Source organism: Hyla sarda, chromosome 5 (genome assembly GCF_029499605.1).
Source record: "Hyla sarda isolate aHylSar1 chromosome 5, aHylSar1.hap1, whole genome shotgun sequence".
Classification (NCBI taxonomy): domain Eukaryota; kingdom Metazoa; phylum Chordata; class Amphibia; order Anura; family Hylidae; genus Hyla; species Hyla sarda.
This window is the reverse complement of record NC_079193.1, coordinates 213,135,153-213,207,241: the sequence shown is the minus strand read 5'-3', so window position 1 is coordinate 213,207,241 and position 72,089 is coordinate 213,135,153. Positions and strand designations below refer to the sequence as shown.

Sequence of the window (72,089 nt, the reverse complement as noted above, 5' to 3'; positions counted from 1 at the left end):
GTATGGAAATACCCCATATGTGGCCCTAACCTGTTTCCTTGAAATCCGACAGGGCTCCGAAGTGAGAGAGCGCCATGCGCATTTGAGGACTAAATTAGGGCTTGCATAGGGGTGGACATAGGGGTATTCTACACCAGTGATTCCCAAACAGGGTGCCTCCAGCTGTTGCTAAACTCCCAGCATGCCTGGCTGTCCGGAAATGGTGGGAGTTGTTGTTTTGCAACAGCTGGAGGCTCAGTTTTGGAAACACTGCCGTATGATACGTTTTTCTTTTTTATTGGGGGGACAGTGTAAGGGGGTGTATATGTAGTGTTTTACTCTTTATTTTGTGTTAGTGTAGTGTAGTGTTTTTAGGGTACATTCACACTGGTGGGTTACGTTGAGTTTCCTGCTAGGAGTTTGCGCTGTAGTGAAAATTTTGCCGCAGCTCAAACTTGAAGCAGGAAACTCAGTGTAAACTCGTCTGTGTATGTACCCTGTACATTCACATGGGGGAGCAAACCTCCAGCTATTTCAAAACTACAACTCCCAGCATGTACTGACAGAGCGAGCATGCTGGGAGTTGTACTTTTGCAACAGCTGGAGGCACACTGGTTGGAAAACCTTTAGTTAGGTTCTGGTACCTAACTCAGCATTTTCCATCCAGTGTGCCTGCAGCTGTTGCAAAACTACAACTCCCAGCATGTACTGATCACCGAAGGGCATGCTGGGAGATGTAGTTATGCAACAGCTGGAGGTACACAACTAGAACTCCCAGCTTGCCAAGACAGCTGTTCGCTTTTTGGGCATACTGGGATTTGCAGTTTTGCATCATCTGGAGAGCTACAGTTTAGAGACCACTGCACAGTGATCTCCAAACTGTGGCCCTCCAGATGTTGCAAAACTACAAATCCCAGCATGCCCAGACAGCAAACAGCTGTGTGGGCATGCTAGGAGTTGTAGTTTTGCAAGATCTGGAGGGCTACAGTTTAAAGACCACTGTATAGTGGTCTCAAACTGTAGCCCTCCAGCTGTTGCAAAACTACAAATCCCAGCATACCCAAACAGATGTCTAGGCGTGCTGGGAGCTGTAGTTTTGCAACATCTAGAGGGCTACAGTTTAGAGACCACTGTATATTGGTCTCAAACTGTAGCCCTCCAGATGTTGCTAGGCAACTCACCGGCTTACGTAGGATCCAGGGAGCCAGCCGCACGTCATCGCCGTCTGCCGAATTCCACCGTCGATCATCGCCCGCAGCCTCCGCTGATGGGTAAGTGGACTCTGGCGCCGGTCCATCTCGGTTTCCCCGTTCGGCCCCGCCTATTGTGGGTGGGCAGAACGGGGAAACCGAAAGTTAAACCCCCCCCCCCCCCCGCCCCTGATCTTCTATTGGTTGTCGCTTATAGACGACCAATAGCAGGGATAGGAGGGGTGGCACCCCTGCCACCTCACTCTTATCCCTTCAGGGGGATTGTGGGTGTCTTGGACAACCCCGATCCCCCTTATTTTCCGGGTCACCGGGTCACTATAGACCGTATGACCCGGAATTGCACAAATCACCGGTGTGAATTCATCGGCGATTTGCTGCGATCGCCAACATGGGGGGGTCTAATGACCCCCCTTGGCATTTGCAGGGGGAGGGCTTCTGACCGCGGCGGGGACCGGAATTCCCACGGACGTACGCGTACGTCATGGGTCCTTAACTACCAGGGTCCCATGACGTAGGCACCGTCAAGGGTCCTTAAGGGGTTAAAGGGGTACTCCAGTGGAAAACATTTTTTTCTTTCAAATCAACTGGTTCAAGTAAATTAAACATAAATAACTTCTATTTAAAAATCTTAACCCTTCCAGTACAAATTCCCATAGCAAATCTCTCCTGCTCTAGTTCCTCTAGTAATGAGGAAAACATGAAAATGCAAAAACTGAAAAACCCTGCATCCTTAAAGGGTTAAGGACATTACATCATAGTTGAATCAGCCTGTAATGTGGTTTTCCACTTTGATTTTGAGTGTGACTCCATAGCCAGACCTCCATGGGTTGATACATTTGATTTCCATTGATAATTTTTGTGTGATTTTGTTGTCAGCACATTCAATTATGTATAGACAAAAGTATTTCATACGATTAGTTCATTTATTCAGATCTAGGATGTGTTATCTCAGTATTCCCTTTATTTTTTTGAGCAGTGTATATTTAAAGGGTACAACTGTGTCTTTACATTGCCAATAAGTGGTTTCAAAAATACATAAAAATATGTGGATGCAGATTTTAAGGTTTTCCTTGTGAAAGGGTATTTAAACTTGCAAATCATTTACATTGAACTGTGCCTTGAATATAATAAGAAACAGTTGATCTTCATTTTTGTTATTCATTCAGTAAAGACCAGATCATTCATTACCAGAGGATATTTTGCTAGGATTATTAACAAATTCTTCCTCTGTTGTGGGATTTCTTACATCACTATGAGATACATCAGTTGAAAACCATACAAGTTGCTGGATATTGACAGTTGGGAGAATAAACACCCTCATTATAGACCGTATTTACACATTTTGGCCAACAATCAGGCAATGCCTTGAAGGATTGCTAAAATGTAAACCAGCTGAAATAATGCTAAATAAATATTGCATTATGGATTCCCTATAACACTGCCAGTGCTGATGGTATTAGCATTAGTAGTTGCAAATGATTAAAAACTATTTCTCTATTAAAGCTCCCATCTACTCACATAATAATATTATAGTGTTAAAGGAAATATTTGCTGGGTATAAAGTAATGTTTTGTAAATTGTCGCAGATTGTAACATTTTCTTTACAAACAATGTCTAGTTAGTTTCCCAAAAAAACTGAATAAATGGGTTGTTTCCATTAACAAAACAAATCCCCCTGCACAGGACACATAGGAAGGGTCTGATCAATGGGGTTCAGGCTGCTAGAACTCTAAGACCCCTGCGCTTCATGAAAACCAAGTTCCAGTTTACCCCTGTTTGAATGGACTGGTGGTCAGACATGTCCACTGATACTCCATTCAACTCACCCACATTTTCATCAGATATATTTTCCTATTCTAATATTTCCCATCAGCCTCTCTTGGTGTCATTCAGAAGAAGTAAAAATAGGGAAGCAGACATGCAAGTATGTTTATACTTGAAGATCTCAAGAGTGTTGCAACCCCTTTGATTTATGTTGGTGGTGTTTACAGCACACAGATTCAGACATTTAAAGGGGTATTTTGGTAGAAAACATTCTGGTACTAGAAAGTTAAATAGAATTGTAAATTTCTTCTATTTAAAAATCGTAATCCTTCCAGTAGTTATCAGCTGTTGTATGCTACAGAGGAAGTTGTATAGTTCTTTTCTGTCTGACCACAGTGCTCTCTGCTGACACCTCTGCCCATGTCAGGAACTGTCCAGAGCAGGATAGGTTTGCTAGGGTGATTTGCTCCTGCTCTGGACAGTTCCTGACGTGGACAGAGGTGTCAGCAGAGAGCACTGTGGTCAGACAAAAAATACATTCAAAAAGAAGAGAACTTCCTGTGGAGCATACAGCAGCTAATAAGTACTGGAGGATTCTTAAATAGAGTTATTTACAAAACTTTCTTGAGCCAGTTTATATGAAAAAAAGTCATCAGGGCTTGTTGTTTGCGTGACCAATTGTGCTTTGTAATGCCAAGGGATGACGTGAAGTCGCATCCGGAGATCTTTGGCACACGCACCAAACACACCTGATAAGGATCATTAGTTTCCATATAAAAACCATAGAGGAAGATGTAGCTAGCATGACCTCTTGAAAAAGACTGCGAAACGTGCGTTGAGGTCGGGGGAGGTGCCGTAGTTAAACCATTAAAAGATATGGGTAAGCGGAACACTGCATTTGGTGATATGTGCATGTGATAGATACAATTGTAGTATAGGGGATGGGTCTCCACAGGCGAGAGATTAATTTCCCACCCCAATACATGCTATTATGTGGAATATTGGTGATTTTGCTGCATAAACGATCCCATGTAAAAGTGACATCTAATACAGTGATAGACTTAATATCTATATACGGTTTGGCAACTGGTTTTCCTCCTTCTTCATGCACTTTATTGTACTGATCATGCATAATATATGTTTTATGGAATTTAAATAAAGGTAATATTTTATTGGTTAAACAGTAGTTAAGCTCCCTCTCGTATATATATATATATATATATATATATATATATATATGTGTGTGTGATTAGTATTTTCTTGTTTACACCATGCGGTATCATAAACATTATATTTTAATAGAATCCAGAAAAGCAGACGTCCAGTGCAGGTAAAGTGCAAACACGGAAGTATTTATTCTTTAAAATTCAACATCAGAACATAGAACAAAGTGACGCGTTTATGCCTGAGCAGTTTGTGTGCTATTTCTTCCTAGGCTTGGAAGAGTTAATGCTTTCACCCTATTGCAGTTCGGGTGTGGCTTTGAAACCCCAGCTTGGCCTGTATTCTGTGCTGGTGATTTGTGCAATTCTGACCAGGTCTGCTTTACCATGCACCTTGTTTTTATCTTGTAATATTTCTGAGTTTTAACCATGGTTATTAGTTCTGATTATTATTGATTTGAGTCTGTAGTACATTTGTCGATTTTTAGGATTATTGTATGTCCATTCTGCTTTAGCCTTGTATCTTAGTCCATGTTCACACTGTGAGTCTTGCTTGTATGATTCCTGTTCTGGTATCCTGGTTACTCCATTTTGTGGAGTTTGCCTTTTTTATAATTACTGTTTTGGTATCCTCACCTGTATTCCTTCATGTTGGGGAGTTTGTATTTTCTTATCCATTTTTTATTAGTGTACATAATCACTGATCGAGTGTTTCCTCTGTATATTACCATTGGACTATAGTGTCCTCTGTGCTTTTTATAAACATTATATTTTAATAGTATCCAGAAAGCAGAAGTCTAGTGCAGGTAAAGTGCAAACATGGAAGTCTTTATTCTTTCAAATCCAACATCAGAACATGGAACAAAGTGACGCGTTTCAGGTGCCTAAGACATGTGCACCCTTAGTCATACAAACCACAAAGTGCATAAAAGGTTCCTTAAATAGGGGTCACATGACAGGACATGTGTTAACCCTTTACATCATAGAAACTAAAATCTTGTAAGAAAAAGAAAATAATAATATAGTTACCAAATGCTGCTGAATATAAAAACATATGTAGAATTAATCAAACTATCCTTAAAAATCATGAAATTCTCTACATGAATATTGAATATTACAGAACAGCAGCAACAATGCTTTGGACACATGGAAAATGCAGAAAAAAACTGCATGGAAAACGCATGTAGTGTGAATTAGGATGGAACCAAAAAAAAACTGCAAGAAAAACACATGTAGTGTGAATTAGGATAGGAAAAAATAGCATGGACAATTATTGCATGGCACTGAACAATGACCCAGGGCTACCACACCACAACATCACAGCATCGGCCCTGTGCGAGCAACATATAGCTCCTCCGCACATGCATTGTTTCCAATCATTAGGAGATGTGTCCTCCCACTGGAGGTGATGATGTGAGCGATCACAGAAGCAGATGCCTACAGAGATTAACCTGCTTGCTACCTGCGCTTATCTGCTTCTGTGATCGCCTGCGGCCTTGGGGAGCACTCCTGAGGGATGCCAAGTACCGTTGTTAAAAGCAGGGAGCTTTTATCATGGCCCAATTTACATTAATCATAGAGATAACATTATATTCAGATCTTTTGTATTCACCCATTATACTTACCAGTGTGCATTAAAGAAGATCTGCGGTACATAACATCTTATCCCCTATACACAGGATAGGGGACAATTTCCTGCCCAGGCCCCAGTTCTCCTGGTGCATAGAGATATCTCTGTTCCTGGCAAAAAGACTGTTGAACACTGCACAAAGATGTAGTCAACATGCTTCCTATGGGAGAGCCAGAGATACACGTGCAGTGATAGTGGACAGTCACATGATGGGCCATCCGGATCCCCCATTGGTTGTACAGTCTGTTATTCTTGGTGGAGGAGCTGGGTGGAGGCATGGCTAATGGTGCCGCCGGCCCCTTAGAAACATTTAGTGACAAAATGTGTTATGTGAGTAATTATAATTTAATTGCCTTCCCCTGATGATTATCTGTGTGTTTAGTCTCATGGTCAGCGGCTATATGTTGTTAATTCACTGTCAATTAATGTGATTATGCCACTTTTGTCACTATCATGTAGGTATTAGACTTGAATTGTCAGAAGCACTAGCACATTACATGATAAGTGTTTGTATACATGCATATGTGGATTTACACTGTATTTGCATGATTTCGCATTTTATGATCTTGATTGATACGTTAACTTTTTTATTACGTTTTAATTTTGCAGAAGTGTATTGGTAGTGTATTTAAACCCACCACCTGTCTGTATTTGTTAGCTTGAGAAAGAATCAGGACTGAGTCGCTGTTTTTGCACATTATGATGGAATACATTTTATACATTTTTTCACCTTATTTGTAGTGCTACATTGAATTGCGTACAGTGGCGAAAAAAAGTATTTAGTCAGCCACCAATTGTGCAAATTCTCAAACTTAAAAAGATGAGAGAGGCCTGCAATTTTCATCATAGGTATACCTCAAATATGAGAGACATAATGAGAAAAAAAATTCCATAAAATCACATTGTCTGATTTTTAAAGAATTTATTTGCAAATTATGTTGGAAAATAAGTATTTGGTCACCTACAAACAAGCAAGATTTCTGGCTCTCACAGACCTGTAACTTCTTCTTTAAGAGTCTCCTCTGTCCTCCACTTGTTGCCTGTATTAATGGCACCTGTTTGAACTTGTTATCCATATAAAAAAACTCCACGATGGCCAAGATCAAAGAGCTGTCGAAGGACATCAGAAACTAAATTGTAGACCTGCACCAGGCTGGGAAGACTGAATCTACAATAGGCAAGCAGCTTGGTGTGAAGAAATCAACTGCAGGAGCAATTATTAGAAAATGGAAGACATACAAGACCACTGGTAATCTCCCTCGATCTGGGGCTCCACGCAAGATCTCACCCCGTGGTGTCAAAAGGATCACAAGAACAGTGAGCAAAAATCCCAGAACTGCACAGGGGGACCTATTGAATGACCTGCAGAGAGCTGGAATCAAAGTAAAAAAGGCTACCATCAGTAACACACTATGCCACCAGGAACTGAAATCATGCAGTGCCAGACGTGTCCCCCTGCTTAAGCCAGAACATGTCCGGACCCTTCTGAAGTTTGCTAGAGAACATTTGGATGATCCAGAAGAGGATTGGGAGAATGTAATTTGATCAGATGAAACCAAAAGTAGAACTTTTTGGTAAAAACTCAACTCATCGTGTTTGGAGGAGAAAGAATGCTGAGTTGCATTCAAAGAACACCATACCTACCGTGAAGCATTGGGGTGGAAACATCATGCTTTGGGGCTGTATTTCTGCCAAGGGACCAGGATGACTGATCTGTGTAAAGGAAAGCATGAAAGGGGCCCTGTATCGTGAGATTTTAAGTGAAAACCTCCTTTCATCAGCAAGGGCATTAAAGATGAAACGTGGCTGGGTTTTTCAGCATGACAATGATCCCAAACACACCACCTGGGCAACAAAGGAATGGCTTCGTAAGAAGCATTTCAAGGTCCTGGAGTGGCCTAGCCAGTCTCCAGATCTCAACCCCATAGAAAACCTTTGGAGGGAGTTGAAAGTCTGTGTTGCCTAGCGACAGACCCCAAACATCACTGCACTAGAGGAGATCTGCATGGAGGAATGGGCCAAAATACCAGCAACAGTGTGTGAAAACCTTGTGAAGACTTACAGAAAACATTTGACCTCTGTCATTTCTAACAAAGGGTATATAACAAAGTATTAAGATGAACTTTTGTTATTGACCAAATACTTATTTTCCACCATAATTTGCAAATAAATTCTTTAAAAACCAGACAATGTGATTTTATGGATTTTTTTTCTCATTATGTCTCTCATAGTTGAGGTATACCTATGATGAAAATTACAGGCCTCTCTCATCTTTTTAAGTGGGAGAAATTGCACAATTGGTGGCTGACTAAATACTTTTTTGCCCCACTGTATATATATATAATATATATATATATATATATATATAAATATATATATATATATATATATATACACACACACCACCAATGCATGTTCTGATGCGTGCCTGACAATGATTCTGGTCTGGAATCGGAATGCATAGGAATTTTCTTTCAATAAAATGTTATGTATGGCACTGTGACCAAGCTGGTCTTTTCAGAAGAGGCGCCATTGGAGGGTCTGTTTTGCCATACGGGTAACCTGCCCACTGCATCTTCCTTGGATTCCATGGGGAGTACCCATTTAAGTTTATACTGTCTAAAAAAAAAATAGGCAATATTAGTTTCTTCCCCCTATTGTGTCAAATTTCTTATTAAATTCTAGGTTTAGTTTTCCTTTAAAAATAAAAAAATTAATCTACTGGAAAAATGTTCCTAGTTTTACAAAAGATATATTAGACATTCATCAGCACAGATAAACATAACTCCAGTATTCACTCCATATGAAGTACAACTGGGAACGAAAAGCAATCCTGCATTATAATATTCGTTCAAGTTCAAACAGTTGCACATTCGTAGCCATGTGACAATTACAATTAAAGCATTAAATGGTTCCCACATGGTTTTCTTTAAGATATACAATATAGATCCAATTACTATTTGCGAAGCAGACAATGAAATTCCTGATGAGCTGTTGTTGCCTGGGAGTAAATAATTCTTCTGCACGATGTGCTGTGTCTTAGAATAATGATTGCATTATTAAAGTTTGCAGCACATTCTGAAGGCTTTCTTTGGCATGCATCACAATCACTTTCACTTTTCAAATACTTGCAGATGTTTTTAGGTAAAAGGAAATGACATACTGTGTGAATTCATTAACATGCTGTACTGATTTTGTTTCATTGCTAGAGGTAATGGAGTTTTATTGAAAGAGATTGCTCCGTTAATTTAGTTGTTTACTTATCTGTTTGCTATTGATTTTTATTAGTAACATTCTGTTCACATGTCATTTTTTTAGGCACATCTTAGGTATAGGTTTAGGTATAACATATGAAATATGCCTCAGTATGGGTATTATCGATCATTTTAATGGGATCACCCTGCAATTATGAATTATAACAATATGGTCAATAAAAATTAAGACAATTATGACCTTATGAATTGCATGGTTTATAATTTTGGCAATTCATAAGGTCATAATTTTTAATGACCATATTTCATAATTCATCTGAGATTAACCCCTTAAAGGGGTACTCCGCCCCTAGCATCTTATCCCCTATCCAAAGGATAGGGGATAAGATGGCAGATCGCTGGGTTCCCGCAGCTGGGAACCTCCAGGATCTCCGCTGCAGCACCCCGCTATCATTACTGTATAGAGCAAACTCGCTCTGTGCATAAGGACCGGCCATACAGGGGCCAGAGCATCGTGATGTCACGTCTCCGCCCCCTTGTGACTTCACTGCCCGCCCCCTCGATACAAGTCTATCCCCTTAAGGACCAGGCCATTTTACACCTTAGGACCAGAGCGTTTTTTGAACATCTGACCAATGTCACTTTAAACATTAATAACTCTGGGATGCTTTTAGTTATCATTCTGATTCTGAGACTGTTTTTTCATGACATATTCTACTTTATTTTGGTGGTAAATTTTTGGCGTTACTTGCATCCTTTTTGGTGAAAAATCCCCAAATTTCATGAAAATTTTGAAAATTTAGCAATTTTCTAATTTTGAAGCAAAGTAAAGCAGCAATTTTCAAAAATGTCATGAAAATTGCTAAATCTGAAGGGACAGATGTTACAGAACTAAAACTCCCAGCATGCCTGGGCAGTCTAGGCATGCTGAGAGTTGTAGTTTGGCAACATCTGGAGGGCTACCATTTGGGCACCACTGTAACAGTGGTCTCCAAACTGTGACCCTCCAGATGTTGCAAAACTACAACTCCCAGCATGCCCAGACAGCCTTTGGCTGTCTGGGCATGATGGGAGTTGCAGTTTGGCCTTCCTAGTGGTTGCCACAGTAAAGATCACTTTACTTTCTCTTTCAATTCCCCCCTCCCCCACAGTAGTTTCCCTACCTGACCCAGGATCCAGCAGTCTCCAGCAACGATCGGGGTCTCCAGGCATCTTCTCCTGCAGGTACCGAACTCCATCTTCTTTCCACGATCCCCTCGACATCTGGGGGTGGCCAGAATGGGGGGTTGCCATGACAACCCACTGTCCTGCTCTGCCATTGGTCAGAATCAATTCTGACCAATGGCAGGGGATAGGAGGAAATCACAGCATTGCAACTTCACTCCTACCCTTCAGGATGATCTGGGCTGTCACTGACAGGTCAGATCATCACAATTTTCCTGGTGATCGGGTCACCAGAGACCCGATCAGCCCGGAATAGGAGACCCCCCCTCGGCATTTGCACGGCATGCCTACTGAAGGATTTCAGCAGGAATGCTGTTCCGATCTCTGCCCGGCGCGGCAGAGACCGGAGAAACACCAGGACGTCCTTGGTCCTTAAAGCACAGGGTGCGGGGACGTTCCAGAACGTCTTTGGTCCTTAACTGGCTATGGGAGGGTACGTGGCGGCAATCACGCCCCCTCCCATAGACTTGCATTAAGGAGGGGGGCTTTGAAGTCACGAAGGGGCGGAGCCGTGACGTCACAATGCTCCGACCCCTGTATCGCCGGTCATTGCGCACAGAGCGAGTTTGCTCTGTGCAGAAATAATAGCGGGGTGCTGCAGCGGAGATTCCGGGGGTCCCCAGCAGCGGGACCCCTGCGATCTGACATCTTATCCCCTATCCTTTGGATAGGGGATAAGATGCTAGGGGCGGAGTACCCCTTTAAGGACCGGGCCATTTTGCACTTTTGTTTTTTTCTCCTCACCTTCTAAAAATCATAGCGCTTTCAATTTTCCACCTACAGACCCATATGAGATCTTTTTTTTGCACCACCAATTTTACTTTATAATGACATCAATCATTTCATCACAAAATCTACGGCGAAACCAGAAAAAAAATATTTGTGGGGAAACACTGAAAAAAACAAGCCATTTTGTAACTTTTGGGGGCTTCCGATTCTACGCAGTGCAATTTTCGGTAAAAATGACACCTTATCTTTATTCTGTAGGTCCATATATAACTACATGCACCAAAATTAGTACGTTTAAAATTGTCATCTTCTCACCCCTATAACTTTTTTATTTTTCCGTATACCGGGATGTGTGAGGCCTATTGTTTTGCGCCGTGATATGAAGTTTTTATCGGTTCTATTTTTGTTTTGTTGGGCCTTTTTGATCGCTTTTTATAATTTTTTTTAGGGTATACAAAGTGACCAAAAATATGCAATTTTGGACTTTGGTATTTTTTACATAAACACCATTGACTGTGCGGTTTAATTAACATTATAGTTTTATAGTTTGGACATTTGCGCATGTGGCGATACCACATATGTTTATTTTTATTTTGTTTACATTTTTTGGGGGGGAATTTGGGAAAAGGGGGGTGATTCATACTTTTAATATGGAAGGGGTTAGTGTGTGTTTTTTTTACTTTTTTTTATTGTACTTTTTTTTTACACTTTATTAGTCCCTTAGGGGACTTTTAGGAGGAATCATTAGATTCCTCATACAGATCAATGTGGTTCCATAGAACTACATTGATCTGGGTGTTCTGCGCTCGATTGATAAAGCCTGGATTGATAAAGCTCTATTAATGCAGGAGCCACAGCAGACACGGAAGGAGAGGTATTGGCTATTGACTGCGGCCCTCAGCTACAGGAATCAGCTGGGGGCCGGCCGGTATGACGCGGGCTCAAGTCAGGAGCCCATGCCATATACTGGTTGCTGTCTCAGGACGAACCAGCTCGTCCTTAGACGACAACCGGTTAAGGCAGTTTTGCAATATACTAAAATAATATGCAGGTATTATGAAATATGTAGATTTATTGGTTTAAATGAATAAACATAAATGAGTAAATAATAAACACTATGAAATACATGAATTTAAATTAATATGATATGAAAGATATGAATACGTAAAGATATTAATAAAGCTATATAAGCTTATGTTAGTACATACAGTAGAACTACAAGTCAGAAGTTAGCAAATATGTCACAATATAATGTCAGTTACAAGGTTAGTTCAGATCATACAGAAAGAAGGTATAGTACTCTGCAAGAGAACCTCAAAATATCATAATGGGCAACATTTTATTGCTATATATATATAAAATGGAAGTGGTAAGTTAATGCTCCACCACTTGTAACTAACACATATCCCATGACCCTGGATAAGAACTTTCAAAGACACAGTACAGTATATATGATCTACTGTGGGAATATTGTATAACAATTCCTCTGCAGGAAAATATGAGATTCCCCCCCCCCCCCCCCCCCCCCCCCCGCTCCCATCCTAAGACTATAATTTCAATATAGAGCTAATAATAACTAACCTATTCGCCAGACTAAACGGTATATGTTCATCCATAAAATAAAATCTGTCTTATTAATCAAATGAGAAGTCATTTGTATCTTACCAAGATAATGTGAGATCTAACTTTTGTACTCCGGAAAGCTGAGTCCATTGCATTTTCATGGGTAGCCATTTTCTTGCCACCTTCTGGGCATCTCATGTGAGGCCTGGAGCAAATTCACCTTGGCTTTTCCTGCTTGTGTCCTTCAGCTTTCTAGGGATGTAAAATCATTCTGGGAGAGAACATGATATATCTTTCTCTATAATGAACTAAATCTGAGATTTCATGTAAGATCTCTCTGGAGTTTTTCCTAAGATCTTATATTTTCTTAGTGTATCTACATGTGGTTATTACCAAAACCTAATCATTAATTCACACCCCATAATTTAGAATTTCCAATAAATAGAATGGGTGCAAATAGGTATCTAGTGGCATTCATTTGACCATATATTAACTTCCTTACACTATAAAGACCATTTACTATTTCACCAGGTGGTGCTATAGACTGAGTAATTAGACTCAGGTATGCAAGGGTTAATTATAAGATTGTAAATCAATGGTGGTCATCCATCCATCAATAGTGGAGCTCTTCATCAAAAAGACCAAGATAAGTTTTAATTTAGCACTGAAAAACCTAGTTTTAACAGACTCTGTGGCATTATCCCAGACCATAAATTGATAGGAAGACATTTAGGCCTGGACTCCCCAACATAAATGTGTAGTCTTTTGTTCATATCCTTACTAATTAATGGTTAGACTAACATCTTCATGGTATAGCTTGGGGTTTATGTCAAAGTTCACTTTTGGAATGTTACTATGCAAGACTGCATACCACACGTAGAGAAAGCACAACAATGTCTACAAGAGATAGCATAACTATATGCAGTGTGTGAATATACAATAATATCTGTGTGTGACGTAATTACAATATTTTATTGTGTACATGACAATAACATATGTCTTATGGATTATTTAACAACAAAAAAATTATTTTTCAGTGTTTCGTATCCCCCTTTAAAGGGGTACTCCGGTGGAAAACAATTTATTTTAAATCAACTGGTGCCAGAAAGTTATACGCTGTATACTACAGAGAAATTTATTTTCTATTTTTTTTATTTATTTTCTGTCTGTCCATAGTGCTCTCTGCTGACACCTCTGTTCATGTCAGGAACTGTCCAGAGCAGGAGCAAATCCCCATAGCAAACCTCTCCTGCTCTGGACAGTTCCTGACATGGACAGAGGTGTCAGCAGAGAGCACTATGGACAGACAGAAAAGAAGTTCAAAAAGAAAAGAACTTTCTCTGTAGTATATAGCAGCTGATAAGTACTGGAAAGATTAAGATTTTGTTTAATAGAAGTAATTTACAAATCTGTATAACTTTCTGGCACCAGTTAATTTAAAATAAGTTGTTTTCCACCTTTAAGTCTTATCTCTAGACATCCTGTGATGTAAGTGTACTATGCACTTTTATTGGAGAGTGTAACTAACACCCCTCATCTTATCACCAATAAATATTGATGTGACAAGGCGCATACCATTCTCTGTTCTCAGGGAAAGAAGTCTGGGAAGAAAAACGCATTAAAGAAATCTGTAGAAATTGTAATTGACCTTGCTTTGTACACATCTAAGATGTCTAGCTATGTAAAACATAGATGCCATGATTTTGATGATAATCAGGCCTTTTGGCTCATTTAGGCTATAAATGCCCTGACAGTATACAGTGGCATAGGTTGGCCATTGTCTACCATTGTTGCACAAAGAAAAGTATGTCCACATTTGCAGACACTGAAGCCATAGCTGTATTTCCCTTGTGTTTTATATGCTCATTTAAAAAATTATACCTTATAAATGTTGATATTGCATATCAGTCTTAAATAGGTGTATAGTACAGTGACCCCCCGACCTACGATGGCCCAGACATTCAATAATTTCAACATGCGATGGCCTCTCAGAGGCAGTTGAAGGCAGCATCAACATACGATGCTTCAGCTGCCGCCGGATAGCGGCCAATAGGAGCGGCGTGCGTAGTGACGTGATGATGGCGACGTACCCGGGCAGCGGAGACGTTCTGGAGCGGCGGGAACACCACGGGGATGTGGTGACAGCGATGGAGCACAACATCCAGGGCAGCGGTGATGGGTCCGGAGCGGCGGGGACAGGTGAGTACAACTTCCTATTCTTTACATTGCATGGATCCCTCAACATACGATGGTTTCAACAAACGATGGTTCATTTGGAACGGATTACCGTCATATGTTGAGGGACCACTGTATACCAATACTGTCCCGCTTGGTCAAAAAAATAAGGGAAGTTTAAGCAACTCCAAATAAAAGTTAAGCCAGATTCAGATGGTATCCTTGACATGAATCTGGAGGTCTGGCTTCTATTTTGAATAGTTGAAATGTTCTGATGACTTGAAGTAAAATGTTAGTTTTGCAGAAAAACATTATTCATTGTAGAAAAGTTGAAAATGTTTTTTATTTTATTTTTTGGTATGAAAATGTGGATGTTACAGTTCTAACAGATCATAAACTGTTCTGTTCTAAACCCACTAATCATATACAGCATTGCACTCCTGAATGCATTCCCTGCATTTGTGCGGTTGTTAGGGAATCTTGCAATATCAGTAATAACATCATATGATTTCCCTCCGCAGAGTGGGCTGCACTTTTTTTTGACTAGCAGCTGCATTGCAGGTAGTATTCTTAGCACCAGTGAGCAGTCTATATATGTTTGTATTCTCTGGGTACTGCCAGGCTAATAGAATCAAGCATATACTCATTAGCTGACTTAAATTAGAGGGGGAGATTTATCAAAACCTGTCCAGAGAAAAAGTTGCTGAATTGCCCATAGCAACCAATCAGATCGCTTCTTTCATTTTTTTAGAGGTCTTTTCAAAAATGAAAGAAGCGATCTGATTGGCTCATTGTGCTTTCTCCACCACTGCTACGAACACAATTGACATTTCTATTGTAGTCAATGGAAGCAAGTTGCAAGTTCTAGAGTGCTGCCACTTCCCAGATGTCCTCCATGTCTGTCTACTACCCTACCGGGGCTTTATGTTCAGCTAATGGTCTAAAACTAAAATCCATCTGAATCTCTGACTTCAAGACTTTACTTGTGCTGCACCCATTCTCTGGAATGTTATTCCCAAAACAATCAGAATTATTTTTAACACCCACCGTTTTCAGCATGGCCTAAAAAAAGCATCTCTTAAGCCAGACTTATAACATTCCCTAAATAGTTTCACCCCCCCCCCCTCTTTATTTAGCAGTGTCCCCTTACCCTTCATGCACTTTACATCTGAACAAACAAAGATTGACTGGTGGATAACTCCATCCATGCACCATTCTATATTTTGTGATGGCCAGACCGTATACAAAGAAAACACATTTCACCTTGTGTCTCAAACCCATTTCTCATACGTTAGCAGCTTTTCGGATGAGAACTTTCACTTCTCTTGTTTGAATATCTAGTCGGTTATTCTGTAATGTCTTAATGTCTGTTTATGCACCATGAGTGCCCAAGAGTGGCAAAGTACTGCAGACTATGACACTATTTAACCTCCCAATGACTGACGATATGTCTTTTTAGGACAAATGATTTCATAGCAGGGTTATAATAAGCTTGTGTTACTCTTCCTTTCTGGAATAACTAAATGCGTTTAGGAATGGGGGAATGCCTTCCTTTGTCAGGGATCATGACAAAGGAAGGCGTACCCCCTTCTGAAACGCATTGGAGGTTTTTTGGTCGGACTAAGCACCCGTAGTGACATTACTAGTGTACAGAGACTCTTTTACTATCAGTGCGGAGATGCTGGTTCAGTTTCTGAATGGATATTATTTGCAAACCTGGAGGACAGTGGACAGGAATTAGAAGGACTCTGGAAAAAGGTATTTGCAAAATGCACTTTAGCAACTTTGCACAACTTTGCAGAACAACTGAGAAAGTGAACGATTTAAAGTTAGCTAGCTTCACTTACATTTTGTATTACAGCCAGACGGAGATAGGCAGTGGCCAATCTAACGGATCTGTCACCAGCCGACACCTCAGTACTGTTTATTAAAGAAAGAAGGTACTAGATGAATATAGATATATCAGTATTTTTGAAGTGTGATAATTATACATAGTTTTAAGTCCCATTCATCACCAAGGTCTCTGCATACTAATACAGTTTATTTCAGGGCTGCACTTTTTTGACTAGCAGCTGCATTGCAGGTAGTATTCCTAGCACCAGTGAGCAGTCTATATATGTTTGTATTCTCTGGGTACTGCCAGGCTAATAGAATCAAGCATATACTCATTAGCTGCCTTAAATTAGAGGGGGAGAGTTATCAAAACCTGTCCAGAGGAAAAGTTGCTGAGTTGCCCATGGCAACCAATCAGATCCCTTCTTTCATTTTTCAGCGGTCTTTTCAAAAATGAAAGAAGCAATCTGATTGGTTGCTATGGGCAACTCAGCAACTTTTCCACTGGACAGGTTTTGATAAATCTCCTCCAGAGTCTTTAAATCTATGTGTTTTCTTATAGAATCATCCTTGTTTAATTGATAAGAAAGATAGCGAGGAAGGTAACTTTCCTGCCATGATACTTGACAATAGTACAAGTAATGCGAGGATGTATAGAATAGACACATATAAGATGTTGGTTATTTCTTTTAAGACTAGCTGTTGGTCTTTAAATTAGCAAAGAAATACTATATATATATTGGTTTTAGAAAGAGATATTAAAGGGAACCAATCAGCAGATTTTAGCATATATAACGCTCGTCAACGCGTTGTATATACTAAAATCATAATCCCTACCATACCCCGGGGATTTTTATGCCCCAAGGGATGGTGAGGATGTGAAGTTATAAAGTCCCCTCCCCCCCCCCCCCCCCCCCCCCGACAGATTTACAAGCCATATAGGCTCCATGTAATCTTGTAAAAATGCTTAAAACTGTCTAAACAAACATTCTTATCTGTTCTATAGAGCCCAAAACTTGATAGATGAGTGATGTCAAAATAAACACCATTTTGTAATAACCAATTGTTAAGTGGACAAGTTTATTAGCACAGTGCCACCTGGTGGGCATTAATGATATCATAATGACGTTGTTAGCTTGACCACGCCTCCAAAAATCATTTTAAGAATATTATTTAAAGAGGTGCATCTAAAGGATAATTATTTTAAAAGATGTGACTTTTAAACAGAAAAAAGGGGGTCACTCCTGAAGAGAGAGACACGCAGAGCAGAGAGAGCTACCTGAAGGAATTAGGAAGAAGTTGCCACTTCATATAAGCTCTGGTAAGATACAAGGTTCTTTTATATTACCACTTTACAACTAAATCATTTAGTTAGGTGACATTGATTTTCCTTTAATCTCTATATTGAAATTCTATATAAGTTATGTAAGGTCACCTCATCTTCTACTGCAAAAACATGTGTGTTCGTTGGGGGGATCTAAACTACAGTATATGACATAAGTGAGTACATCCCTCACATTTTTGTAAATATATTCTTCTATTTTTTCATGTGACAACACTGTAAAAATGACACTCTGTTACAATGTAAAGTAGTGAGTACATAGCCTTTATAACTGTGTCCCCTCAAAATAACTCAACACAGGGCCATTAATGTCTAAACATTGACAAGAAAAGTGAGTACACCCCTGAATGGAAATGTCCAAATTGGGCCCAAAGTGTCTAAATTGTGTGCTCACCATTATTTTACAGCTCTTGGGCATGGAGTTCACAATTGCCACTGGAGTCCTCTTGTACTCCTCCATGATGACATAACAGAGCTGGTGTCACACACCCCTCCTTCTGTTTGAGGATGCCCAACTTATTATCAATAGGTTTTAGGTCTGGAGACATGCTTGGCCAGTCCATCACTGCTCCTCTAAGCCTCTTTAGCAAGGCAGTGGTCAGTTTTTGGGGTTGTTATCTTGGTGGAATATTGCCCTGCGGCCCAGTCTCCAAAGCGAGGGGATCATGCTTTGCTTCAGTATGTCACAGTACATGTTGGCATTTATGGTTCTCACAATGAACTGTAGCTTCCCAGTTCCAGCAGCCATACAGCCCCAGACCATGACACTCCTATAACCGTGCTTAACTGTAGGCAAGACACACTTGTTATTGTACTCCTTACCTGGTTACCGCCACACACGACACCATCTGAACCAAATAAGTTAATCTTGGTCTCATCGGACACAGGACATGGTTCCAGTAAGTCTTGTTCTAAGTCTGCCTGTCTTTAGTAAACTGTATGTGGGCTTTCTTGAGCTTCATTTTTAGAAGAGGCTACCTTCTGGGACAACGAGCCATGCAAATCAATTTATTGCAGTGTGCGGTATATGGTCTGAGCACTGACAGGCAGCACTCATATGTCTATATCACAAAGACAACTTCTTCCTATGATGCTGAGAACATGCACTCAACTTTTTTGGTTGACCATGGTGCAGCCTGTCCTTTGAAACTGATGTATGGTCTTTCCACTGTATAAGAATAACAATTCTCATTTTCTTTAGATCCCCATAGAGTTTTTTGCCATGTAGTTCCTTATTGAACACCTAGTAACCAGTATTAGAGAGTGTGAGAGTGATTGCACCTGCTCTCCATTCACACCTGAGTCCGTGTAATACTAACAAGTCACATGACACTGGGGAGGAAAATGGCTAGTTGGGCCCAATTTGTACATTTCCACTTTTGGTGCCAACTTTTTGACATTACCGGCTGTGTGTTGATTCATTTAGAGATTAAAAACTGTTATACAGACACTGCACTACTGTCACACCACTCTATGAGACTGTGCACTGCTACTTTAAAATGTAGCAGAGTGTAATTTCTTTAGTGTTAATATATCAACGAGAAAAAACAACAGGAGGTGCGCCCCTAGTGAGGACCGTTTATATAAAATGAAGGAGATTACGCAAAGATGGGTTCTTACCCCTAGGTGTTGCGCTCAGAGCGCAACACCTACAGTAGCGTTTATGTGCAGGAAATCAAATGGAACCGCTGCCATGAGGAACTTCCCGGTGTGACGTCAGTCAGTCCGGTGGATACCAATGGAAAGAAATATATGAACAAGTTCCTCTAAAGAAGGCGCTGGTACCGGGAGATGAAAGTAAACTTTCTTTATTACTTTCATCTCCGGGTACCAGCGCCTTCTTTAGATGAACTTGTTCACATATTTCTTTCCATTTCTTTAGTGTTGTCACATGAAAATATATAATAAATATTTACAAAAATTTAAGGGGTAAATCACTTTTGTGAGTTACTGTATTTAAAGGCAATCAGATCATGCATACAGATTACTTTATTTTCTTTGTCGAATTAATTGATGATTAAAAATTCCCACAAGGAAACTTATTTTTCTTTTACTACCACAGAATACATATCTATATCTTGAATAATTATGAGAGATATTTGGTTTGGTTAATTAGAATTGGAAAGAGTATATTCATTTATTATTCCTATTTTCATTTATTTACCAATTAGATGTTTGCCCATTTGATTTCATTTGGCATGATGTTCATTTTCCAGAGTAATAAAAATATATAAAATCTGACCAAAGTTCTGTGATTGAACTTTGTGTTATACTATAATGTAGTTACTAAAATTACTAATACTTTTTTTAATTATTTTTTACCAATAATGATCTGTATTTTTTATAATAGCCTACAATAGTTATCTGCATAAGTTATTATATCAACAATTATATTATATTACAAAAAAAAATTCCTAGTTCTGTGTCATAAGAAAAACTCCTATCTGAGTTGGCCCAGATAATATAATTAATCCAGTTTGCCCTATTTAAGTAATTCATAAAGGTCACATATTTTATTACAATTTAAATTTTTTGTTGACTATAATTCATAAATCTTAATGGAAGTATGACATTATTCCCAACAGTACTCGGTTTCCTTCCAAAATCCAGAAACATATCGACCCAGATTTATCAATCTGCCTGAGACAAAAATGTGTTTACATTGCACATAGCAACCAATCACCCAGGTTTCATTTATCAGATTGCTCTGGTAACATGAAACCTGAGTTGTGATTGGTTTCTATGGGCAATGCAGACACATTTTTGTCTCATGCAAATTGATAAATCTGGGACACTGAATGGTAAGTTTAAGGCTAGGTTCACACTGTGGAATTTCTGGGCAGAATTTCTGACGGAGATCGAGCCGGCGGCACTAGGACCACGCGGACTACATTGCCGTTCCAATAGATGGCAATGCATTTCTGAGCAGTTCTCCCAAAAGATCCACCCAGAAATGCATTGCAGTCTATGGAGGCAGCAATGCAGTCTGCTCGGTCCTAGCGCCGCCGGCTTGAAATTCTGCAGTGTGAACTCAACCTAAAGTTTAGATTGTAAGTTCCAACAGGGACAAGGAGCAACATGAGTGATGGCAATCTCTGCACAGTGTTAGGGTGCGTTCACACAGAGTAATTCAAAAGTAATTCCTCTTGAATTCTCCGCTACAAATTCATTCACATCCCCTCTGCCCATTGACTTTAATGTTATTTCTGCTGGCCTGTTCACACTGCGGAAATTCTGCTAGCAGAATTCCGACGCTGAATTCCGTTCAGAAAAAAAATTCCGCCCGTAAATTTTTCAGCGTGAATTACTCTTCATTTACTCAGTGTGAACGCACCCTAATGGAATATGTCAGCACTATATAAACAAACAAAGTAAAAAAATGCAACAATACATCCTTGACTAGGGGAGAGTAGAGTTGCACTACCATTGCACCCTAACTACCCCCTCTAATTACCACCATCCCCACCAAGAAACACAGACTCTTTGTATGGTGCAAAGGCCACAGCGGACCAACAATTTTATTAAACAAGTAACAAATTTATAACCTCTTTACACTCTCTTGATTAAATAATAAACAAAATAAATAACAATATTTTAACACCTCATACAGGGCTTAACATACCCTCCCATACAAATATAAATAACCTTCACAATTCTGGAATGGGACCTGAAGGCAGCTTCTCGTCCAGGCACTGTCTCCTACTTTGCTATTGGTCGACCATCACCTGACCCAAAGGAGCTAACTTCGGAGACCCACTCTGTCCCTTCTGCCAGGGACCCCCATGATTAGCTGGCTACAAACTTAGCTCCCCCGGCCATTATGACCAGGGCCTCCACCATTTTTCCAGCATGCCTCCAAATCCCCCTCCAGCTCACGCCACAGTGGCCGGTTGTGACCCCTTACACCCAGCAACCCCTCCACAACGCCACTGCTCTTTCCACCACCTACCGGATGGACAAAGCCCACAAATCCATTCCGATGTCAGGTGCACTCCATCCTGTCCATGGAAGGCCCCTCCAAATCCACATGGCGGACCACAAACCTCCCCATTCTTGGCCACAAATTTCCCCACTGCTCTGTTGACAGGAGCTCTGGCCCTGTTCACCTTGTGCACCGACCGCGCCTGTCTCCACTTGACCCGCGCCACCATGTCTGACCACACAATCAGGAGCCCAGGGAATGAAGACCGAAGCTGCAACAGGTCCAGCTTGATATCCCGAAGCGCACTGCGCACTGCCAAGTCATTGCCCCCCTGCATGAATTACCAAATCATCAGGGACCCAATCCACCTCCACATAGGACTGCATGAACGGGAGAAGCTCTGACCATAGCAGCCCCCCACATCCCAACCAGCAAACCTGAGCCACCGCCCGAGGAAAACACAGCTGCCGCCAGTTCGGTTGCACTGCAGCCCTCTCTGCACACCTGCGCACATAAGAATTCCCTGCTATCCACACCAAACAGGGCCCAGGATCTGTAAGACCCAAAATAAACAACCAGCAAAAACGCTCCTCACCATGAAACAAACACCCACCAACCATCCCACACCACAGCCCTTTACAACAAGTGAGCACGTACATACAACAGGAAGCGCTGCGACTCCAACCTCCCAAGCCGACGAATAACCTCCGGTCCCAACCCCCACCTGGATGCCTCCGTGGCCGCCCTGATGCGGAAGGATTGCGAACTATAATCCCCCAAAACACAACCCAACACTCCCAAGCACCTGCGAAAACCCAGCACAAATTGAAATTTCGACAAAAATGAACTGTCCTCGTGCACCAACAATGTTCCCCCTCCCCCCACCAGCCACCGAGCCGCAAAAGCCCTGAAGCAGGATACTGGGCACACCCCCGACCCTGGCAATTCTGCCAAACACACCTAAATACCCCTGCCCAACTGATCCGTTTTCGACATGCACAACACACACTCCAAGACCGAACCCACCAAAACCACATCCACCACCAACAAACCCCCAGCACGATGTCTACTGGGAGACACCAACTCAGAAATGCGAAACGTCCCTAAGAACGCCAGCGCAAATGCCAATCGGAATAAAACCGCCTCATAACTTGAACAACAAACCCCCTCCAAAACCTCCCCCAATTGGGTCAGTAAAGGGAGAGACACTGGCCTACGGGAGTCTCGCATCCGGTACCCACGAGCCGCCTGACGCACCAGGAAAGACTTCGTCCAATCTTGCAACCCCCTCAACTTAAACCAAAAGGCCAGCGCCGCTAAACGCCGACTCAATCCGGAAGCCGACACCAGGTCACCAAACAACCTGCCCATGTAATACAGCAACAACACTTCCCACTCCTCAGGAGCTGTAGGCATGCACACCTCAGCCACCAACGCCTCCCATTCAGTCCAGCATTGGCTATAGCCATCCCACGTGGCCACACTCACTGACCGGCGAAGTAGAGCTAATGCGACAGTCAGACCATGCTCCAGAGCCACACCGGGAAGGCCAGCCCTTTCGCCTCCGCCGCCGGCGTCAACTCCCGAAAACGGTCCCACTAAAACCGAGAAAGAGAGTCAGCAATGTAATTCTGTACCCCATCTAATCTTATTGTCATTCTGTACCCCATCCGTATCTAATCTTATTACCAATCTGGTCACCCATCTTCAATGACCGTATCCACCACTCAATGCCGCTCAAATGAATGTGGTATCCTAGGCAAAGATCGAATGCCGCTCAAACTTTTGTTTTTTTGAACCGGTGTCACATCCTTAAGATGGGATGAAAATTGAGGGTCTCCAGCGCTACCCAGTCACTATCTAGCCTCATAAGAACCAAATGAAACAAAAGATAAAACAAACCAACTCACCCGTGTTATATATGTATGCAGGTCAGAGCGGGACCTAACCCATGTGTCTCCAGCGCTGCAAAAACTATCGAGCCGCACATAAACTATGAAATACATGCCAATTACAAACTGTATGAAAATTTTGACTTTTTAACCGGATCCAAATACAAATAATCATGCCGACTATGGAAAAACCGGGTCGCGCATAACTTAAAAACCATGCGATCTTTCTCTCCCAACGCGCAAACATGCGACCATAACAAGTCACATATGGATTTTTGAAACATGATTAATGAAACAATAAATTGTACCCAAGAACTAAACTTTAACCTACTAACTTTCGATATATATACCTGCAAGTGCTTGCAATATCCACCCGACCCATCAAGGCTTCCGAAGAATTCAGACACGGACTTCTAACAGAGGCATCAAAGTACCTTAAGCATCAAAGCAAGCATCCTGAGCACGGACTATCGACATATAAGAAAAAGCATATAACACCACACGGGAAACCCGATATTCAACCAGTGGTGGTGAAAAAACATTCAAAACATAATACTCCTCGTTATCCAATTTTTTTTTTTACAATGCACAGTACATTACTATTATTTTACTATTATTAACATTTTATGTCAGTTTTGAATTGTTGTACGCAAATTTTAGTTGTAACCTTGAGCTGACCGTGACCCAACGACCCGGTAGCAGTCAGTTGCACTGTATATTTAAATTTGGCACCCTCTATGTTTGTAATCCATTTGCCTGACGAAGAACCCGGCCCGGGTTCGAAACTTTTAAGTTGCACCCCAAATAAAAGCAGCCTTTTTTGGTATACACCTGGGCTAGTTTTTATTTTATTATTTTTTATTTTCAACCATTCATTCCAAGGAGGCGCCGTATCTCGTCCTAATTTTACTTTGATATTCATTCACGTCTTACCGGACCTGCCAGTCATGGTCAAGGACGCAGAGGCAGCCACCTACTGAACAATACCGGCATCACCGCTCGGGAGAATAACGGCTTCGTGCGAATTTACAGGCACATCGAGGTGTTGTGCCCTCAGCACAACAAGCTATGGTAAGGTGCATTAACCTGCACTTGCTCATCCAAATCATCTACGGTATCACACTAGGAGCACGCCTCTTTTTCTTTTCTTTTTAGCAATTCTGTACCTCAGGCATGTTTGGCCACAAAATACACGTTAAGCTCCAACCCTCGCAAAACCAACTGGTGCAGCAAGCAAACGACCGGTGGAGACCCCGCCATCTGGGAATTCACCGCCTGCACGACTCCAAGGTTGTTGAAGCGGAAGCAGACCTTGCGCAATTGCTCACCCCAAATCACCACCGCCACTACAATCAGAAATAGCTTGAGGTCCCAACTGGACACCATGGCCTCCATTGCCATTGACCTTCCATTGTAACGCGCCAGGAAGTCCTGCCAAACCCCCAAGTCTGCCCGCACATCCGCTGAGAGGCGTACAAAATGATACGGCCTCCGTACTCCCGCAGTCGCTCCCGCTAACCGCCGGCAAAACACCCGCCCCAACGGCATAATGCGGCACTCAAAGTTCAGGCGACCCAGCGAAGACTGAACGTCCCACAGCTGTACCTTGCGTGCCCGCAAGGCCGCCCCCATGGCCGCCCTGCAATTCAGCCAGCTTGTCGTCCGGCAGCCGACACTCCATCTTAACAGAATCCACCACAATCCCCAAGAACTTAATTGCCGTGGTCCGTCCCTCCGTCTTGTCCAGGGCCAGCGGCACCCCCAACCACCCCGCCACCGACTCCATCATCTGCAGCAACACCCCACACAAAACCGACCCTGCCGGACGCAGGAACAAAAAATCATCCAGGTAATGCAGAACCGACGACACCTGGGCCTCGCTCCGCACCACCCACTCCAGAAAGGTGCTAAATGTCTCAAAATAAGAACATGAAATAGAACACCCCATAGGCAAACACATATCAACAAAGAAACCGCCCTCCCAAACACAACGCAACAAGTGAAAACTGTCAGGATGAACCGGCAAGCCCGATCAAGCGCAATGGGGAGAGGCGCAATCCCTGCAACAGCAAAGCCTGGAAAGGGCCCGCCATCCAGTCCAAGTCCACCTCCTTAAGCAACTTAGCCCGCACCACCTCCGGATACACCAATGCCGACGCCAAATTGTGCCCACCCCGGCCGGACCCCCGCTCCGCACACAGAATCCGAAAACCACAGTCGAAACCTGCCGCTATCGGGGTACCGAGCGAGGTAGGGCAGCATCTCTGGCATCACCCCTCTTCTGCTCGACTTCCCCAGATCCCTTCCCATTGCACCGCTTGAAACAGCGGGACAAACTGTGCCCTCCCCCACAGCGGGAGCATTTGTGCTTGAACTTGCACTCACCCCCAAATTTGCACTGGTCGTCGTTAAACTGCCGACAGCAGCACTTACCTGAACCTGCCGGGCGCCCCCCTCCGGAACCGTCGGCCCCATTCCGAAAGGACTGCTGCCTGCTCCACCCCAGGCCCGGACATAAGCCTCATTCAGAGGCTAATGTTTTTGTGGTCCCACCGCAACGCCAGGCGGACAGCTTTCCGCTGACGGAACTGCTCGTCGTACCACAACCAAGCTGTACCACCATAAACTCAATACGCCTCCCCAATTGAGTCAAGATAACAAAATAGAGCCGAACAATTAGACGGATCCTTTTCCCCAACCACACTACACAGAATGGTAAACGTCTGGAGCCAATTTGAGAAAGTCCTCGGTATCAGCCGATACCGATGACGTTCCTCCTCCTCCTTCTTGGACTCGTCGGGCTTCACTCTATCCAGGTTAACCCCTTAAGGACCGAGGGTTTTTAGGTTTTTTCATTTTCGTTTTTTCCTCCTTGCCTTTAAAAAATCATAACTCTTTCAATTTTGCACCTAAAAATTCATATGATGGCTTATTTTTTGCGCCACCAATTCTACTTTGTAATGACGTCAGTCATTTTGCCCAAAAATCTACGGCGAAACGGAAAAAAAATCATTGTGAGACAAAATTGTTTTGTAACTTTTGGGGGCTTCCGTTTCTACGTAGTACATTTTTCGGTAAAAATGACACCTGATCTTTATTCTGTAAGTCCATACGGTTAAAATGATACACTACTTATATAGGTTTGATTTTGTTGTACCTCTGGAAAAAATCATAACTACATGCAGGAAAATTAATACGTTTAAAATTGTCATCTTCTGACCCCTATAACTTTTTTATTTTTGCGTATATGGGGCGGTATGAGGGCTCATTTTTTGCGCCGTGATCTGAAGTTTTTAGCGGCACCATTTTTGATTATTTTTTTGATATTATTGATCGCTTTTTATTCATTTTTACATAATATAAAAAGTGACCAAAAATGCACTATTTTGGACTTTGGATTTTTTTTGCGCGTACGCCATTAACCGTGCGGTTTAATTAATGATATATTTTTATAATTCGGACATTTCCGCACGCGGCGATACCATATATGTTTATTTTTATTTTTATTTACACTGTGTTTTTTTCTTATGGGAAAAGGGGGGGTGATTCATACTTTTAATAGGGAAGGTATTAAATGATCTTTATTCACTTTTTTTTTTTTCACTTTTTTTTTGCAGTGTTATAGCTCCCATAGGGACCTATTACACTGTACACACTGATCTTTCTCATAGGAAACCAGTGATCGATGATTCTGCCACTTGACTGCTCATGCCTGGATCTCAGGCACTGAGCAGTCATTCGGCGATCGGACAGCGAGGAGGCAGGTAGGGACCCTCCTGCTGTCCTGTAAGCTGTTCGGGATGCCGCGATTTCGCCGCGGCTATCCCGAACAGCCCACTGAGCTAACTGGCATACTTTCACTTTCATTTTAGGCGCGGCGTTCAACTTTGAACACCGTGTCTAAAGGGTTAATAGCGCGTGGCACCGCAATCAATGCCGTGCGCTATTAGCCACGGGTCCCAGCCATTGTTAGAGGCCGGGCCCGACACGCTATGACGCGGGGCCACGGCGTGGGAGTGGACACATGATGTTCCAGTACATCATGTGTCCTTAAGGGGTTAAACTTTTCAAGAGGGAGCAGGGAAAATATGTCCACATACTCCCCTTTCCAGATCCGCACTTCCGCTTTCAAATGCGCCCCTTAAGGCCCCTCAAAGCAAACGTTCACCTCCCCTTTCACGGCGTCTGCCAAGCGCACCCCATCCACTAGCTCATCGGCCTCAACCCCCACCGGGGCCGCTGACGCCTGCCCAACAACCGCACCCCCAGCCCCCCCAGAGGGGGCCGCCACGCCACTAACCGTGCTACACTGCAACCCTCCTGCCGCGGCCGACTGAGCTGGCGCCCCCCACAGCGCCGCCGGAGACCCCTCTACCTCACTGCGGCCTAGCAGCAAGCTATGAACTTTGTGCAATAAAGCATAAAGCCCCCCCCCCCCCGCCCCACTGGAGTCGGTGGTCCACTCACCCAACCTCTCTGGGACAGAACTTCCAGCGGCCATAACTCCAGCAGCTCCCTGTCTTCCACTCACAGCAACCTCTCCTCCATCCGAACCTCCGCAAGGCCCAGGGGCCGACTTCCCTCGGTCGCAACCACACTGGCACCGTCGGCTGCCATCTCTGGACGTGCAGCAGCTGCAGGGGTAGGGGACACGCCCCTGTCTTCCAGCAGCTCCCCATCTTCTAGGTCAGAATCACTAGTGGCAGGACTCAGGCTCCTCCTCCCCCGGCCACTCCTCCGCTCTGAAGATATGCTCCTGTCTCCCTGGCCTCTAGCAGCCATGTTGTCCACAGCAGCAGCACTGAGACCTCCTCACCTGCTAGCCACAGTGCCCCGCGACTCTTGGGAATCCCTCACAGTAACAGAGGCGGGGCCAGCAAAGCGCCCCCCTCGATCCTCCACTTCGGCCCTTCCGCGGCCCCCCACCTCAGCCGGCCTCATCCTCAACCCAGTAGCAGCAGTGGCAGCCCGGACACGACCACCCGGCCGCACGGGAGAGTGCCTCACGCAGCTCCGGCTCACAGGCCCCACCCCCCACCAGCCCGCACCAGCGCCGCCATTCGAATCATGCGCATCCCAGCCGGTGAGGAAGGCACCTGGATCTCCGCCGCAGCAGATGCATGCTGGCTCTGTTGGGACGTCCTCCTGACACCCCCGCCGCCTACTGCCAAAGCAGACTGGCGGAGGAAGCCGGAGGGGCACATCAGGGCTAAGGCGGGATGCCGCATGAGAGCGGCGCTTGCTGGCCCGCTGTGGACCCGCACTAGACTCTGGAACAGCGCCAAAAGAGGACCCCGAACCATAGCCCGAGGCCACCCCCAGCAACTGCTCCTCCAGCCAGCCCGGATCCCGCAGCAAGGCCGCAGCCCGCACCCTCTGCAGCAAAGCCTCCAGCTCCATCACAGGTACCTGCTTCACACGGCTTCTCCTTGCAGATTGACTCCTCCTCTTCCTGTTCCTCCTCACCCCTTGCCTGTGCCTACCTCGCTCCTCCTATCTTAATCCCTTACCACCCATTACTCCAACTCTAGCCTATTAACCATTTCCTATCGCTACCTACACCCAGGGGCGTACATAGAGCATTTGGCACCCGGGGCGGACCCTTTGTTTGGCAACACACCACCCCCCCCACCCCCCCCCCCACACACACACACACCCTTAATTACACCCCCTCCCTCCCCTCCCTCCAGGAGCGGACTGACAACACTCGGGGCCCCCGGACCCAAAAAAAGGCATGGGCCCCTGCTAGGCTCTGCAGCTCGTCAATCTTCTGCCACGCTCCTAGTCCACCCAAATCCCACACACACAATAAACTAAATTTATATCTGTAAAAAAACACTTTAACATACGCAAATTTCTATGACCAATTATACTGGTATACAAGGAGTAAATATATACCACCACACAATAACTGGATAATACCGCCATACTGTATAAAACCATTATATACAGACCAGTATACTATAAAGAGTCTGTATACAATATAAGTGATTATATACAGGACCATATGGCGGTAGATATCAGCTATACACAGGATGTGTACACCATATAAGTGATTACAGTTACATTTTGGGACTCACAATTACGTCTTTTCTGATCAGCGGCGTCCTCTTTCCTTTTCTTCTCCGTCTGGATAAGACCGCCATGTGGATCTCTTAACATCTGCAGGAAAAACATGTCAGACTCTGCATATTTTCAGTGCCCTCCCCTCCTCTACACAATCTTCCCATCTATAGGCCCACAAACTGTAATAATGCCCTCCTTGGTGTCCTGCACAGTAAAAGGGCAGGTAGGTAGGTAGCCAGGTAACCCCCTCTTTCCCATAGGTATATGCAGAGTTACACCCCCCCCCCCCTCTTTCCCATAGGTATATGCAGAGCCACACCCCCCCCCCTCTTTCCCATAGGTATATGCAGAGCTACACCCCCCCCCCCTCTTTCCCATAGGTATATATAGGGCTGGGCGGTATACCGGTTCATATCGAATACCAAATTTTGGAGGTCCACAGGTTTGAGACCACTGCTGTACGCTGTATACCTATGCCTATGCCCGGGCTGCAAAAGATACAGAAAATAAACTTAACTCACCCACGTCGGCCGCACGCTGGGGACGGGAATGCCGGACAGCCATCAGCCTATCACTGGCCAGAGCAGTGCCCCGCCATGGCCAGTGATAGGCTGAGCCCACTGTCATGTATGAAGCCAGCTTCTTACATGACAGTGGGCTCAGCCTATCACTGGCAGGGGCGGGGCATCGCTCTGGCCGGTGATAGGCTGACGGCTGTCCGGCGTTTCCGTCCCCAGCGTGCGGCCGACGTGGGTGAGTTAAGTTTATTTTCTGTATCTTTTGCAACCCGGGCATAGGTATACAGCGTACAGCAGTGGTCTCCAACCTGCGGACCTCCAGCTGTTGCAAAACTACAACTCCCAGCATGCCCGGACAGTGAGTTCCATCGCCGGCGGCCCCCAACAAAGAGGAGGAGGGCAGTGCTTGACATATGTGAGTAGTACCCTGCTGGGCTGATCATTAATTGGGGGGAGCAGAACAGTGCTGGCGGGTCACATGATTTTGGGGGGGGGGAGTCGAACACCGCGCGTGGGTCACATGATAGGGGGGGGCAGAACAGCGCTGGCGGGTCACATGATTTTGGGGGGGGGGGAATACCGTTATATACTGTGGAACCGCCGTAAGTTAAAAAAAATACTGTGATACACATTTTTGGTCATACCGCCCAGCCCTAGGTATATGCAGAGCCCCCTCCTTCCCTATAGGTATATGCAGAGCGTCCCCCCTCCCCTATAGGTAAACGCAGAGCACCCCCCCTCTCCCCTATAAGTGAATGCAGAGCACCATCCCACTCTCCCCCACTTCCCTATAGGTAAATGCAGAGCACCCCCCCTCTCCCCCCTTCCCTATAGGTATATACAGAGCATCCCCCCTCCCTATAGGTATATGCAGAGCACCACCCTCTCCCCCCCTTCCCTATAGGTATATGCAGAGCACCCCCCCTCCCCCCCTTCCCTATAGGTAAATGCAGAGCACCCCCCCCTCTCCCCTATAGGTAAATGCAGAGCACCCCCCCTATCCCCCCCCTTCCCTATAGGTAAATGCAGAGCACCCCCCTCTCCCCCCTTCCCTATAGGTAAATGCAGAGCACCCCCCTCTCCCCCCTTCCCTATAGGTAAATGCAGAGCACCCCCCTCTCCCCCCTTCCCTATAGGTAAATGCAGAGCACCCCCCCTCTCCCCCCTTTCCTATAGATAAGTGCAGAGCACCCCCCTCTCCCCCCCCCCTTCGCCATAGGTAAATGCAGAGCACCCCCCTCCCTTATAGGTAAATACAGAGCACCCCCCCCCCTCTCCCCCCCTTCTCTATAGGTAAATGCAGAGCACCCCCCTCTACCCCCTTCCCTATAGGTAAATGCAGAGCACGCCCCCCCCCCCTTGGTACGCCACTGCCTACACCCCCCCCCCTGTCATGTGTTCCCTCCTCTCCCATGCTGTACATTCCAGGGGCTTTCTTTGTCTGTGCAACTTATAGAGTTATTACAACATTGGCCAATAAACGCCCAGAAAAGTCCCAGAAATCTTCAGAAATGTAGATTTTAGTTTCTCCATGAATAAAAGAAATAGACAATGTATTGGCCTTATAAAGCCTTTGACTTGAAAAAGTCATTTTCAGAAGCATTGTCTATTGATCACTTGAAGTCTGATGAAAATAGAAGTGGTTTGGAGATTTTGATTTGTACGGCAGTACTACCAATAATAAGTACCAATTGCTTCAAATAATTATCATATGTAGGTTATAATAAAGGTCTGCTTTGGAGCCACCTTAAATATTATCCTAACATTTTATGTTATTATCCTAATCACTCCCTTTATGAATAGGAATTTATTCAACAAAAAGCTAGCACAGCTGCAGGAAAATTCTGTCCACTGCTGTTAAGATTTATTATCATTGTTATTTCATCTTATAAAGGGAATATTTCCAATAATATTTCACAGAACTGCTTATAATTCCGTAACCTATTATACATAATATTAGTGTCTACTAGAAATGAGTGAACTTTTCAAAAGTTAGGTTAGCTGGGCTCTCTGAAAACTTGGAAAATGTTTGTTTGCAATAAAATAAGTGTATAACATGTGTAACACTGTCTAAAAAGCTGCAAAGACCTGTATAATACTGCTAAGTTCACCTAAGAATGTATTCAAGTAAAGGAGTTTAACTCCTTAAGGACGTAGGGCGTACCTCCGTGACCCCGCATCACACCGGGTCGGTCCCGGCTTCTAATCATAGCCGGGACCCTGGGCTAACAGCGTGCGGCATCGATCGTTGTGCCGCACGCTGTTAACCCTTCAGACGCGGCGATCAAAGTTGACCGCCGTGTCTGAAAACGAAAGTAAATGCTTCCCGGCAGCTCAGTCGGGCTGATCGGGACATCGCGATGTTCAGATCAGCTGGGACACATGGGGAAGGTCTCCTTACCTGAATCCGCGGCGTCCGATCGTCGATTGATTGCTCCAAGCCTGAGCTACAGGCTTGAGCAATCAAGCCCCTATCTCACTGATCCGTGCAAAACTATGGCTTTGCAGGGATCAGCATAGGAGATCAGTGTGTGCAGTGTTATAGGTCCCAATGGGAGCTAAAGCACTGCAAAAAAAAAGTAAAAAAAAAAGTTAACAAAGGTAATTTAACCCATTCCCTAATAAAAGTTTGAATCACCCCCCTTTTCCCATGAAAAAAAAACTATGTAAATAAAAATATTGCCACGTGCGGAAATGTCCGAACTATAAAAATATATCGTTAATTAAATTGCACGGTCAGTGGCGTGCACGCAAAAAAATTCCAAAGTCCAAAATAGTGTACTTTTGGTAACTTTTTACATCATGAAAAAATTAATAAAAAGTGAACAAAAAGTCCAATCAATACAAAATGGTACCGATAAAAACTTCAGAACATGGCGCAAAAAATGAGTCCTCATACCTGCCCGTACGCGGAAAAATAAAAAAGTTATAGGGGTTTGAAGATGAGAATTTTTAACAAATACATTTTCCTGCATGTAGTTATGATTTTTTTCCGAAGTACGACAATATCCAACCTATATAAGTAGGGTATCATTTTAACCGTATGGACTAACAGAATAAAGATAAGGTGTTATTTTTACCGATAAATGAACTGCGTAAAAACGGAAGTCCCCAAAAGTTACAAAATGAAATTTTTTTCTTCAATTTTGTCGCACAATAAATTTTTTTTCCTTTTCGCCGTGGATTTTTGGGTGAAATTACTAATGTCACTACAAAGTAGAATTGATGGCGCAAGAAATAAGCCATCATATGGAATTTTATGTGCAAAATTTAAAGCGTTATGATTTTTAGAATGTGATGAGGAAAAAATGAAAATGCAAAAATGGAAAAACCCGGCTAAGCTAAGCTAAGTTAAAGGGGTTCTCCCTTGTTTATACTGTTTTTTGTTATTATGTTTGTGTGTTATGTGTGTATAAGTATGTGTTTTTTTATGTGTGCTGTGATTATGTATATATGTATTTTCTTACTTTTTGTGAAGATCCGTAAGCTGGTCCCTTTTTCCACCAGCGGCTTGCTGTGTAACCTCGGCCTCCGCCATGTTGTGTTCAGTAAGTGGGATGTCGGGGGGTGTATTCTTGCTTCTGTCCTATCTTCTGACGTCCGAGGCAAATCTTTTCTTCCTGTTTCTTCCGTGGCTCAGCGACGAATCTGCGGCCTCTTCCGGCGCATGCGCAGGTAGTTTGTTAGTTTTTTTACCAATAAAGTTTTTTTTTTTGTCTAATTGACAAACTGTCTGCGCATGCGCGAGTACGCAAGTGCTACGCTAACAGCGTAGCGTACGTTAGGTCTACGCTAATAGCGTAGCTTCGCGCAAGCGCAGACAGTTTGTCAATTAGACAGAAAAAACTTTATTGGTAAAGAAAAACAAACAAACTACCTGCGCATGCGCCGGAAGAGGCCGCAGATTCGTCGCTGAGCCACGGAAGAAACAGAAAGAAAAGATTCACCTCGGACGTCAGAAACACACCCCCCTACATCCCACTTACCGAACACAACATGGCGGAGGCCGAGGTTACACAGCAAGCCGCTGGAAGAAAAAGGGGCCAGCTTCCGGATCTTCACAAAAGGTAAGAAAATACATATATACATAATCACAACACACATAAAAAAAACACATACTTATACACACATAACACACAAACATAATAACAAAAAACAGTATAAACAAGGGAGAACCCCTTTAATGACAAAGTTGCAGCGACAAGCGGTAACCCATGGTAACTTACAGCTTGTTTAAAAACACATTGCGCTAGTGGATTTTGTTTACTTTGTTACACCAAAATAAAGGTAAATAAAGTATCCTTGGTTGATGGCAAATGCCAATGGCTCTTTCTGAACTTTACAAAAATTATCTTTTTTTGGAAGTTGCAACAGGACTTGTGACCTTGTCTCAAAACAGTGAAGAACCTGTAGACAGAGAATGCTTTTGTAAATTTTCCCAAATTTTCCAAAATTCTTTCTTTTTGAGTGTTTCAACAGGATATTATCCCCTTAAGGACATGCACCATAAATGTACGACGCTGCTAAGAAGTACTTAGCGCACAGTGCCGTACATTTACAGCGCAGCTTTCCTGGATCGCTGCATCTCCGGACGTGGTGATTGGGCCAAGATGGCTGCTGTTATCTAACAGCAGCCACCCAGGCATATCGCCCAGGGGGGTCCAGGGGGGTCTGATCATCCTAAAGGATAGGAGCAAGGTGCAGGGGTGCCACCTCCACCTATCCCCTGTGATTTGGCGGTCAGGACTGACCGGCCAATCGCAGGGCAGGGGTGTTAAAGTTGAGATCCCCGCTCTGCCCACCCCTGGAAGTCCGGGCAGAGCGGGGGAAAGATGGTGGTGAGGGTTACTGGCCATTGTGGAAGGTGGGGCCGGGGGCAGACAGCAGGGGACCGGTGGCGGGGAGGAGCGGCGGCAGAAGAATGTAGGCGGTGGAGACAGAGGCAGCATCAAAATCTGGTAAGTGATCTTCACTGCTGCCTTGTAGTTTCACAATTACAACTCCACATGCCCAGACAGCCAAATGCTGTCTGGGCATGCTGGGAGTTGTAGTTTTGCAACATTTGGAGGGCTACAGTTTGGAACCACTGTATAGTGGTCTCTAAACTGTGCACTTCCAGATGTTGCAAAACTACAACTATCAACATGCCCAGACAGTCCAGGCATGCTGAGCATTGTAGTTCTGCAACATCTGGCCCTTCAGATGTTGTTGAACTACTACTCCCAGCATGCCTGGACTGTCTGGGCATGCTGGGAGTTGTAGTTTTGCAATATATGGAAGGGCACAGTTTAGAGACCACTATACAGTGGTGTCCAAACTGTAGCCCTCCAGATGTTGCAAAACTACAACTCCCAGCATGCCCAGACAGTCCAGGCATGCTGGGAGTTGTAGTTCAGCAACATCTGAAGGACCAGATGTTGCAGAACTACAACTCCCAGCATACTTGGGCAGTCTGGGCATGCTTGGAGTTAAAGTTTTGCAATATCTGGAGGGCCACAGTTTTGGAGACCACTACACAGTGGTCTTCAAACTGTTCTCCTCCAGTTGTTGCAAAACTACAACTCCCAGCATGCCCTTCAGCTGTCCGGGCATGCTGGGAGTCGTAGTTTTGCAACAACTTGTGGCACACTGGTTGGGAAACACTGCCTGTTTCCTAACTCAGTGTTTTCCAACCGTGTGCTCTGACAGACCATGTTTGCTGGGAGTTGTAGTTCTGCAACAGCTAAAGGTTTGCGAGTGCCCTGGCACAAGTGTGAGCTGCGGCAGCTGAAACTGGCTGTAAACCCCCGCCTGTATGAATGTACCATAAAAACACCACACTACACTACACCTACACTAAATAAAGGGTAAAAAAAACACTACATATACACAACATCCTTACACTGTAACACCCCTCCCCCCCAATTAAAAATGAAAGACGTCTGGCCATTGACCGTCCAGACATGCTGGGCGTTTTGCAACAGCTGGAGGCACCCTGTTTGGGGAACACTGCTGTACAGTACTTTTGGTGGAGGAGGAAACGCCATGCTTGCTTTCAGGTCCGTCCCTATGCAAATACCTAATTTAGTCCTCAAATGCGCATGGCGCTCTCACTTTGGAGCCCTGTCGTATTTCAAGGCAACAGTTTAGGGCCACATATGGGGTATTTCCGGACTCGGGAGAAATTGCGCTACAAACTTTGGGGGCTTTTTCTCCTTTTACCCCTTATAAAAAAGGTAAAGTTGGGGGCTACACCAGTATGTTAGTGTAAAAAAAATATTTTTTTACACTAGCATGCTGGTGTTGCCCCATACTTTTCATTTTCACAAGAGGTAAAAGGAAAAAAAGACCCCCAAATTTTTAAGACAATATACCCTGAGTACGGAAATACCCCCTATGTGGGTGTAAAGTGATCTGCGGGTGCACAACAAGGCTCAGGAGTGAGAGCGCACCATGTACATTTGAGGCCTAAATTGGTGAACATAACGTCAATTTGAGGTCACACCAGCATATTAGTGAAAAAAATCTAATTTTTCATTTTCCCGTCCAACTTTAACAAAAATTTGTTAAACACCTGTGGAGTGTTAAGGGTCACTATAGCCCATAGTTGGACGTGAAAATGAAAATTTAGATTTTTTTCACTAAAATGCTGGTGTTACCCCAAATTTTTCATTTTCACAAGGTTTAATAGGAAAAAAGGCCTGCAAAATTGGTAACATCATTTCTTCTGAGTATGGAAATGCCCCATATGTGGATGTAAAGTGTTCTGTGGGCGCACTACAGGGCTCAGAAGGGAAAGAGCGCCATTGGGCTTTTGGAGAGAGTATTTGGCTGGGATTGAAGGCCATGGCTGACATTTATCATTGTCTTTAGACAGTTTTTTGTGTCTACAAAAGGGGCAAAAAAAAGCGCAAGCAAGGTTTTTTTGCGCCTTATTTGCGCCTTTTGATTTACACATTTCTGTTGATTTTGAGTTGCAATCCACTGATTCTGGCAATACACATGATATGAAAGGGTTTTATGGCGCAAAGCCACTGAAAAGTCTCTAAAACGACACCAGCCCAGACTTAGCTTACCTTTTTGGTGTATGTGAAAAATGAAATTTCAGAAAATGTGACCTGCACAAAATCTATCAAATGCTCTGTGACCATGTAATAAATTTGGTCACATTTGGCTTTTTGAAAGCAAATTTTGCTCTCGGGGCATGCCGCATTTAGGAAGCCCCTATGGTGCCAGGACAGCAAAAAAAAAAACACATGGCATACCATTTTGGAAACTAGACCCCTCGGGGAACGTAACAAGGGGTAATGTGAACCTTAATACCCTACAGGTGTTTCACGACTTTTGCATATGTAAAAAAAAAAAATGCTTGTTTTCTCAAAAATTTTACATTTTTAAAAAGGGTAAAAGCAGAAAATACCCCCCAAAATTTGTAACACAATTTCTCCCGAGTACGGCGATACCCCATATGTGACCCTTAACTGTTGCCTTGAAATACGACAGGGCTCCAAAGTGAGAGCGCCATGCGCATTTGAGGCCTGAATTAGGGACTTGCATAGGGGTGGACATAGGGGTATTCTACGCCAGTGATTCCCAAACAGGGTGCCTCCAGCTGTTGCAAAACTCCCAGCATGCCTGGACAGTCAACGGCTGTCCGTCAATACTGGGAGTTGTTGTTTTGCAACAGCTGGAGGCTCCGTTCTGGAAACAGTGGCGTACCAGACGTTTTTCATTTTTATTGGGGAGGGGGGCTGTGTAGGGGTATGTGTATATGTAGTGTTTTTTACTTTTTATTTTATTTTGTGTTAGTGTAGTGTAGTGTTTTTAGGGTACAGTCGCACGGGCGGGGGTCCACAGTAGTTTCTCGCTGGCAGTTTGAGCTGCAGCAGAAAATTTGTGGCAGCTCAAACTTGCAGCCAGATACTGTAATCCTCCGCCCATGTGAGTGTACCCTGTACATTCACATTGGGGGGGGGGACATCCAGCTGTTGCATAACTACAACTCCCAGCATGCCCGTTGGCTGTCGTGACTGCTGAGAGTTGTAGTTTTGCAACAACTGTAGGCACACTGGTTATGTATCACTGAGTTTGTGACCTAACTCAGTGTTTCACAACCAGTGTGCATCCAGCTGTTGCAAAACTACAACTCCCAGCATGTACGGTGCATGGTGTACATTGACTGCTGAGAGTTGGAGTTTGCAACAGCTGGAGGCACACCGGTCGTGAAACACTGAGTTAGGTAAAAAAAAAAATTCTAAGTTTCACAACCAGTGTGCCTTCAGCTGTTACAAAACTACAACTCTCAGCAGTCACCGACAGCCAACGGGCATGCTGGGAGTTGTAGTTATGCAACCAGCAGATGCACCACTATAAGTCCCAGCATGCACTTTAGCTGTTTGTGCAAGCTGGGAGTTGTAGTTATACAACAGCTGAAGGTACACTTTTCCATAGAAAAAATGTGCCTCCAGCTGTTGCAAAACCATAAGTCCCAGCATGCCCATAAGGGAATGCTGGGAGTTGTGGTGGTCTGCCTCCTGCTGTTGCATGCCCTTTTTGCATGCTGGGAGCTGTTGCTAAGCAACAGCAGGAGGCTGTCACTCACCTCCAACGATCCAGCCACACAGGTCAGTCCCTCGTTGTCGCCGCCGCCGCCGCTGCTCCTGGGGCCCCGATCCCAACATTGACGCCGGGGATCGGGGTCCCCAGCACCCGGGGTGCACGTCCCGCACCCGCTCACGTCCTCCGGAAGAGGGGCGGAGCGGGAGTGACACCCACAGCAGGCGCCCTGATTGGTCGGCCGGTAATCCGGCCAACGAATCAGGGCGATCGTGAGGTGGCACCAGTGCCACCTTACCCCTGCAGGCTCTGGCTGTTCGGGGCCATCAGAGACGGCCCCGAACAGCCAGTAATTCCGGGTCACTGGAGACCCGATTGACCCGGAATCGCCGCAGATCGCTGGACTGAATTGTCCAGCGATCTGCGGCGATCGCCGACATGGGGGGGCATAATGACCCCCCTGGGCGATATGCCGGGATGCCTGCTGAACGATTTCAGCAGGCATCCGGCTCCGGTCCCCAACCGGCTAGCGGTGGGGACCGGAATTCCCACGGGCGTATGGATACGCCCTCGGTCCTTAAGGACTCGGAATGCAGGGCGTATCCATACGCCCTATGTCCTGAAGAGGTTAAGGCTCCCTTGTTTTGTTCCTTGAGGGGTGTAGTTTCCAAAATAGTATGCCATATGGTTTTTATTTAATTTTTGTTTTTGTTTGCTGTTCTGGCACCATGGGGGCTTTCGAAATGCGATAAGCCCCCCAAAAACCATTTCAGCAATATTCGCTCTCCAAAATCCCATTGTCGCTCTTTCCCTTCTGAGCCCTCTAGTGCACCCACAGAGCACTTCACATCCACACATGGGGAATTTCCTTACTCGAGAGAAATGGGGTTACAAATTTTTGGGGACATTTTCTCCTATTACCCCTTGAGAAAATGAAAAATTTGGTGTAACACCAGGATTTTAGTGAGAAAAAAAAATCACATTTTTAATTTTCACGTCCCACTTTTACAAAAGTTTGTTAATCACCTGTGGGATGTTAAAGCTCAATATACTCTTTGTTACGTTCCTTGAGGGGTGTAGTTTCCCAAATAGTGTGCCATGTGGTTTTATTTTTTTTGCTGTTCTGGCATCATGGGAGCTTCCTAAATGCGACATGCCCCCCAAAAACCATTTCAGCAAAATTTGCTTTCCAAAATCCCAATGTTGCTCCTTCCCTTCTGAGCCCTCTAGTGCACCCACAGAACACTTTACATCCACATGTGAGGTATTTCCTTACTCTAGAGAAATTAGGTTAAAAATTTGGGGGGGCTTTTTCTCCTTTACCCCTTGTAAAAATGAAAAAAATGGGTCTACAAGAACGTGATCATTTGAATTTTCTTCTCAACTTTGCTGCTATTCCTGTAAAACACCTAAAGGATTCACAAACTTTATGAATGTCATTTTGAATAATTTGAGGGGTGCAATTTTTATCATGGGGTCCATTATGGGGTTATTTCTAACATAAAGACCCTCAAATTCACTTCAAAACTGAACTTGTACCTGAAAAATTCTGATTTTGAAACGTGTGAAAAATTGGAAAATTGCTGCTGAACTTTGAAGCCCTCTGATGTCCAAAAATAAAAACATGTCAACTTTATGATGCAAATATAAAGTAGACATATTGTATATGTGAATCAATATATAATTTATTTGGCGTGTCTATTTTCCTTACAAGCAGAGAGCTTCAACGTTAGAAATATGCAAAATGTTCAAATTTTTCATGAAATTTTGAAAGAACTTACTAAAGAAATAGTTTTTTAAAATGTTTAAAATTTAAAGAAATTTTACAGGATATTGAAGAACTTGTACAGGGTAAAGAAATCCCTTTTGTAAATTTTGTAAATTTGTAAAAAATAAAAATAAAAAAAATTAAAAAAAAATTCTTCCTTTTTTTAGGATCATGGTGGGTTGTCTATGCGTAGACCTGGCAGTACATCCATTTGGTGACAATCCGTTTGGCAGGAACAGCAGATTAGAAAAAAACATTGTCATCATGTACTCCAGGATAAAGACGCTGCTACTGCTCCTGCCTCTTGCATGGGGTAGTACTGGCAGAGAGGCATTGACTCAGTGGGGAGTAGAGAGTGGACCCCTGTTTAGCAGCTGTTTGTTGTTGGAAAGCTGTGGCAAGCTGGCTGTGTAACTTGTCCCTATAAAAATTCTAATTAGCCTCCTTCTCAGAAGGTGAAAACAATTATTCCATGCTGGCTTTATACCAAGGGTCTTAGAGTATGGATATTCAGTACTTTCTTTCCCTCATGCTCACATGCACACCGGAAAGCCCTCCCTTGCCTTGATGTGTTATCCGTCTTATCTCCTGGAATAAAGGAACTTTATTGCTGCAGAAATGGTGAGTTGCCGAGTCTCTTTTGCTCCTGTATCACATTGAATGTACTTCTATACTCGAAGCACCACCTGACTCTGCACCTGTGACGGCCGGCAGCCACGCCTGTACTCTTCCATTCACCGCTTGTTCACACACAGTAGTGCCAGACGCTGCTTCTCTGTTTCATCGACAGCAGGGATTCTTCGACTAGAGGTAGCTGTAGCCAGTGGACAGCAGGTAGTGGTGAACTAGTAACATAGTGAAAAATCTGGGTCACCTGCTCAAACACTTGTGCATGGAGCCACACCCGGCTTGATGCGTTTTGACCATTAAACAAAGAAGACAAAAGATCCAGCACACTTATTCTAGTCACAGTTTAAAGTAGAATGTTTTCAACACATGTGATCTTTGTTAAAAGATATACAGCCCAGAATGCATTGTGATTAAATATCCTAAGCAACAGGTGCAGTAATTGAAGACATCAAGTGCAGGCAATTAAAAAAAAAAAAAGTTTAGAAACTAATTCTGGAGCGCAACCCCAAGCACAAGTCCATATGTCCTGTAAATTTGTACAATGTGAACATAGTTCTACATAAACAGTGTCATTGTGGGTGTAAACTTTGCATATGTCAGTTATAGCATACAATACTGCCATACATGCAACTGAAAAACTATTATATCTCTGAAGACAGCACTAAATGAATGGACAAATGTGTCTAATCTAAATCTAATTTGAATGTTAGCTGAATATCTAATGCAAAGTTGCCACATGTCAGTAAATACACAGCTATGAGAATATTTTTCCATATAATTCCCTTTACTGCTATGGCACAGAAAATACATACCAATAAAATTTCCCTGATGAACGGAAAGAATAGGAATAGAAAAATAGAAACAATAAATAGATCAGTTTCTAATTATAAATTTTAGGCTACATAGAGAGTTAATAATGAATTAATAGTGGAGTAAGAGTTCTTTAGAGATATTTAACCCATTAGGTATTCTCATATTTATTGTATTTCCTGACATGTGGCATAGTGTCACAATTCCTAAACCTGGATATGCCTTACTTTCTTTTTGCAAAGACGGCACTGTGTCTGGTTTTCTGCATCTGGTAAGGTAGAAATTAAATTCAACAAGGCAGGATACTGTAAGGAGATAGGTGTGCACCACCTGACTGTGTCCTTTCTCTGCAAGGCTTTTTTTTTAACTCCTCCTTATTGTCCCCACCACTCCTCTAAGTATGAACTTCTTATCTCTGATCATGTGCTTCTTGATCCCCCCCAGCATATCCCCCGTGATGCCTTACAATCTCACTAGTGGTATGCTCATCCACTGCTTCGACCTCCACCACCACTTCAACACCCTCCAAAGGTTGTGTGTGACACAATTCCTCTTGGTTAATGTTTCCTTTGCTTAGCACTGTGGTGGGGAGGGGGGGGGGACAAAGGCAGAAATGATGAAATCAGCCATCTGGGATGGACATTTCCATCGTGCTATGTAAATGTAGACAATTAAGAATTCACTGACACCTGGTTCAACAACATATCCTCAGATTCTTCTTTCTGCTTCTGAAAAGAACTTGAACGTTGCTTGCTGATGTGGCTGCTACTTCCACCACCAGGCACCTGCTGTTGCCTTTGCTACCTGTACTGGTGCTGGTACTGCCACCTACATTCTAACTGGAGGAGGACATGAAAGGGGTACTCTGCCCTCTAACCCATCCAACAACTCCCTACAGACATCTTTTTTTTATTGAAGTTTGGATGTTTTTGGATTGATTTCTCACTCACCTACTAGTCAATTTTCACTCACAATGCTTTTAACTGTATAGTTACGTTAAAACTAGGTAGAAATTCTCTATGTTCAAATAAACCCATAAAATACAGATTACTGAGTCTTATATGGCTATTTCACATTTACTCTCAATGCCTTTATTCTGTATCTTTCATAAGTGAGTACACCCTTTACATTTTTGTCAATATTTTATTACATCTTTTTCTGTGACAACACTGAAGAAATGACACTCTGCTACAATGTAAAGTAGTGAGTGCACAGTCTGTAAACCATCAACACACACCCATTAATGTCAAGCATTGGAAACAAAAAAGAGTACACCCATAAGTGGAATTTTCCAAATTGGACCCAATTCGCCATTTTCCCTTCCCAGTGTCATGTGACTCGTTAGCGTTACGAGGTCTCAGGTGTGAATAAGGAGGAGGTTTCTTAAATTTGGTTATCACTCTTACACCTGCTAATACTCTCTGAGGATCTGAAAAAAAGAAATGTTGCTTTACATAAAGGTTGCCTAGGCTATAAGAGTATAAGACCCTGAAACTAAGCTGCAGCACGAAAAACCATACAGAAGTTTCACAGGACTGGTTCCACTCAGAATATGCCATGGTTTCAACAAAGAAATTAAGTGTACTTCCTCAGTGTCATATCCAGAGGTTGTCTTTAGGAAATATACATATCAGTTCTGCCAGCATTACTGCAGAGGTTGAAGGGTTGGGGTGGGGGTGTTGCACACTACATCAAATTGGTCTACATGACTTTCATCCTAGGAAAAAGCCTTTTCTCTGGGTGATGCACAAGAAATCCCGCAAACAATTTGCTGAAGGCAAGCAGAATAAGGACATAGATTTCTGGAACCATGTCCTGTGGTTCGATGAGACCAAGGTAATCGTCTTTTGGTTCAGATAAACATAGAAACATAGAATGTGTCGGCAGATAAGTGCCATTTGGCCCATCTAGTCTGCCCAATAATCTGATTATATATGAATCGTACTTGCCCTTACCTTATATGAAGGATAGCCTTCTACCTATCTTATATGAAGGATAGCCTTATGCCTATCCCATGCATGCTTAAACTCCTTCACTGTATTTGCAGCTACCACTTGTGCAGGAAGGCTATTCCATGCATCCACTATTCTGTCAGTAAAGTAATACATCCTGATATTACTTTTAAACCTTTGCCCCTCTAATTTAAAATCTAATTTAAAACTAAGTCCTTTTGTGTAGTTTTTCTTCTTTTAAATATGCTATCCTCCTTTACTGTGTTGATTCCCTTTGTGCATGTTAAAGTTTCATATCCCCTCTGTCTCTTCTTTCTTCCAAGCTATACATGTTAAGGTCCTTTAACCTTTCCTTTAACCACCCTTGGACTAGTTTAGTAGCTCTTCTCTGAACTCTCTCTAGAGTATATATTTCCTTCTGCAGATACGGCCTCCAGTACTGCACACAATACAAGTGAGGTCTCACCAGTGCTCTGTACAGCGGCATGGTGTCAAGTGTGTATGGCGGCAAGAGGTGAGGAGTAGAAAGACAAGTAAGTGTGTTTTGCCTACAGTCAAGGATGGGGGTAGGATTGTCATGATCTGGGGCTGCATGAGTGCTGTTGGCACTGGGGGATACAGTCCAATTTTCAGTTTTCAGGACCAAAAAGACTAGGATACCAGGGTTCATTTGACCCCTTGTGGCCATTGTTTTTAACAATGTTTTCATATCTTTAGCAATAACATTTCTTATAATGTATATTAGAAAAATACTTATAGGGGTATTCCGGGATCTAAGCTTTGGGTAGGGGATAAAATGTCTGATCGCGGGGGGCCCTCCTCTGGGACCCCCCGCAATCTCCCTGCAGCACCCACATTGTATGCAGGGCTGCGTCTCCAGTGTTGGAAACTTCCGGGCTTCTGAGACTGGAGACGTGCTGTAACATCACGCCCCCTCCATGATGTCACGCCACACCCCCTCCATTCATATCTATGGGAGGGGGCGTAACGGGCGTCATGCCCCCTCCCATAGACATGAATGGAGGGGCGTGGCATGACATCACAAAGGGGGCATGACATTACATAAAGTCTCCAGTCTCAGAAACCCAGAAGTTTCTGACACTGGAGACACAGCCCTGCAGACAATGCGGAGGATCCCAGCGGAGGCCCCCCACGATCACACATTTTATCCCCTATCCTCTGGATATATACAAAAATGTTAGATATTGTATTTCTACATATAGAAAAGCCATACTCCCTTATATTTTACAGTCTACAGCCTTCATAACAGCTCAGCCCTACTTGAGGATAGAATATGATGTTGGGACATGAGGACGGGATATGAGAATAAGCTATGAAGGTATGATACAAGAAAGGGATATGAGGATGACATATAAGGTAAGTATATGAGTTCAGGTCAAACTGGGTACTCTGCATATATATATATATATATATATATATATATATATATATACTGTCTATGGCATAAAGTTAGAGTTAAGTGGCAATTCTGGTGAATCCAGTGTAACAGAGCTGCAACTGTAATGTGAGTCCATCCATTTTCCATTTCTTCTTTTAAATATCCCAAACTGTGTGGTTGAGCAGCAAACAAAGTAACTCAGTACCTAATTTCCATGGCACCCTAGCATAGGGTACCAGGGAAAGAGTGTTGTTTTAACAAGTGTCCCAGCTTCTGTTCTGTAAGCAGTGAGGTCTAAAGTTGAAGTGCTATGCATCACCACTTAACCAATTACACTCACAGGGTTGGGCTCTCTTCTCCTGACTCAGGAAGTATAGGGTTGAATATGAATTGACTGTTGAATCTGAATTGAATTTAGCAGTTTGTTTGAGTAGGGCTCTGTTCACTTGTCGGAATGTCCGCACGGAAAATCTCTGTGCCAACATTCCGCAAACTGCAAGCACTGTCATGTCATGACCGCAGAACCACACAGGACAGCACAGGAATGCGTCGTAGACTTCCGTGCGGTGTCCGCGGAAAGAATGAGCAGGTTCATTCTTACTGCAGACACGGAAATCAGAATTTCCGTGCCAGAAACATCTGGCATGAAAATTCCGCCGTGTGCACAGTGCAGCAGAACCCACATTGAATTCAACAGGTGCAAACATTCCAAGCAGAATTCCGCACGGAAATTCCAACATGTGAACATGGCCTAAAACCTCCCAAAGTTTTTTTTTGTGTGTGTGTGGGGGGGGGGGGGGGGGCTCACTAGCTACTGGCATTCTGATAGATTTTTTACAGTCTAGAATGAACAATGGAACATGTCAGTGTTAAATATATAATTTGTAATTTTCTCCAGGCTTTCCTTTGTTTACAAATCTTAACCATCTCAGTAAAATTAGAGCAAACCATTTTTCTTTCTATAAAAATGACTAAACTACTTTTATTTAATAATTGGCGTGAGAAAGTTTTCCTGTATTTTCAGATTGGCACTGGCTAGATTCCAAGAGTCACAGTGCTTGAGGACTTTACACTTCTTAACTTTAACTCAAGCAAGTCGTTTTTGACTTTACTGCAGACTAATTCCCCAGTGGAACCAAGATAGTACTTGCAGTCAGGAACTTAGCCAAGGTCAAATAAGGAAAAGGATGCAGACAGGCAGAGTTTGCAGGTGTAATTATAGTTAAAGTCTACAGCTAGAATCATGACTAGACAGCATATTAGTCTAGGTGTTAGGGGACATGGCATTTAAGATAACCAACAGACAAAACCACAATACAGTCAAAACAGAGCAATGAATTACACATTGTAGAAGGTTATGGTAATAGTAATTAAATTGCCCAGTACTGTAAACTTAACAAACACCTTTCCTTTACAGGATTCAGGGATATGCTTTGAATACGTTTCTTCCATACCGCAGATCCCAAGCTGCCTCAAGTGCATACAAACTTATCCAGCCCCAAAAATGTGAGCTCAATATGTTGAGAGCTGGCTACAGTAGGTCTAGGCAGTTTGCCTAGAGCTGTGAACTATACATCATCACCAATGCATAAACATTGCAAATCACAGTAGTTTCTGTGGCATCCTACACTGTCAGTGCAGAGCACTACAAAAATGCAGGGACAGGGGTTCTAGTCCATGCACCACAGTGAGCTAGCACTGGGTTATAAAGCACTGGCTTACTGTATTCTGCATAGTCTCCCAGGGCAAGAAAGCAGAAGGGTGCCAGATTCTGGCACCATTCTGCTATTGCCCAGGATACTCTGTGGTAGTAAGCAGAGACAGCATTTTACCAAGGAGGGTATGGTATTTGTTTTGTCTTTAATTTTAAACGTATTTAATTATTATATATAAAATGGTCAACAACAGATATAAGGGTGGTTTTATCTTAAAGTTGTTTATTTCCTGGTGTTACGTGTGTGTGTTTTAATCTATAAATGGCCAAGTAATTGACATTCAATTACTAAGCAGGAGTAAGCATGGTTTAGTGTCCAACCATAAAACAGATAACAAACCCTTTCCCCCATATAAGTAGCCCAGTACCCACCACCAACAGGAGTACTTAGTTCAGCTTTGAGCACCTAAGATGAGCAGATTTGTTTTATGAGGGTTGAAAGAGCCACAATTCATAGCCCTTCTCACCCTGGTAATATTAAGCTGCTTCTCGGTCTGTATCTGGCTTTTTATCAATTTTTTTAAATAAATAATCAATTGTGTACCCCTGCTTTTTGATAAATGGCCAGGTACAATCAAGCAGCAGCCTAGTGTTGCCAGGGCTGGTGCAAGGATTTTTGGCGCCCTAGGCAAAATCCCAATTTGCCGAGCTCCCCCCCCCCCCCCCCCCCCAAACCCTTGGGAGCCTGGCCCTTGATCTAAAAAAAAACTATTTTTGTCTGATCTGCAAACATGGCCTTAGGTTGTGTCCCCCTATTTGTTTGTGAATAACACCCCATACAATGACTGAATAACAATGCCAGAACAGAACAGAACAATACCCCCATACAATGACTGAATATTACCCCATACCAGAACAGAACAATACCCCCATACAATGACTGAATATCACTGCCATACTATGACAGAACAATACCCCCATACAATGACTGATTATCACCGTTATATCAGAACCGAACAATACCCCCATACAATGACTGAATATCACCGCCATACCAGAACAGAACAATACAGTGATACTGTGACTGAATAACACTGCCATACCAGAACAGAACAATACCCCCATACAATGACTAAATAACACCACTATACCCAAACAGAACAATACACCAGAATACCAGAATAGAACAATAGCCCCCTACAATGACTGAATAACAATGCCATGCCAGAACAGAACAATACCCCCATACAATGACTGAATAACATTGCTATACCAGAACTGTACAATACCCCCATGCAATGACTGAATAACACCGCTATACCAGAACAGAACAATATCCCATACAATGAATGAATAACACCACCATATCAGAACAGAACAATACCCCCATACAATGACTGAACATCACCGTCATAACAGAACAGAACAATACCCCCATACAATGATTGAATCTCATCGCCTACCAGAACAGAACAATACAATACCCCCATACAATGACTGAATAACACCGCTATAACAGAATAGAACAATACCCCCATACAATGACTGAATATCACTGCCATACCAGAACAGAACAATACCCCCATACAATGACTGAATAACACTGCTATACCAGAACTAGGGATGTCCCAATACAATTTTTTTAAGACCGAGTACGAGTACCTATACTTTAGTTCTAGTACTCGCCGTTACCAAGTACGAGTACTTTTATTTTAAAGGGAATCTGACACCAGAATGACGCGGTTTCTGGCGCTGCTTACCTTGCTGATATGTGGAATCCTTGTTGTGTGCAATGGAGGTGGATGTTGTAGTATGAGCCAAGTTTTCTCTCTTCTCCATTGGGCAGAACAAAGAATTTGCTTTGGCGGCGAGAACGATGTCTCCGGAGCGATTGTGCTGATGATCACATGTGAGCAGCGATAGAAACCAGGAGACCTGCACTACCTATAAATTCAAGTTAGTGCAAGTGACTCTGCTGTAAGATTGCCTTTAATAGTAGGGAGTATAGATAGGTGCAGACATTTGTAGCAGCCCCCCTGTATACCGCAGCCCCCCCCCATTGTAACCAGTAGAGCCCCCCTTGTAGATAGAAGACCTCCCCCTTGTAGATGACAGGCCTCCCCCTTGTAGATAACAGCCCCCCCTTGTAGCCAGCAGGACCCCCCTTGTAGATGGCAGGCCTCCGCCTTGTAGATAGCAGCCCCCCCCCCTTGTAGATAGCAGGACCCCCCCTTGTAGATAGCAGGACCCCCCTTATAGATAGCAGGACCCCCCCTTGTAGATAGCAGGACCTCCCTTGTAGATAGCAGGACCCCCCATGTAGATAGCAGGACCCCCCATGTAGATAGCAGGACCCCCCCTTGTAGATAGCAGGACCCCCCTTGTACATAGCAGGCCCCCCCCCTTGTAGAAAGCAGGACCCCCCCCCCCCCCTTGTAGATAGCAGAACCACCCCCCTTGTGGTGTATGTACCTTTAAGACAGGATCCTTATGTCTAGATAGTATATAGGACCTTTGGAGGACTCAAGGATACCTGTGATGGGCACTTCGAGTACCTTGGGAAGCCATTTGGTCTCTGAAACGCACCGGCCATTTTCCGAAAAATTTGTCAATGACATCTTCCGTGATCTTCTCTACACATTTGTCGTGGTCTATCTGGATGATATCCAGATCTTCTCACCCAACTTGGAGCTTCATCGCACACATGTACGACAGGTTCTACGATGCCTACGGGACAATCGTCTCTAGGCAAAAGTCGAGAAATGCCTCTTTGAGAAGACAAGTCTTCCGTTTCTTGGATATATACTCTCCAATAAAGGCCTCCAGATGTACCCTGATAAGTTGTTTTCGGTTCTTAACTGGTCTCGACCTTCTGGCCTGAGAGCTATACAATGCTTTCTGGGGTTTGACAATTATTATCGACAGCTTATTCCACACTTTTCCTCCTTGGTTGCTCCGATTATGGCTCTTACTAAGAAGAACAGTAACCCCAAATCCTGGCCTCCTGAGGCAGAAGAAGCCTTCTCCCGATTGAAATCGGCATTTGCCTCTGCTCCAGTTTAATCGAGACCTGACCCAGAAAACCCCTAATTCCTTAAAATAGATGCCTCTTCGGTAGGAGCTGGAGCTATTCTGACCCAAAAGACCTTTTCGCATGCCGAGAGAATTTATTCCATTGGAGATCGTGAACTATTGGCCATGAAGCTCGGCCTTGAAGAATGGCATCACCTTTTCGAAGACTCTACTCATCCAGTCAGTATCTCCACTGACCATTAGAACCTTTTGTACCTTCAGTCCCCTCAGCGTCTGAATCCCCGGTAGGCCAGGTGGTCTCTTTTCTTCTCCAGATTCAATTTCCTAATCCATTTTCGGCCCACGGATAAGAATATTAAGGCCGATGCTCTCTCCATGGCTTCTGATGTGGCCGGTCTGGACTCCTCCCCTCGTGCCTACTAAATGTTTGGTCACTGTCGCACCTCTTGACCTACAACAAGTTCCTCCTGGGAAGTCTTTTGTACCATCCCACTTTAGAATTAAGGTATTGAATTGGGGACATTCTTCTCTAATGGCCAGGCACCCTGGAATTCGAAAGTCTATTTAGCTCATCTCAGCTGAACTTGGAATGCAATGTTTTTGATTTTGTCGGTTCCTGCACTACTCGTGCCAGAGACAAGAATCAATGTCTTAAGCCTGCAGGCCTTCTTCAACCTTTGCCCATTCCAGAGTTCCCTTGGACTCACATCGCCATGGACTTCATCACTGACCTACCATCCTCCTCAAACAACACAGTCATCTGGTTTGCCACAGATCATTTCTCCAAAATGTCCCATTTTGTTCCTGTGCCTGGACTTCCCTCCGCTCCTCAGCTGGAAGATCAATTCTTCCGGCATATTTTTCGTTTACATGGTTTGCCATTACACATTGTCTCTGACCGAGGGGTACAATTTGTCTCCAAATTCTGGCGGGTGCTCTGCTGATGCCTCAAAGTCAAGCTGGACTTTTCTTTTGCTTATCACCCGCAGACCAATGGCCAGGTAGAGAGAGTGAACCAAATTCTGGGTGATTACCTCCGTCACTTTGTCTCCGCAGGACAATTGGGACAATTTGTTGCCGTGGACTGAGTTTTCTTATAATCATCGGGACTCTGAGGCTACTAAAAGATCTCCACTCTTCATTGTCTATGGCCGCCATCCTCACCCTCCTCTTCCTCTCCCCGCTTCTTCTGGGGTACCTGCTGTGGATGACCAGATCCAGGATTTCATGACTATTTGGCAGGAGACTCAATGGTCCTTGGTACACGCCTCTACCCTTATGAAGTCTCACGCAGACAAGAGAAGAAGACCACCTCCAATCTTCTTTCCTGGAGAAAAAGTTTGTCTGCCTGCCAAATACATTTGACTGAAGATCCCCAGCTACAAACTTGGCCCTCGGCTCCTCTGTCCTTTTAGGATCTTACGTCAAATCAATCCGGTCTCCTATAAGCTCTGCCTGCCTCCTTCCTTATGCATTCCAAATTCCTTCCACGTCTCTCTCCTCGAGCCAGTGATCCTCAACCGTTTCTCCCAGGGTGAAGTCTCTCCTACTCCCATGTCCGGCGCTGCCGATGTTTTTAAGGTCAAGGAGATTCTTGCCACCAAGACCATCAGGGGGAAAAGTTACTTCTTGGTGGATTGGAAGGGATTTGGTCCCGAGGAGAGGTCCTGGGAACCTGACGAGAACATATTCAATTGGGACCTGATGCTGAGGTTCCTGCAGCCCGAAAAGAGGGGGAGACCCATACCGTTATGAGTAACGCTGCTGCCAGACACACTGGCCATGAGCGCACTCCTGTCCCGTCCTCCCGTGCTGGCTCTGCTGCGGTTCACATAGCAGGATGCGCCCGCATGCGAACACTGGGCCGTCACTCACCTCCCCGCGTCTCTGTCCCCTCTGCTCTCCCTGGCCGCTGGCACGTGCGTCCCCGCCTCCTAGGGCACGCACGCGCCGGCTTCCTGTGATTTAAAGGGCCAGTTCACCATTGATTGGTGCTTGTCTGGTCCTGACCTTTTTTACCCCTGCACTTCCTCTTGACCCCTGCCGGATCTTTGTGCCATTCAGCCTAAGAGAAAGCGTTCTGTTTGTGTCTTGCCTTGCCGTGTATCTAATCCCATTGCTACGTATCCTGACCTTGCTCCTGTGTCGCCAGCCCTCTGACCTCTTGCTATGTGACCTGACCTTGCTACAGTGCTGCCAGTTCTGACCTCCTGCCTGCCCCTCACTACGACTCTGTCTCATTCCTTCTGTGCCACGCATCTCCTAAGCAGCCTTTGTGGATGAGTCATGCCAGGGGTAGTGATCTGGGAGCCGCCTGCCACAGCAAGTTCATCCAGCTTTGCGGCAGGCTCTGGTGAAAACCAGTGGCTCCTAAGACACTGCTCCCTGGTACGGCTCACGCCATCATCCACAACAGGTACAGCGGATGCACACCACCAGCCGTTACAGTACATTTACGTCCTGTACATGACCGCGAGCACTGGATTGGTGCTCGCGTCATGCACTGCAGGTCCCAGCAGATAGCAGCCGGAGACCCGCCGGTAATGGCGGACATCAGCGATCATGCTGATGTCTGCCATTAACCCCTCAAATGCCGTGATCAATACAGATCACGGCATCTGCGGCAATGCACATGTTTAGATGGATGATCTGATCGCCCGCGGCACTGCGGGGATACGATCATCTAAAATGGTGGACGGAGGTCCCCTCACCTGCCTCCGTCCGTCTTCTGGGGTCTTCTTCTCTGGTCTGAGATCAAACAGACCAGAGTAGAAGATCGCCAATAACACTGATAAGTGCTATGCCCTATGCATAGCACTGAACAGTATTAGCAATCAAATGATTGCTATAGCCTATGGGGACATAAAAAGTGTAAAAACACCCTGCCTCAATAAAAATGGAAATTGTCCCTTTTTCCCATTTTACCCCAAAAAGCGTTTAAAAAAAATAATAAACATATTTGGTATCGCCGCATGCGCAAATGTCAAAATATAATGTTAATGATCCTGTACAGGGAACAGCGTAAATGTAAAAAATTTAAAAAAAAGTCCAAAATTGCAGCTTTTTTGTCCCATTTTATAAAAAAAAAAAGTTATTTAAAAGTTTCATATATGCAAATGTGGTGTCAATAAAAAGTTCTGATTATGGCGCAAAAAATGAGCCCTCATACCGCCCCTTATACGGAAAAAGGGAAAAGTTATAGGTGGTCAAAATAGGACGATTTTAAACATACTGATTTTGTACAAAAGTTTAATATTTTTTAAAGCAGTACAATAATAGAAAAGTATGTAACGATGGGTATCATTTTAATAATATTGACCCACAGAATAAAGAAAAAATGACATTTTTACCTTAACATGTACAGTGTGAAAACATAATAAATTTTATTTAAATTTCCTCACTAAAAAAAATTTTTTGGGTTCGCCATTAATTTTATGGTAAAAAAGAGAGGCGTCATTACAGAGTACAATTGGTCATGCAAAAATCAAGCCCTGTATGGGTCTGGGGATGGAAATATAAAGGAGTCATGGATTTTAGAAGGCATGGAGGAAAAAAACTAAAATGCAAATATAAAATTGGCCTGGTCCTTAAAGGGGTTATCCACCATAAGGTTATTTTAATACGTACCTGGCAGGCAGTAATGGACATGTTTAGGAAGGATCTGCGCTTGTCTTGGGGCTAAATGGCTATGTCATGAGATTACCATAACACTGTGGCTAGCTTTTTGTGAACTGGTATTTCCTGTTTGAATTTTCTTTTTTTGACTACAAATCCCATAATTCCATTTTCCTCCCTCCCACACATCAGCCACCCCACCGATTGAAACATAAATGAGCTGCACCCATTCAAAAGACCTGTGGTTTTCAATCAGGGTGCCTACAGCTGTTGCATTAGTTGCAGATTGATCCCTCCACCCATTGAAGCAGACAGACTCCCTGTCATCAGCTGATTAGTGAGTCCGGTCTCGACTGCATTGCAACCTGGGAAAAATCTGAGACAACAGTCATTTTGTATGCTTTTAAAAATAAATATTGGGGTGAAAATCACAGAAGAATTGTGAGAAAACCGTCACACACAGGTACAGACATTATATTATGAACTACACTAAATTTACAGTCCCTGTAGCATAGTCAAATAAAAAAATCCTGGAATACCCCTTTAAGGTCAAAATGGGCTTGGTCCTTAAAGGGTTAAGGAAAACATTTCTCTTAAAAGTGGACCAAAAACAAATTGGCGCACGTGCACAAGTGGTGTTGAATAATGCCTTAAAGGTGTACTCCTGTGGAAAACTTTTTTTTAAATCAACTGGTGCCAGAAAGTTAAACAAATCTGAAAATCACTTCTATTAAAAAATCTTAATCCTTCCAGTACTTTTTAGGGGCTGTATACTAAAGAGAAATCCAAAAAGAAATGCATTTCCCGTGATGTCATGATCACAGGGCTCTCTTCGGACCTCTGCTTTCCATTTTAGGAACTGTCCAGAGAAGCATATATTTGCTAAGGGGATTTTCTCCTTTTCTGGACAGTTCCTAAAATGGACAGCAGAGGTCAGCAGAGAGCACTGTGGTCAGGACATCACGGGAAATGCTTTCTTTTTGGATTTCTCTTTAGTATACAGCCCCTAAAAAGTACTGGAAGGATTAAGATTTTTTAATAGAAGCGATTTACAAATCTGTTTAACTTTCTGACACCAGTTGATTAAAAAAAAAAAAGTTTTCCAGGGGAGTACCCCTTTAAAAAGAGCAAGGGAGACAGATAGGAGTACACTGTTAGAAAAGAAAAAATGTTGTGGGACAAATAAGATCGTAGGTGAAAGTAATGAATGGTTTTATTTCTCTTTCAAATATAGCCCAATGGCAGATATGATATGATAAAAAAAAAAAAAAAAAAAAAGAAAGATAAAGTCCTGGTGAGTTCCACTGATCGGAAAAACCTAAGCCAGGCCCCCTTCCCATGTGGCTCCATAGAGAGCATGGGGCTCCATAGAGACAAAGACTGTTTCTGTGGTATTAAATCGTAAAAGATCCACTAACACATAGGTATACAAAATAAGTGTAATAATCTTTATTTGAGCAGCATAAATCACAAACATGATTCTCATATGTATTCTTGTCTCCTGTTCTCTGAATCCCCTTGATGGCATCTCTTTTTATGTACCTGTACCTTGTATTTAGGGTTTAGTTAGCACTATTAAATATTAAAGGAGTACTATGGTGCTTTTTTATTAACCTTCTGTGCCCAGGCTGCAAAATGAACCAAAACAAACTTTAACTCATCTGCCTACGTTCCCCCTTTGCTCCGATGTCGGTGTCCCATTCTCCGATCCCTGTCTTCTTCCGCTTCCTGTGGGTCAATGAGTCACGCTGCTCTCAGCGTATTACCAGCCCCAGTGGGACATTGCTGTGGCCGGTGATACACTGAGAGCAGCGTGACTCACTGACCCGCAGAAAGCAGAAGAAGACAGGGATCGGAGAATGGGACACCGACATCGGAGCAAAGGGTGAACGTAGGCAGGTGAGTTAAAGTTTGTTTTGTTTCATTTTGCAGCCCGGGCATGGAGGGTTGATAAAAAAAAAAAGCGCCATGGTACTCCTTTAAGTTATTAGCACTGTTTACTGTTATCTTATTTATTCATGTTATACTATTGATTGCTACATATGCAACAAAAGAAGTAGAGAAATAATCGGCAACTCACCGCGGCCAGCTGAGTAAATCTTTTATTTCATACTCACAAAAATCTCATATGGGAAGAGGGTAGTGGGGGGACACAGGATGGCGACCAAGCTCTGTTTCGCACGATGTTCGTGCTTCCTCCGGCTTAGCCGGAGGAAGCACGAACATCGTGCGAAACGGAGCTTTGTCGCCATCCTGTGTCCCCCCACTACCCTCTTCCCATATGAGATTTTTGTGAGTATGAAATAAAAGAAGATTTACTCAGCTGGCCGAGGTGAGTTGCCGATTATTTCTCTACTTCTTTTGTTGCGATTCCATGCACTATCGCTAGTCAGAGCACCACCTCCAGCAATCCTTAGTCCTAGTCTGCCGTATCATCACCGTTCTGCACCTGAAGGGAAAGTAGTGCCGTGCTGTCCATCTATGAACTGTGATTGCTACATATGTCCCACTTTTATCCATGGTGTGAACTGTTACCTATTACTGCCAGGTGTTTTCAACCCCAGTATTCAGTCTTTTGTCAGTCTATTCTTGCTGTGAAATGACATATATTTGTATGTGATTTTATCATGTTGGAGATTTTAGCTACTCAAATAAGGATGATTACACTTTTTAGTATATCTATGCGTCAGTGGATCTTTTTTTAGGATTAAATATTTGCACTTTTAGGTATCCACATGCTATTTGTTTTATTTTGGAGTCCAGTAGGTAGGTGTTTCTATGGTATTTAGTCCCTTTAAAAATTCTATAGCAGAAAATTGGCTGTCAAAATATCAAACCACAAGTGTCTGTGTGACACTTGAGTTATAGTAGTTGGCATTTTCCACCAAACTAAGTGGAGATAATATATACAGATTTTAACACCAAGTAATAAATAAAAGATAAACAGAACTAAGTAAAAGTACATAATATGAATGATGAAGTGTTAAATGATCACTCACTGCTGAAGCAAATTGCATTTATTATCTCATCTAAGTGGTTTGAATATAAACATTTTTGGTGTGAAGGGTTTAGTACCTTTGTGGCAATTTAAAGTGAACAGTTGAAAAACTTTATAGGCACTTTCCTTTACTAACACTCTTATGTTATTTAAATGACAATGGAGGGTATTTATCAATTCTGCCTGTTGACAGTTTCTTTTTACCCTTTTTTTTTCACTTTGGTTTTCGTGGACATGCACCAAATTTATCATTTTGCGCACGTTGTTAGTAATTTTGGCTTAAATGTTGAAATCAGCTGTTCACATCGCCTTTTACACAGAACTTACCACCACAGAGGACGGCGTATTATACCCTGTAGAGCAGCCATTTCGGGGTCCCTCCTGCAGTATATCAGCAAGCAATGCGAGTTATTTTCTTTTGTGGGGTTTATAGCCACCATGTGAAAAGGATTTTATTTTCAACTTGGGTAGTTTTTTTTTTTTGTTACTTTAGTGCAGTGGTCTTCAACCTGCGGACCTCCAGATGTTGCAAAACTACAATTCCCAGCATGCCCGGACAGCCGGAGACCACTGCTTTAGTGCTTACCTTTCCTGAACCTGTGTGGCCATGTCCAATGCTGGCTCAACGGAGGGTGAAGGTCCCTCAGAGACAACTATGTTGCAGGATAGTATTGAGCAGCCCTGGAGGCATCGCTCTCTACAGCCTGTGTAGGCACCTTTAACACCTTAAAGGGGTACTCCGGTGGAAAACTTTTTTTTTCCTTTTATCTACTGGTGCCAGAAACTTAAATGGGCACTGTCATGAACTTTTTTTATATGTTGTAGTACTGATGTACTACAACATCTTTCTAATATACTTTCATAATTTTTTTTTTTCATTAAAACACTTTATTTTTATTTTGAAAGCCGGCCACTAGGCGTCTCCCTCCTAGTGGCCGGCTGCAGGCTGGTGTGACGTCACGCTTGAATTCGGACTGATGCCGGCCGGGCAATTGGTCCTAATTCATTCAGCCTGCGATCGCTCCCTGCCTGGCCTTACACGCCAGCCGCGCCTCCCAGCATATACGTCGCTGCTGCTGCTGTCCTGCACTAAGGTATGAGAGCGGAGTTCGGGGACTGAGAGCGGGGAGCGGTGTTCGGGGGACTGAGAGCGGGGTTCGGGGGGGACTGAGAGCGGGGTTTGGGGGGACTGAGAGCAGGGTTCGGGGGGGACTGAGAGCACACTATCAGGCAGACAAAAAGGCATTTCTACCATAGCAAAAAAAGAAAATTAACCTGTTAAGGACCCAGGGCGTACCTGTACATCCTGAGTCCGCTCCCGTTCTATAACGCGGGGCCACGGGTCGGGCCAGGCCTCTAACAATGGCCGGGACCCGTGGCTAATAGCGCGCGGCATTGATCTCGGTGCCGCGCGCTATTAACCCTTTAGACGTGGCGTTCAAAGTTGAATGTTGCGTCTAAAGTGAAACTAAATCACTGCCGGTTAGCTCAGGGAGCTGTTCGGGATCGCCGCAGCAAAATCGCGGCATCCCGAACAGCTTACAAGACAGCCGGAGGATCCCTACCTGCCTCCATGCAGTCCGATCGCCGAATGACTGCTCAGTGCCTGAGATCCAGGCATGAGCAGTCAAGCGGCAGAATCATCGATCAGTGGTTTCTTATGAGAAACCACTGATCAATGTAAAAGATCAGTGTGTGCAGTGTTATAGGTCCCTATGGGAGCTATAACACTGCAAAAAAAAAGTGAATAAAGATCATTTAACCCCTTCCCTAATAAAAGTTTGAATCACCCCCCTTTTCCCATAAAAAGTGAGCCGGGATACTGAGCCGGGATACTTTCAGTTTCACTTTAGAAGCGGCGGTCAGCTTTGACCGCCGCTTCTAAAGGGTTAATACCGCACATCGCCGCGATCGGCGATGTGTGGTATTAGCCGCGGGTCCCGGCCGTTGATTAGCGCCGGAACCCACGCGATATGATGCGGGATCGCGGCGCGATCCCGCTTCATATCGCGGGAGCCGGCGCAGGACGTAAATATACGTCCTGCGTCGTTAAGGGGTTAAAGAGTACCTGTCACCAAATAAACTTTTCTAAACTAACTCAGGCTATGTTCCCTAACTACTCCTTACTACCCTCTCACCCGTAAAAAAAAAAATGTCAGAGCTTTAAAAAGCTCTGTATCTTACCTTTACAAAAGGTTACAAAAGTTATTTATTTGGCATAAGGAATCAAATATTAAAAATCATGTTTAATGACAGTCCCCATTTAAAGAATAGAGCCTCCAGGCCCAGTCTGACCTATTTGCAACTGCCATAGGTGGTTATGAAGCTGAAAACAGCAGATCGGGCACGGTACAGCACGGTAGTTAATAGGACATGTGGAAGCAGCAAAATACCTTGTTTTACAGAATAAATTATGGTCATTTTAGAGGGTCAGTTGTACATGGTACATAATATATTAATTGGAAGGAAGCTCAATCATTTAAAAAGCCCAAGGCCTAAGCTAAATTTATTTATTGACTGAAAATCTAAATTACACACTACGATTGTTGGTGCCGGGCCTGTCAATCCCTTTAATATTGTAAAATTTAAGTATATCCTGCAAACATCCTGCTATTTACCGTAGTGCTGCACCCAGCTGACAACCACCTGTCCACCTGACGCTCCTTTCCCATGCTTCAGACTGTATCCTACAGACTCTCATGGTCCTATGCTTCCTGGGTGCACCTCTCAGCCTAAAGGTTATCGATGTTGATTTGCCATAGCAACTTGTGCCATCCTGATGATATCAAGACTGGTGTCAATATTTTAAGGTGGTCATATGCTGCAGGATGCTACATAGTGAATGAGGTAAATCATCCCTTACTTAGGTATTGAGTGTGTATTGTTATTGCAAGTGTTAATGACTACATTGCTGCCTTGCCCTCTAAATACTCCGCCTAGCATAATTTCTTATGCTGAATTCTGTGTAACCCCTTAGCTTGACATATCCTATTTGTTCTTGAGGAAATGGAGAACCCTAGCTCCTTTTCTAACCACACTACTGATCCTGCAACACTACTTCCTCTGTTCCATCAATATTCTATCAACCATGACCTGGGTCTTCCAGCAGCAAAGTAAACACCTCCTTGCAGGGGTTAAGGGAAAACACAACATCGCATAGGCTCTGCACCCAAATTCGGCCTGCACAAATCAGGTTACAAAAGTCCCTATCCGTTATAAAATGAATAACAGCTGTCACGCCCCCTCCCATAGACTTGCATTGAGGGGCAGGGTGTGACGTCACAAGGGGGTGGAGTCATGATGTCACGATCTTCCGTCCCGGTGGTCGAGATGGACTCAGCGGTTCCGGAAGCAGCTACAGGTGGGTGCCACATGAAAGATCCACACGATAGGGGATAATTGTCTGATCGCAGGGGGTCCGAAAGCTGGGACCCCCCCACGATCTCCAGCACGGGGCCCCGGCTCTGCCGTGGCCGACACACCTCCTCCATGTAGTTTTATGGGAGAGGCGGGGAGGCAGCATTCGTGCTGTATGGGGAGGGGCGTGAAGGGGGTGTACCCTAACTGAGGTCGACGCTATGCGCATTAGCCGCTCTCACAGAGGTCGGATCTCCCGCGATCAAACACTTATCCCCACAGGATAGGGGGTAAGTTGTTATGGCTGCAGTTGTCCTTTAACCACAGTGGTGTAAGTGCCCCAGACAGAAAGTAGCTTCAGAGATATTGTCGAAGAGAACCTAATAGAAGTGCAAATTACATGACATTTTAGTGACTAACAGTGGTGTGGACTGATATAAGAATTCTACAGTCCCTAATGTATATTTGACTGAAGTGTGTTACATTGACTTAACCCTTGACCAAAATTTTATGTTAACAACAAAAATTTTCCAGATGCATTCACCTGAAGTGAGGGCAAATTTGCTGCACAAAAGGAAAATATATTACTCAATAGGTATGTACAATAGAACAGTCACACAAGGATCAACAGTCCACCTGTGCTAAGAGTCTATGAGCAAACACGGCTACCTCCAACAGCTGGGCACACACTTACGAATCTCCCAGAACCAGGAGTCTCTCGGCCATGGGCCGGGCAAAAACTGGATGGTTGCGTTGCATAACAGGAACTTTTCATGGCACAGTCCTGCCAGGCACTTTATTGAACATGTTGCAAACAAGTCAGTCTGTTGACAAACGAAAGGCACTAGGTACCCAAAAGTTAGTTATCAGAGCATTAACAGAATAAGGGCTCTACTTGGGATATCTTCTGATGCCCCACCCTCGCCTGACGGGATTCTTGCCTCTCTCGGAAACAGAGCGGGGTGGGGACCCCTTCATGGGGTTAATTGCAGTGACCACAAAGTTAATGGCCGCTTCAGAGGCCACTGGAACCGCGGTTTGTGCCAGTTGATCCAGCCTCACCTCCTTGGTAGGAGTAGGCAGCGGCACTTCTGTAGGTGCCTGGTGGTCAGGCCAAACCTCCGGGCAGGGAGTAGACCTAGGCACAGTGGTCGGTGCCCGCAGTTTAGGCCTCACCTCAATAGTGGGAGTAGGCCCGGGCACATTTGAAGACATGAAGACATCCTGGTGGGACCTTGGCTGATGCTGAGGACCCATGTTGTGGGAGCTGAAGCTTTTCTTTTCGTTGCAGGCAGTTGTAGAAGAATGGATCCGCCTCCCAGTCATCGGAGGGAAAATAAGTAAAAGGGAGCTGTGTGGGGTTTTTGGGCCTCGTGACCGCTGCAGCCCACCCACCCCGCAGACCTTTAACAGGGGTGTACACGACAATCTCCCCCTCCTCCAAAGAGTGGTACCTTCTGGGCAGATAGTCCCTTTGTACAGCCCTGCGATTCACCAGGATGGTACCCCCATGCCTGCAATCCTGGAGGGTACCATACCCCCTGGACTTATCAAATTGAATGACCATAGTGCGTCGGCGCTCTAGTGGTGCTTCACCCTCTTGGGGGTAGTCCCACATTCTAATATAAAGGGCCTCCAGCTGTTTAGTGTCTCCTTGCTGTTTAACCCTTTCTTCATAAGGGAGATGGAGATCCTTTGGCCCATAATGCTCCCTGTACTGGGCCCACAGCTTCTCCATGATTTTAGCAGTTTCAGCCTCCCTGCGGGCCCTCTCTCGCTGAGCTGTGGGAACCGGTGGATGAGACTTTCCCGGACCGGGCAGAACATGGTCCCACATGTATTGGATCAGCTCTGGTTCGTCCCCAAACACCCACTTAGGCAGAGAGGGTGAGCGCAGGAGTGAGCTTGGCAGGGTGACATGGGACAAGGGGATCTCTGGCTCTGGGCTGGAGGAGGAGGAAAAGGTGGCTTCCGTCGGAGTACTCACAGTTGATTCCTCCATTGGGATCTCGGCCCAGGACCCCCATGTCCGATGGTGAGGGGACAATCTCACCGGTGATGCCGCTTTGGGTGTCCCTGGAGATTCCCCTTTTGGGGTAGCCAGCCACTCGTCGTCCTCAGTCAGCAGAGGTAGATCGCAGGTCCCCTAAGAGACAATCGCTGCAGGCGGTCGGCCATGTCCTGAAAAAGGTGCGCTGCGGCGACTTTTCGTTGTTCAGGCGCCATCTTGTGACTCACTCCACGTGTAGCACTGCTCTCCGCCATGTTTGTACTCTCCTCTTCCTCGTGCAGACTGAAGAGGTCGCGCTGCAGTGCTCCTTTTATGTGGGGCTTCGCCAAAATGGCTGCCAGACGGAAGGACGTCATCGATGCAGCCACGACTTCCGTTCCCCCGGCGAACACCAGCAATGAATCTGAGTTCCCTTTCGGCTGGGACATGTGCACTTGATGTCCACGCCCAGGGGCGGGTCGTGGAGCAGTGCGGGATTTCTTTGCCCGCTTTCCAGGCAATTAATTAACCCATTCAGGGATGAATAGCCTAGAGGATCGTAGCATGGCTTCGCTAGGTACTTTACGCATCTTTACTCATCTTTTCGTGTGCACCGTTCACACACAGTATTCACAGTACAGTCCCGTACACTCGTGTGTGCACAAATATTCACGTGCCACGAAAACTTTACACAGTTCATAAGTCACAGTCTTTTGGGGGAGTACTCTTGCAATAATGGTGGCAAAACAGCTGTAGGTACACACCCGTATCCTGTTCGTAAGAAGCCAAAAAGCTATGTGGTGAGCTTGTAGGGATAATGGTGAACAGGGGTGTTGCAGAGTGGTAGTGTAGGGTATAGGTTTAACTCTTAATTGTCGTGACGCCAGGGTGCGTGCTTCCTCAATGAAATTAGTCCTACCGCCACCCGTCCCAGGAACAATAGGGAGGAATAATGGATTGTCCACAGCAGAGGTTGAAGTAAACCAAGAACGAACTTTACTGCAGATTTTATGCAAGTGCAGATAATGTACAGTCTTTTGTAAGAGGACTGTGGTACAGGCTCCTCACAGGTTTGCTGGGACTTTGTAGTTGAATGAGCCTGGATTTTGCTAGCCACTGTGTTACTGAATTTAGGGGTAATTTTGGTTCAGTAGTCACACAGGATTTGTAGGTGTTGAGCTGGATTAACTCACGTTTTGTGGCTGCTGAAGGAATAGGCTTCAGGCCTAGCTTGAATTGTAGTAGATGATACAGATGTGCTTTCTCTAGAGATACAGATGTGCTTTCTCTAGAGATCAGCAGTCATCAAGAGAGTTGTTTGCTTTGCAACCAGGAACTAAGAGAGAGAATTAAGTGGCAGCAGCCCCTTATTTATGGAGAGGGCCGGTACAAAGCTCATTGGTTTTGCAAACCTGTCAGTCCTGACCTAAAGCATTATGGGAATATCGCATGATCCAATTTATTAACAGTATCATTACCTAAGATCCTGTACATCAATATACTATAATAGAAAAATATATAAGTATATACATTAAACACAGTATTAAGAGGTGACTAGGGGTTAGCCCTCCAGGAGATCCCTGATAGCATAGAGGTACTCTGGCTGTGGGGACTTTAGACAGAGGGACAGGACCAAGTCCTGTACCGGGACACCACACATGACTTTTGTGATTTAGTCTTATGTGTACTGAATTTATGTGTGTACACTATATAGGTCAGTCTAGATGTCTGGCTGTGTGAGATTTCAGTGTGAAGGTGGTTTTCTTGTTTCTCCCAGTGGGGCTGGGACAACACCTATGTGGTATCATTGGAACACCTTTAACCCCTTCCCGCTATGGGACGTATGCATACGTCCCAGCATCCGACACGTTCGTGCACTGGGACGTATGTCAATCACAGCCGGAGTCCCGCCGCAGCTGCCGGGCCACGATCGCGCTGGTCCCAGCAACATTAACTCCGTAGATGCCGCGATCAATCCTGATCACGCATCTATGGTGCTGACAGGGGGAGCGCGCCTCCAACTGCAGCGCCGCGATATGATCGCGGGTTGCCTTTGGTTGCTATGGCAGCAGGAGGTCAGATCATGACCTCCTGTCTGCCTGCTGCGAAAGCCTGTGAGATCCAGCCAGAGGCTGGATCACACAGGCTATACTGTGTGCAGCAGATCGGGTCATACTGTGCAACAGTACAAATGTATTACAACATAGTATAACCTGTAAAAAGTGTAAAAAATTATATAAAAAGTTCTTAAATAAAAGTATGAAGTGTATAAAAAATATGCCCCTTTGCCAATAAAAGCCCTGTATTATCACCAAAAAAGATCAAAAACACAAATCATATACATAATAGGTATTGCCACATCCGTAATGACATGTACTATAAAACTATAATGTAAATTATCCAGTCCGGTGAACAGCTCACCCCACTAAAAATAAGCCCTCACTCAATGGCATCAGCTGAAAAATAAAAAAGTTACGGCTGTTGGAAAATGAATGACAGAAAAATAAAAATGCCAGAAATTTTCCAGTTTTTCACAAAAGATGCTGCATGTGTCAACAAAAATGCACCACTTATATAAAGTACAATGTGTCAGATAAAAACAATATCAGAATCGCTCCGCTCAGAAAAAGTTATTACCATTTAAAGAGACACATGTCAAAAAAAAAGAGCATGGTCCTTAAGGTACAACATGGGTCTGTCCTTAAGGGGTTAAACAATCATGTACACATGTACAGTAAACCATTTACATTTTATTACATTTCATGAGGCATAACCCCAGAGTGCAAAATGGTACACAAAATATATTACTTTTACCATACATACATTAAAGTTCACGTATGGCTCAGTAGTCCCAATACACTATGGAGTCTCTGGTTAGAATTACGGCCCTAGCTGGGCACAAAACGTTGCAGGATAAACTGGCTTGACAAAAGTTTGTCAGGTACTCTTCTTAAACGTTGCTCTGGTGTAGTAAACTTGTAACAATAAGATTGTACTTGTGTACAGAACAGTTAGTCATATACCCGTAGTAGGTACAGTCATTGTACACAACTTTAAGTAGGCACTCTTTTTTCCCAGCCTCACCTACCTGTATGCTTCCCAGGTTGGGACATAAATCTAGGAGAGCGAGACTGGACCCCCTTCATGGGGTTAAGATGAGTGTTCCACGCCACATTGGTTAATCGTGACTGAGCAATGGACGGGCTGACAGTGACCACTACACTCACAGCAGCAGCTTGGGCCACTGGGGATATTGTAGGTGCCCGTTGGTCCGGCCAAACCTCTTTGACATTCTGAGTAGGCCGAGGTACATTTGTTGGTGCCTGTTGATCAGGCCACACCTCCGTGACTGGAGTAGGCCTAGGCACATCAGTTGGTGCCCCCTGATCAGGCCACACCTCCTCAGGGGGAGTAGGCCTGGGCACATTTTCTGTGAAGGGAGATGAAGAGCTGGATCTCTTGAGAAACTTGGGAGCCATAGCAGGTGCCTCGGGCATGTAGATCTCCTCCTCAAGGGCGGCGTCTGGGAACTTCATTGGTCTCAGCCCAAAAGGATCTGCATCCCAGTCATCTGAAGGAAAGTAGGTGAATGGCAGCTGAGTGGGGTTCTTCGGCCTGGTGACGGCTGCTGCACACTCTCCTCACAGGCTCCTCACCGGAGTATACTCTACGATTTCACCTTTTTCCAGGGAATGCAGTGATGGGGAAGATAGTCTCTTTGGACCACTCTCCTATTGACAAGGATGATGCCTCCATGTCGGCAGTCCATGAGTGTGCCAAATCCCCCGACTCGGTCGAACTTTACAACAGTGCAGCGACGCTCCAGGGGTGGCTCACCTTCCTGTGGATGCTCCAGCTTTCTGATATATAGGGCCTCCAGCTGTTTTGTGTCTTGCTGCTGTTCTTGACACACCTCGTGCGGCAGCAGCTTGGGCCCATACATCTGTTTCTTCTGTGCCCTCAGTTCCTCTTCTATGGCAGCCAGGCTTCCCTTCAGGCTCTTTCGGCCTGGGCTGTAGGAACTGGGGGATGAGGCTTCCCTGCTCCCTCATATACTGAATTAATGCAGGCTCATCGACAAACCCCCATCTGGGTAGAGGGGGTGACTGCGGGCATGCAGAAGCTTCAGCAGCTTTCTGGGCCTGGGTCTCTCTCTCTGGGCTAGAAGTGGAAGAGGGTGTAAAAAATGTGGCCTCAGCCGAGGTACTTATTTCCGACTCCTCGGTAGCAATCTCTGCCCAGGATCCCCTGGTCCTATGGTGAGGAGACAGCCTCACAGGCGATGCTTCTCCCGACATGGATGATTCTCCTTCCGGGGTGGCTGGCCATTTGTCATCCTCTGGAAGCGGGGGCAGGTCGCAGGCCTCCTCGGCCCCAAGGGACAACCGCTGCAAACTAACAGCCAAGTTTTGAAATAGTCGCGCTGTGGCCGCGGCAACTTTCCGATCCGCTAGCGCCATCTTGGTGCTCTCTTCATGTGCTCCGGTGTGCTCCGCCATCTCTGTACTCCTCTCTGCAATCTCCGGACTGAAGAGTGCTGACCGCCTGGTCTCTTTTATAAGAGGCTTCGACAAAATGGCAGCCAGCCGAAGGACGTCATCGGTGCTGCGCTGACTTCCTATCCCCCAGCAACAACAGGCAAATACAAGCAGTTCCACTTCGGCATAGGGACGTCAACATGATGTCCCCGCCCACGGGCGGGATGCTGACCAGTGCGGGACATTTTTGCACGCTTCTCGGGTTCCTCCTTAACCCTTGCAGGTACTATTTGGGGATACTACCTGCCTACTGGGGGGAGGGGGTTAATCTGGGGGTACTACCTGCCTACTGGGGGAGTGGCTTAATCTGGGGGTACTACCTGTCTACCGGGGGTCTAATCTGGGTCTACTGGGGGGTCTAATTTGGGGGTACTACTTGTCTACTAGGGGGGTTTAATCTAGAGGTACTGGTAATATTGGTCTCAGTATACAGGATTTGGTCAGTAACAGTATAATGGTAATATGTGTGGTGATAATATTCCTCCTTGTACACTGGTATTATTGGTAATATTGGTGTCAGTAACAGTATGATGGCAATATGTATGTATTTAAAGGTACATGTGTTTATCATGGGATATTGTTCTACCTATGTTAATGTGTGTGTGTTTATAAATATATATATATATTTTTTTTTTTCATTATGTACCCTATTATAACCAACTATAATTTACATTTGGTCCCTCCCCTTTTTGGCTCCACCTTTTTATAACCATACCCATGACTAATGGGGCCTCCATGTCTCTTTTGCATGGGGCCCCCAAATTCCTTCAAACGGCCCTGCATGTGACCTCTAATATTCTCTTCACACTGCAGAATTTATGCATGAAAATTCTGCAGTAAATTCTCCAGAAATGAATTGCCCATTAACTTCAATGGAATTCCTGAAGCGTAAATGCTCCAGCAGAAATTCAAATGTGGGAATGGGACAGTGGAATCCCTTTATAGTGTATAGTGGCATAAGGATAGAAAGATAGTTGCACTCACCCTTGTAACTTGCAAAGCAGATTTATTTTTGCATGATCGGGACAGACAACAGGGAAATTTCCTTGCGGGGAGCAAAAAATCTGCCAGACGCAGCTACAGATGCAGGAGAATACAACAGAGAAAAGTTGGCGCTTGTGGTATGCTTCCGCACCTGTAGCTGCGTCTGGCAGCTTTTTGCTCCCCGCGAGGAAATTTCCCTGTTGTCTGTCCTGATCATGCCAAAATAAATCTGAGTGCAACTGTCTTTCTATTCTTATGCCATCATATGCTACTAGAATCCTCTTATACATCAGTTAGCACCCCCGCTAGAGATCTGGACTGGACAGTACAGCTGTCCATTCGGCGGACATTTAAGTTGAATGCAGCAGTGCCTGGTCACCTTTTTCGTTTATCTGTTGTTATATCCCTTTGAAATGTATTGACTATAAATTCATGCAGAATTTTCATGCAAAATTCCATGCCGAAATTGTGGCGTGTGAACATAGCCTTAACACCAAAGCCAAGATGGGGAAAAGTAAATTATTGAGGAGCAGAACAAATATAGTATTAATACCTACTACGGTGACTTTTCAGAATGTGTTTCAGACTGTGAGTAGAATCTGCTCTTATTGTTGTGTCCTCTGTGTAATATTTTATAACAATTAACCTAATTAACAACAAGTCTCTAGGTGATATTATAATGCAAGTAAAAACTGTTTTTAAAAATATTCGATTAATAAACTCAAAATCCTTTTTTTCATTTCTCATCTACTGTATGTAAAACTCGCCTTCTTGCATAAAAACATCAGCTAGAAAGTGATCAAAAGCTTATCCTAGAAATAACAGCCTTTACATGGTTCCATAGATGAATAAAAGAAAATATATGCTTGTTAGAAATTAGAATGAGGTAATAAATCTACCTCCTCTCTAATATATTTAAAAGAAGAAAAAGAAAAGAAGAAAAACTACCATGAAAGGACATAGTTTTAAATTAGAAGGAAAAAGGTGTATACAGTAATATCAGGAACTATTTCTTTACCGAGAGAGTAGTGGATGCATGGAATAGCCTCTCTGTAGAAGTGGTAGCGGCAAATACAGTGAAGGTGTTTAAAAATACATGATATAGGCATAAGGCTATCCTTCATATAATATAGGGTAGGGACTATTCATAGAATTCAGAATATTGGGCAGACAAGATGGGCCAACACATTCTATGTTTTAGGTTGCTACTACCCCATGCCTCACTGTGTCTCAATACTTTGCACTGCAGCTTGACATTTTCCCTTTTGGCACTTGTATATAATCACAAGTTCATCACAGATTCACCAGAAAATATTTACTTTTGAAGCAGATGAATAGGGTCTGGTTTTATTCAAATACTCTTAAAGGGGTACCCCTCCGAAAAACATATTGTCCCCTATCCAAAGGGGGTCACCACTGGGGACCCCCGTGATCTCCAGATGACTGGTGACTACAGCCGCCACGCCCCCTCTATTCATGTCTGTGGGAGGTGGCGTGACGGCTATGTACTAGCCCCCCTCCCATAGACATGAATGGAGGGGGCATGGCGTGATGTCACGAACACGGAAGCTCCAAGCTTTTGTGTTCCGGATGCCGACGCTTATGGCCTGGAGATCACGCAGGCCCTTAGTGGCCACGATCAGACATCTTATCCCCTATCCTTTGGGATAGGGGATAAGATGTATTTCTGGTTTAATAAAGGGTAATCTCTTATTTATGACCCTCATTTAGTAGTCAGGCTGGAGATCGGCAAAAAAAAATTTTATCTCTCTATGGCCCAGATTTATCAAACTGTGTGAGAGAAAAAGTGGATTGATTTCCCTACAGCAACCAATCACGACTCAGCTTTCACTTTCCCAGAGCTCAGCTGTGATTGGTCGCTGTGGAAAAATCACTCCACTTTTTCTCTCACACAGTTTGTTAAATCTGGGCCTATATCTCTAGAAAACATTTCACTTCCATTTACTACAGATTTACACTACTGTTTTATTGAGGACCGTACTTCATTCCCCCTGTGGGGGTGCTGCAAGGAAATTATACACTTGTTGCTGGGTTTTACCAATAAGTGGATTTTCCCATTCAAAAAGAGTGTCAAAAGTGAACCATCCCTTTAATTATCTTATTATTATCTTATTGGCATGTCAATCAACTTTTTATAGCAATGTTCATTGTTCTGTGCACCACTACTTCCTCCTATACCTGACTGTCATATCTCTATGATTATACTACTAAGCCGAGACACGGAAAATAAATATTTATTTAACGGTAAATAAGGTTCTCAATGTAGGATGACGTCATTGCAAACATTAATGACAAATATCTAACATGCTAATGTTTAAATAAAAGCTTACAAGATTCATAATAAAATAAGCTTTATAACAAAGAAAACCCTCCGGATTTTTCCCATATATGCATTCACTTCATGCAAGAATAATAGTATTGTCTCTAGCCTCAAACAGCCTATTTATCTATGTATTGTCAATTTGCTAGATTACTGTGCTCTCATGCTGTGATAATGGAAGCTATGTAGTCTTTTTACACAATGTGCCAATGCAATTTTCATAAAAACTTGGTTCTTTCTGTTTTGAAAACAGCAGGGATTTTTTATTTGTCAATGCAGGTGCCAACAACAATATAAGAGTGAGACACAAATCCTGTCTCCTAAGCCACGTTTAACCAATGTATTCTCAGTATTAATCTGATAATAATATTTCATTAGCTCTTTTTGAACGTGGTATGTTCTAATGCAATAAATAAAGATTATAGTACAACAAACCTAATGATTTACTTGTAATTGCAATACAGTTATTTCAATTCTTCTCAGTGTCATTTGCACTGCTATGACAGAATACAAATGTGGATTAGTGCCTGGCCCATTAAAAAGCCTTTAAACATATGTAATGTCCCAGTACAGGTACATGGTCCTATACTACCTGTAGGCCCTGTCAGGCTGAGTCCCTCAGTGACCCTGGCGCTCCCCTGCAATGTCTCCCTTTGCTTTTTCCCTGTTGTTTTATATGGTGTGTGTATCACTTTAATGCATAGACAGGATCCCTATGTCTAGATAGTATACAGGACCTGTGGGAGGTCTCAAGGACCTGTGAGTAAGCCTGTCACATGTTATGTTATGCAATCAAATGATTTGTTGTCACATGTACTCCCAGAGAGCACCAGCTTTAATCTGTGACCCACAGCTTGACCAATGGGCTTTAGTCCAGCCCCCCACTATATTAAGGGGTGGCCATTTTGCAATTCTCTCTCTTGGATCTTACCATCTAATCTGAGAACAAGTCTTTGCTGAGGCAGCAAGCACCAGAGGCCTTAGAGTCAAGTGATCAGCATCTGGAGTACCACAAAGCTACAACTTGCCAGTAAGCCTCACGTCAATGTCTGCTGTCACTGAAACTGGTCAAGTCCTGCACATAGTCAAATCAAGTCTAATTACAAAGTCAAAGTAAAGTTTATTACAAGTATTGGTCCAGCAAGCTGCAAGGTCCTCTGGGTCCTGACCACCTTTCTGGGAATCTGACCTTAGTTGTGAAGATAATTACACCTGACTTCTACTCAGTAAAGCCTCCGTTTAACCCGAACTGGTTGTGGACTCTTTATTCACTACTAGCCCGTGGGATAGCGGAGAATCCGGGAGTGTGGTGTTCCGTAACCTGAAAACCACTGGCATCACGAACACATAGGGGTTAATGCCATCAGACCCCCGGGGTTAATAACATCTGATCCCACCACTCTCACCGCAACACCCGTGGTCCCGCCATTCACCTGGTGGTCCACCACACATAACTATTTGTGATTTTAGCCAAACCAGAACCACTAGCACAACACACCTGTACTAACAGGTTAGTGTGGGTGAAACTGATGAAAGTTCCTCTTTAACCCCTAGAGAACCCATCATGTAAAAGTATGTCTTGGTGCTTTGATACTTAGAGCACCATGATGTACATTTACATCATGAACATAAAGCAAGTGCAGGAGCTATCAGCAGCCGGAACCATACTGAAAATTGCGGACATCAGTAATTACGCTCATGTCCGCCATTAACCCTTTAGATGTCATGATCAAAGCTGATCACGAAATCAGTTGCAGGATTTTGCCAAACAATGCAATTGCGAAGGTCCAATGAGTAAAGATGGAGGTGGAGGTGTCATGCCTTCTCTATGCTGCTCTTAGGGAATTTTCTTGTATGGTCTGCCTTCTGACAGGCTATTCAAGTAGATCCCTGATTATTCTGACCATTGATATGCTAATGCATAGCACTGAACAGTAATAGCAAACGAAAGATTGTTATAAATAGCCCTCTGTGGGGACTTAAAGGAGAACTCCAGAATATAAAAATTGTCCCCCATACTGCCTGCAGTAAAAAAACGTAAGATGTACATACCTTCCTTCGCTTCCCCGGGGCCTCCCGTAACTGGCTCCAGTCTCCGCCGCGATCCTCTTCCTGGTTGCTGGTGGTCGGCGAGTCATACTGTGCTCAGCCAATCACCGGCCGCAGTGAAGTCCCGACTCGGCCGGCGATAGGCTGAGTGGCAGTGTGAGAAAGCTTCAGGACACAAAATTCTTCACTACACCGGCACCTACTGCCGGGGGA

At 44.1% G+C, this 72,089-nt stretch overlaps 1 long non-coding RNA gene across 1 annotated transcript; it reads left to right on the top strand.

The window, feature by feature from the left end:
• The first annotated feature begins 16,952 nt into the window (after positions 1 to 16,952).
• LOC130272642 (uncharacterized) lies at positions 16,953 to 46,941 on the top strand. The gene is made up of 4 exons (XR_008843658.1): positions 16,953 to 17,085; positions 17,711 to 17,804; positions 45,170 to 45,257; positions 46,735 to 46,941. It is a non-coding gene; the product is annotated as an uncharacterized LOC130272642 (long non-coding RNA).
• Positions 46,942 to 72,089: the final 25,148 nt, after the last annotated feature.